Consider the following 68,159-nt stretch of genomic DNA (forward strand, 5'->3'; position numbering starts at 1 on the left):
ATGGGCCAAGTGGGAGAATGTTGGATTTTATTATGGCCCATGTGCTCAATGGCCTGGCCCATACGTGGTTTAAGTTTAACAACTATTATGTGCTAAATTCCTATTTGTCAATAGAGAGGTGTATTCTAATTATTGTACATCATGATGGATGGTGTGACTATAAAAGACCCAATTAAAAACTGGTCATCTCTCAACCCTAGAATAGAACGACGGTTTTTTTTTCATCATGAACGTCAGAAAGCGAAAATGGGTCAAGAAAGAGAAACTGATTTCTTCAAAGATTTTTCATCTACAATTGATTTCTTCACAATGAATCATCATGGATCAAGGTATGTTTTTCGTCTCTTATGATGTTATGAAAATCATCTTGTTCTAAGATTTTGGGAATTATGTCTTGTACAAATATTAGGGTTTGATTTGCATAGAACTGTTTGAATTTACAGGAGCGACATGGAAGATGCTGTTCAATGGGCTTGAACTTACTTTTAAAATTTTCCAACAATTTGGGAAGTAGATCTTGTATTAATACGAGGTGAAGATGCCTTTGGTGGGACTAGAAAGGGAAGTCGTTGCTGACTAATAATAAGAAGCAAGCGGCTTCGGCTTTGAGCAATTTGTCAAGGGCCAACTGATCCAGATTTTTCTTACCGGGCCTTAGAAATTTTTTTCCGAATAAGTTTTTCTCACCTCACTCAGAAAAATTTTTGGAGAGAAAAATTCCATATTTTATATTACTTGTAAGATGATAGAAATGAGGGGAAGGGACCCTAATCACAACCATAGATTTCTCTTTTATCTAACAGTGGAGGTTTCTATCTCCTTTACCAACTATCTGCATTAACTATAAGAATTCTCTGGAATAGAATACATTTTCCATACCGCCCCTACGAATATTCTAGAGTACACAAGAAATCCTAAGGAGGCTCGCTCGGTGTTTTTGGTTTATTCACAATCCTTCGTATGTGGAAAACCTATGGACCAAGACGTTCTCCCGTAATCTAACAAAGCCCTTGCCGCATCTTCGACGTGGAAGACATCGATTTGCTCTTTAAACTACTAACGAGCTACCACGGGTTCCCGACTTGCTTCACTCTTCGGTAGACCGTTTTATCGGATCAAATATTCTCGTTTTGGCGCGCAATATCGCTTCCGCATGACTCGAACCTCCATGATGAAATCAACATTATGATCATATGAGGTCATTGGCCCAAGAAGTGCCCGTTGAGACTCTCCTCGATCCAAGTCTTCTTTATCTACATGAAATGGTTTAAGCATACTTACATGGACACTGGATGTACATTTAACTTCGGTGAGAGTTCCAGCTTATATGCCACCTTTCCGACTCATTGCAATCCGCCGACAATAATTGGTGAGGCTAAGGAACAATTGTAACTGTGTTACCTTGGTTGGCGGTTCTCACTCCATGATGGGGCGAATCTTGATCAAATCCATGCACATTTGTCCACCCCCAACAATGTGACCTAGGAATGACACTTCCTGTTTTGTCGTGGTTTACCCAACAATGTGCACTTCTTGCACTTAATATATAGGTTAGTTTCTCACAAAACTTGAAAAACCTGTCTAAGATGTTCGATGTGCTCTTAAAGCGTTCGGCTATACCCTATAATATAATATAGGTAAACAACGAAAAAACAATCAAAGAATGGGTGGAGTACTTATTCATCAGTGTGCAGAATGTTGTTGGTGTATTTGTGAGGCCAAAAGGCACGACGAGAAACTCATACGAGTCATAGTGTGTCACACGTGTGGTCTTCTACTTATCCCCTCAACAATCCACATTTGATAGTATCCCAATCACAAATTCAATTTCATGAATAATCACACAGCACCAAGCCAGTCGATCGAATTGGTGATGAGTGGGATAAGATACTTGCACTTTATCTTCAGCTTTTTCAGCACCCAGTAGTCGATGCACATACGACGTGGTTTATTATGTTTGTTACATATGTACCAATTTGTGATTTTTGTTGCCCAAAATTTAATTTGAGGTAAATTTATCACATGTGTTTTAGTTTTGAGTTTTTGTTAATTAAAAAGATAATTTGGGGTGGATTTGTCATGGTGTACCAGTTTAGATTTTGTGGTATTAACCCAAAATTATATATGGTGGTTTCCGGTCTTTCGATATTAGAAAAAGTTAAAATAAGTCAATTTATATAAAATGCGAAAAATCAAATTTCACGTGATCAAGCGAAATCACACACACATCGTTCGGAATGGACTTTTTTCGTTATTTAGGGCGCAAATGAAAACATTTCTCTTCCCTAATCCTATTTCTGGCTAGAAATAGAAAAATCTATTTCTCTTTTCCGGATGAGATTCTGAGCAAAAAGTAGCGTTTGATAACGACATAAAATTTCTACTTCCGCCGGCTGGCTGGCGGCAGGCGATTGGTGAGCGATGGCGGCGGGCAGCAGCGGACCGCCGACGATGGGCGGCGGCAGTGGATGGCGGGCGGCAGATGGCAAGGGTGAACAATAAAAGAGAGTTATTATTTCTGTTTCTGGAATAGAAACAGAAAAGTAGAAAATTTTAACTTCTCATTTCTGTTCCAAATATATTTCTAGGCCAAAATTTGTCTCAAAAATAAAATAATGAAATTATTTTATCAAACCGATTTCTGTTCCAAACTTGTTTTAGAAAATAAAAATATAAAAAAATAAGGAAACATAATGATTATCATTCGCGCCCTTAATTTTCTTTTCCTTTATTGGATCTTTGATTTTGGATGTGTTTTCGTCTTTTCTCCATTCATATTCTTTTCAATTTAGAGGTGCCCTTAATTATTTTTCTTCTTCTATTTTTCCGCCCTTTTTCAGTTACAAAAATTTCAGAGAACAAATCTCGGCCCTTGATCAAAACCCGCGCCGTACGAATCCTCCAATCAAATACACCGAATCACCCCTCCCTCTCTCCCCTCCACCTCCCAAACTTGTTTTAGAAAATAAAAATATAAAAAAATAAGGAAACATAATGATTATCATTCGCGCCCTTAATTTTCTTTTCCTTTATTGGATCTTTGATTTTGGATGTGTTTTCGTCTTTTCTCCGTTCATATTCTTTTCAATTTAGAGGTGCCCTTAATTATTTTTCTTCTTCTATTTTTCCGCCCTTTTTCAGTTACAAAAATTTCAGAGAACAAATCTCGGCCCTTGATCAAAACCCGCGCCGTACGAATCCTCCAATCAAATACACCGAACCACCCCTCCCTCTCTCCCCTCCACCTCCCAAACTTGTTTTAGAAAATAAAAATATAAAAAAATAAGGAAACATAATTATTATCATTCGCGCCCTTAATTTTCTTTTCCTTTATTGGATCTTTGATTTTGGATGTGTTTTCGTCTTTTCTCCATTCATATTCTTTTCAATGTGGAGGTGCCCTTAATTATTTTTCTTCTTCTATTTTTCCGCTCTTTTTCAGTCACAAAAATTTCAGAGAACAAATCTCGGCCCTCGATCAAAACCCGCGCCGTACGAATCCTCCAATCAAATACACCGAACCACCCCTCCCTCTCTCCCCTCCACCTCCCACACCCCGACTGGGGGACGAGTGTACCGTACAGTCGTACGATACGCGCGTTTCGCTCTCCTCACGCGATAGGACCGTGCTTCCTGTCACGCTGTCACCGGCGCACGGTAGCAAATCGCCCCCCCCTCCCTTCCTCCTCCGGAACAGCGACACATGCCAAAGGCGTGTGCTCGTTTCAATTGCACGGTCTTTTGCGGAAAAAAATAAAAATTATTGTCTAATTTCCAGAACATTAAGAGCGGTTTAAAGGGATTCTACATGTTTCGCTCCGGCTAAAAAGATCAAGTGCACAGTGCATGACAAAATTCGCAAAAACGATGAACAAAGAAAAAGTTGACGCTCAGCATTTATTTGACTCCGATGAAATTACGTAATATTTCTTTTTCCTATCATTAAAGCATCTGATTATTCATATTTGGAGTTGTGATTACATTCCTCTTTTTCAATTTATTACGATTTCAAATATAATCCAAATTAATTTGACTTTCCTTTTTTTTGGGGCTTTCGAATTGACCCGCCTCATCTGTCCTCTTTCACATGCAACCCTTTTTAGGATTAATCCATCTAGTTTTATTTTTTTGTAATTAGAAAGATAATTTAAAATAATTTATCATAAATATATCGATTTTGAATTTTTTACGATGCTAACCCTTTATTTTTTTGGGTTCGTCGAAATCAATCCGATCTAGTCGGTTGAGACTGAGGTCTAAGATAAGAGGTATCCCTTTTGCATGATCTGCTGTCACGTAACTCTAGCGAGTCCCCACGTGGCACGGCGACGGTAATTTCTCGCCATGTTACGGCCCCCCCCCCCCCGCCCCCCTACCCCTACAACCGCAAGGTCGAATCCCGTCCGTTTTGCTTCCACACCAAGAAACTCGCTCGCGCCCTCTCTCTCTCTCTCTCTCTCTCTCTCTCCAAATCGTGCTCCTCCTATTCACCTGCGAAAAAGAGGAAATCGGAGCCTGCTCGTCAACTTTCTCTCTCTAGGGTTTCGTCTTCCTCCTCCTCCAGCACCAGCGCCAGGTTCGTCTTCGTTGCAGGACCTCGCGTTGCTTCTTCGCGCTTGGTTTTTGGTTTCCTGTTTGGATTCTGGAGGGAGAGGAGTGTGCTTTTTTTTTTTTTTTTTTGTTCTTTGGTTTTTCCGCCATTGCCGGTGCTTCGATGGAGGACGTGTCCGACATGCTGAAGCAAGCGGAGCTGAAGAAGGAGAGCGTCTCCAGGGCGTACGAGCGAGCGCAAGCCCAGGCGTCGAAGGTCCTGCTGTTCACCTTCCTGTGGAAGGACTTGGAGGAGCATTTCGACTCCATCCAGAGCTCGTTGCAGTGCCGCTCCGAGCAGCTCCTCGAGGGCGAGAGGTCGCTCGAGGAGCGCGCCCGCGCGGTCGAGTCCAGGGAGGGCGAGCTGCGCGAGTTCCGGCGGAGGATCGAGGAGTGCGAGGGGGAGATCGGTAGGAAGACGAGGGAGCTGGCTTCGGTGGAGGAGCAGGTTGAGAGGTTGCGTGACGAGCGCGAGTCGGAGGAGAAGCGACTGGTTCTCACGCGCGGCGCGCTCGGTGATTGCGTTTCGTTGATCAGAGACAAGGGGGAGGAGTTGAGTTCCCTGAGGCGGTCGACCGAGGAATGCCTTGGGAATTACAGTTCGAAAAAAGAGGAGATGGAGCTGCTGCAACAGAAAGTAAGCTTGCAAGAGGAAAAAGTTGAACAGTTGCAGAAATTGCTAGAGGAGAATGCTAGGGAACTAGATTTTGAAATAGAGAAGTTGAAATTGACCAGGAGTTCTCACAAAGAATTGTCGGCAGAGGTCGATTTGAAAAGACAGGACTTGAGCATGGTACAGGATCTGATCGAGGATAGTTACAAGGAAATGGGCTCGAGAGAGAAGGAGTTGAGCATTCTGGAACACTCTATCGAAGAGCTTGATGGGGTGATTGCGCTCAAACATGGTGAATTGCAATCCCTCATAGATAAGATAAATGACTGCTGCCTTGAACTTCAAGTTAAGGAGGAGGAACTTGGTCGAGTCAAGAAATGCGTTGAAGAGTTCACTGAAGCACTCGAATCGAAAGAGAGTCTCCTTGATTCAATCAAAACATTGATCAAGGAGAACAATGAAGAGCTTGAATCGAAGGAAAAGCAATTTGATGCAATTAAAAAGTTGATCAGTGAGCGGTCGGCAATACTTGATTTGAAAGAGAGGGAGTTGGGGTTAATCGAAACAACTATTGGAAAGCTCTCGGAAGAGCTTAAATCCAAGGAAGGTCATTTGGAGGGTATCAGGAAGTGTGTAAAGCAGATTGAAGAGGAAATGAAGACAAAAATGGAAGAGCTAGCTTCAGTTAAAGGAAAAGAAAGAAAGGCTGGCAAATCTCTTCAATATCTATGCAGGGAATTAAATGCAACCAAAGAGTCCATAAAAGACCACGATCTTGAAATTGAATCCAAAAGGAAACAGCTAGAGTCCATTGAAATTCGTATTAGGAAATCTGCAGAGGGACTTCAACTGAAAGAACAAGAGTATGCTTCCGTCCAAAGCTCAATTCTTGAATGCTCATTGACCCTTAAGTCCAAAAAGGAGCAATTGGATTTGATGCAGAAGTCGATGGCAGAGTGCTCTCAACAGCTTGAATTTAGAAAAGGGCAGTTGGATCAAATTGAAGAGAGAAACAAGGAAGGCCACAGAGATCTCGAACTCAAGGAAAAGCACCTCTATGCGCTTAACTTGTTAATTGAAGAATGCTCTAAGATACTTGAAATGAAAGAGAAAGAATGTGAGGTCCTACGTAATGAACTAGAATTGAGGAGGGAACGCCTTGATTTGATTGAAAAATCACTCAAGACCCGCTCTAGGGAATTGGAGTTGAGAGAGAGTTTTAATGTACTTTCTGGGGTAACGGCTCATGCATTAGTAAATGAATCTGCTTCGGCTTCACAAGTAAATTCTCAACCCAGAATTGTTGTTGATGGAAAGAATCTGCTGATGTTCCTAGGTCAGCAATTCAAGGAGCACGACAGGGTGTGCTCTAAGGTACTGGAAATAATTCAAGCATCACCTGACGCTGCAAAATTGTTATTAGATGCCATTGAAGGATTCTATCCTCAGGACTCAAGTAATGGAGATGGATTTGATATTGGTATAATCCGAAGGATTTGTATCTTCCTCTTAGAGTCTATAATTACATTTTCAGCAGAGGCGAAGCCTCAGGTGAGGAAAGCTGCAATGAAAGTGGCTAATGAATGGAAAGCGAAGCTAAGTGTTTTGCCATCGCCGGAGAATTATTCGGAGATCTTGGGTTTTTTGCGACTTTTAGTGGCATATAAGCTGGCCTCCCCTTTCAATGCAGACGAAATTCAAAATCTTGTCAATTCTGTAACGCATTTCAGAGAGGCGGATGAATTGCGCCATCTCCAAGGTTCTTCAGATGCACAACCTGGTAAGTTTTCGCGCAGCTATCAACTTGCATTGATGGATCTGGTTGCTGGTTTCTTTATCATTTTGTGCCTGGTTTTTGCAATATTGATGTTGCTTCAGCTCTTATCTCTTTATGCTAACAAAATTTGTATACACGACAATGGCTGTGGATTTTAACTTGTGCAAGGTAAGTATTCCCATTTTTTCCAGATATGCATGGCAGATTCAGCGCTTTATAATGATTTGATCTTGCAAGAACTTGATGCTGATTTACACTTTCTTGCAGGTTCAAGTTTTCCCCATATCAATTAAAAAATCATTAACTGGATTTTTTTTTCTAACATTTAATTTGATAAATTTTAAATGTCTGATCGATAAGGTAAGTGAAAATTTCGTTCGGGCTTAACGCTAGTGCTTATGATGGACAGAAATAAAACACAAATCAGTGTATATTTAATGACCTTTTAGATAAACTGTCTCAAGTTCTTAACTCATATTTACTTCATTCTAAAATATGCCCAACCAATATATGTGGTTGATCTCAAACAACTTGCTCTTTTTAGTTTTTTATTTAAACTTGGAATTCTCTACATCGATAAGTCCATTTTGTTTGAACTATATTCCAAACTTGATCAGGTTAGGCCTTCAGAACATATCTTTCTTTATGATAAAGCAAATCCAAAAGAGAGCTTTAACCTCAAAATTTGATTGATAAATTCCACGAACACCCACATATCATACTAACTGAATAAAATAGTATACAATTAATCATGATTCCTTAGTCTTTAACACTTACTGAATTTATATGTAAATCTTTCTTATTTTTTTCGTAAGGTAAAGTCTTCTTATTTAAAAAAAATTGTGTGCTTTTCTGAATAGAACAAACCTTCACACGGTTATTCTTTTAACATATTTACTTTTCATTTTCTTTCTACATGCAAACTTTGTGCTTTTTGGCTAGTCTAGACATACCAAATTTTAGCAAATCGATTCATTAATGCTCCTAGTCAGCGATTTCTTTACCATCTTTTGGTTTGGAACGATGGCTCATCTATAGAGAGTTTAATGGAGTGCTTAGGTTCATGTTGATACGGCACCAAATATAGATATTGCTCTTTTAAGGTTCCATCCAATAGTTGGAGATCTATGTTTGGAGCTCAAAAATATTTCTCTAAAGATATCTAATTAGCAGTTGCAACCTTCAACCTTTCTTTTTATATTGGCTTTTGCTTGATCTTTAGATTTTCGTCTTGCTGTCTTTCCTACTCCTTGTAGCTAGTTAGTAATTAGTATAAACTCTTGTTTGATTTTGATTTCACGGGAAGCCACATTGGCTACAAGCATCTTGATTAAGGTGGTTTGGATTCCTATCAACTGCTTTGTATATGACAGGCTCCTTGAGATCCATTCAACAGTGGCAAATAAAGACCGAGTCAGAGCTTTGTATTGTGCACAATGCAGATGATTCTTTGGTTACGATTCCTCCACCACCAACTGGCTCTGTTGGAGGAACTTTGCAGTTTCTCAAAACTGAGCTTTTGACTGAAGATCGTGCAATCCTCAAAGAAATCTCGGATGAGCTGCGAAGCTCCTCTGACCCTGCAAAACTTGTTCTGGGTGTAATTGAGGGGTCTCATAGGCAACTCTCAAATAGTATGGATATGAATTTGCATACTGATGTTCTCAGGAGTCAAATTTTTCTGTTAGAGCAGCTGATAAAAGTTTCACCTTCACCAACGAATGAAGTTAAAGAAGGAGCAATGAAGCTGGCAACAGAATGGAAAGTGAAACTGACAGAAAAAGCCGAGAGTTTGTTAGAGGTTTTCAGTTTTCTGCATTTCTTGGCTGCATTTAAGTTGGTTTCTTGCTTCAATGAAAATGAGATTCTGAATCTAGCGGATCATGTTTCGCTGAATGACAATGCTCCTCTGTTATGCCAGACCCTTGGTCTTGCCAACAGGATGACGGGTAAATTTTCTATGACTCTTAATATTCTTCTCCTTTCTCCCCTCTTTTGGCTTTTCGAAAGAAATATTTTTGGCACATGCTTTCTTATAGAATGACGGCAGCCCCAAAAACTTTGCAGATCTTTATTTTTTCACTGAGTTCCCATTGTGTTTCACTTTGATGCCAGGTTTTGATAACCCATCTATTTCTTTGTTATGTACAATATTCTTGTCTTGCGTATACACGTGTGGAGCAGACTAAACAGAGGATTGGTCAAAAAGGGTCAACTTGGTTGGTTTGGAGTTGGCTAGATAATAAGCATGTTTCTACCCATTCAAAATGACTCGGTTTATGACTTGGTTTGGTATGACCAGAAGCCAAAGCCAACACTACATGCTTGACAGCCAGGTTCATCACGAAGTTTACAATCTATAAGATGTTGGAGTTTAATTTGCTGCACGAATCTTTGGAGTACTCGTTTAGCGAGAAAAGTTTTAAAGTTGCAACTGCAAGACTCTTGCTGAGTTGCTGCATAAAAAGTATACAATATCTAGCTGTCTGCATTTTCCTTCTATCCTGCTGCTCTCTTTTATTATTTAAGACAGCGAATAACCATGGCACTTTTTTCATTGGGTCATTGAGAGTATTAATTGTGCATGGTACCATAACATATACTTCAACTCATTCGGGGCACGTATGCTTCCTAATTGCCCAAAGCTGTATGGTTTTGCTCTTTTATGTTCTGGTGAAACTATTACATTGAATGAGGGCATGAAAAATTTCGAATGCCGTAGGTGGGATCCCAAGCTTCACTTTAATGTCCATCTGATTGCTACTATTCTGATCTTTTTTACATTTTAATGTACTATTTTTCTTGTTAACACTGCTTTATAAAGTTCTGTTCACTTTTAAGTCATTGAGCTAATGAAAATTGGTCTTGAAGTTATGGAGAGTGCTCTTTTGTTAGTTGTTTCTTTACTTTAGATCATTGCACCTGAACCTTGTTTGCTTTCTTACTGATTTATCTCAGTGCCAACTAGCACACCCGCTTCTTCCTCTGGAGTCCATCTGCAGCCGCCTAGAGAGAAGAAACGTATCGCAAGTGGCCCTGCAATTGATCAGCAATCCCAACAGCACGCGCATAAGTGCAGATACATGATGAAAAATCCAGTACACCCCGTGTAATATCCGACATGACTCCTATCCTTTGTGAGTCATGAATCAATCACCCTTGAGCACTATGGTATTCTCTGCTAACATTAGGCCCGAGCATTGTCTACCGTTGCCAATTGCCTCTGACATCAGCAATTCAGCAATGGCAGTGCCGATGAAGTACAGAATGTATAGGTAGATAGGTTGCTAACATGTGCATTGTCTCGCTCTTGGAAAGTAAGTTAATGCTTTGTATATAGGAACTTATCCTAGGAAGCTCTCCACAAGGTTGATGTTATTGTGCAGGATGATCGGAACATACAAGTAGCAGATTATGTATTTATGACCTACGTAGCTATTTTACTTGTGTTTTTAGCTTGAATTCGTGGATCTGTTTCACACGCTGTATCTAAGCATGGTATGATTCACGTAATACTTTCTTATATGCTTGGATGCTTTCGAGTGGCGCTTCTAGTCATTTTTATACCTTCTTACCTTAAATCATTTCACGGTAGCAATTATGTAGATCTATATCTACGTCTCAAACAAATTCTCTCTACGGCTGCTTTTTTGTTCCTTTATTCTGTTTCAGACTAGTAGACTATCTCGTATGACGCGAGGACGTCCGAATTGTTCACCTTCAAGTGGCAATTTGTTAGAAGAATTCAAGTTCCAGTGAGCTACGCAGTGAGCTAAAGAGTAGCGCCGCATTTCCACTCTCCTCCCTAGATTTTCTCCTCTCCCTTTAATCTTCACACAACTTTCTTCTTCGATCTCTAGGGTGGAGAGGGTTTGAGCTAGATCTGTTGCTCCTCTCCCCTCCCTTTTTCTTTTTTCTTTGACTCATTTGGTTCTTAGTTCTCTTTTCTTGCTTCTATCGTTTTGCAGAGCTTTTCTCTTCTGATCTAATCTAGATTTGGAAGTTTTTCCTTTCCATTTCAGGGAGATTTTTTATCCTAATTTAGTCTAAATTTTGAGATTTCTGCTTGTATGATCTTGGGTTTCTCTTCGCTCGAGTTTCGTTGCTATACAAATCCAATTTCAAAGAAATTGGAGGAGCTTTGTGAAAGTTTAACTTTTGTAGGTGTCAATCTATGCTTGTTTAGCTTTGTTATTCTAAACAATGATGATGTTGGGAACACCAAACTTAGGTGCACACTGTCGAAAGGTAAAGCCGTAGCAACATATGTTTGTTATGGAAAACAGATTCAGTAATCAGTCGTCAATTTTGATTTGAAGAAGTCACAGATTTGCTTTTTAGCGGATGATCCCTAATCTTATTTTGATGATTTATTTTATTATTTGGAGCTTGCTTTGTTTTGAAGTTGTATGAGATTTATCTCAATTTGTAGTTGGACTGCTTTGTTTTTTTCTTGTATTTCCGTGAAAATAAATGAAATGTTATCTTGACAAAAAAAAAAAAACCGGCAATTTGTTACTTTTAGTATTCATGCTCGTGCCCGACTCATGCGTACCAACATCAAGTCATTGAAAATTATTCCTAAAGGAATTCGTTTTCCCATATACTACAAAAGGTTAAACGGAGGAAACTCCTGCAATCTTTTGTAATCAAGAGCAATTGTCAGGCCTTAGTTCTTGCGTTGTTCGCCCTTTTTCGCGATTGGTTGACCGGTCTAGGGTTGAATGGAAAATAAATTTGCTACAAATAAAAAAAAATTAGTTGCGTTGGAGGTCGTAACATATCATCATTCGTTGCAATTTTGTATTATCAACAGCAATTCCTCGTATCTTGTTCTCCCACTAATGGACCGATCTAGCGATGATTTTTGGTTCAAACAGAAAAAAACCATCGAATTCGCCAATGAGTGCGTAGTGCAAGGACCGATGATGCTCCTTTGGTTATGGAATAATCGAGTAGAATCATTTGATTTTATGAAGATACAGTTGGAGATGGATCAACGTTTCGTCTTGCCGACAAAACCAAATGATATGTGGTTACGACCGAGTGAACTCTGCTATTTGGGCATGGGCATCGCTGTGCACAACATTTTCCAACAACTCGTGACACATGATGTTTGCACAACAGCTTAAATTGCACAGATCATGAGATGATAAGCAAACTCTCATCCCAAGAGAACATATCTCTATCGGCATCAAAACAAAATAAACGACGTCTTTCTAAGCAAGCCGTGGCTATTGGAAAAGGAGATTGCGCTGTCACTAATGACGATTCGTGAAAAACGACGGTCGTATCACCCTGCCAATGAGTACACGCATGGTTAGTCAAGTCAAATATGTCAATCCGCTTGTAGGGAAGGAGGATTCGACAGCGGGTAGTTTTATTCTTCGAGTGAAAGTTGGTGCATGTTATGAATTCTTTGGAAAATGATGATATTTATAACTTGAATCGTATAAATTCAAGCATTTCATTTTTTTTTTAAGAATTGGGCCCTTAATTGAGCCCACCATCCTCCCTCCCTCTCTCTCATGCAATGCCACGTGTCACCGTCCAAATTCCTCCAAACCCATTGGAGCTGAGAAGCGAAGCTTCGTGACCGGTGACGCATGAAAGCTACGGGAGGATCGATGTTAACTCGTCGTGAATGTCACGTGAAAGTGTTTGTGTTTGAAATTCGAAAATGTGATGATAATTTTTTGGATTAATATTATAAAAAATCTCAAATTTATATTTCCATGATAAATTTATTATAAATTAATTTTTGGACAACCAAAAAACGAAAGAACGGTTTTATAATGACCCAAGATTCTTCTGATTAAGAGTTAATTGATATAATCATGAAATAAAATGAATAAATGTTGGACATATTTAAATTTTTTGCATGCTATTCCTTCTAATGCAGAGATTACGAGAATATATATATGTGTGTGTGTGTATGGTTGTAGCTAGTTAGGATTTGAATTAGTAAAAAAAAAAGCGCATGAAAGCACATATTGAATTCAAATTTATCTTTTGCTTTTTACTTTTTTTTTTTGCTTGTTCAGCACATAATAATTTCTTTTAAACTTGAAACTTCGGAGATTTTTATTATATATCAATATTAATATGTAAATTCACGCCAAAAAATATTTGACTTAAATTATACAGGCAAAATTGAAAATAAAAAAGAAATTCTAAATTTCGACGCAGACATCTTGATAAAAAAAAGAAAGGATAACGGCACAAACGATTCCTAAAATTTAACGCAACGTGCAACGTGATCCATGAATTATATAGTCCATAAACTTTAATCTAATGTTGAACTTCGGAAACGATATTGAACAAATTAAAGGTTCAGTAACTACATTGTATATTGGGTCAAAATTGAGAGGCCGTTTGTTTACGCCGTTTGTTTATCCCATTTTCTCAACAACAAAAAAGGAAAAAAAAAATTTCTAACAGGAGCACAATTGACGCTCGCGGACATGTCACCGTCGCATCAGGGCCACTGTCGAGTGAATGAGGAGGGCGGCCTTTTTGCGTCGGCGAGCGTTTCTGGTCTCTCGCTCGACCACCACCACCGCCATGGCGCTCTCCTCCTCCGCCTTCCATGCCTTGTTCAAGTCCTCCTCTCGCATCTCCTGGAAATCCGTACTCTCTCTCTCTCTCTCGCTGTTGTTTTTCTCCAAGACTTCGGTCGCGATTCAACCGTTTGACCGACCAGTCGGACGCCGATCGAGTTTCCCCGGCCGAACGATATGCATTGACCCCTGCTTCTCTCTCTCGCTCTCTAGCAGACCGGGAAGCTGCAGCAGACCCTCGCCGGAAGCTTGGAGAAGGCGGGCGTGGGCCTGCACTCCGGCGAGGTCGCGACGGTGAAGATACGGCCGCACCTCGCCGGCGGCGGCAGGTGCTTCGACCTCCGGTCCCGCCTCGTGCCGGCGTCGATCGATCACGTGGAGGAATCGCCCCTCTGCACCACCCTCTCCAAGGACGGGTGCAGGGTCCGCACCGTGGAGCACTTGCTGTCCGCTCTGGAGGCCACTGGCGTCGACAATTGCCGGATCGAGGTTGTCGGCCTCGACGCCGGAGATTGCGATGTGGAGGTTCGTGCTGTATGTTTGAAGTTGTTTTGGTAGATGAGGTTTTCTTTTTTCGCTATCAAGATTGCATTTTGTGGTGCGTCTGACAAGCGAAGTCTGAAGAAGCGTGAGATTATACTTACGGTTGTTCTTTCCGTTGAATTTTTCTGCTTGGTATTACTTGGTGTTGGTATACTCTCAACGAGTAAGGTTAGGAATGTGAAGATTGATTGCAAAGTCGATCTTTCAAGCAACGTGACAGAACTTTGCGACGACCTAAACAAGTGTGTTGTCTTCAAGCATCCGACAAGAATTTCTCCCGTAATCTCTTAAGATACTTTCATATGGCAGTCTTTGTAGCTTGCATATCTGCATTATTCACACAGAATATATGGTCATTTAACTTCCGTGACTTTTGAGCTAGGTTTTGCTGATGCTTCGCGGATGCTCCATATTGCCCCCTTCTCTTGTCAGTTAATTGTAACAAAAATACAGCCAGGGCTTTGATCTGACCAATTCTTCTTTCGGAAAGTAAGTTTTTCCCCCCGATAAACTACAACAGCAAAGGCCTTGAGCATGACAACATAAACTCCATTGAGGTAGTACATATGCTGCTTGGTTTCCTTGTCGCTTAGTCTAGGATCCCTCCCATCAAGGGTTTAAAGTAATCTCAGTCCAGAAAGTATCTGTTATTTGTCACAATGTAGTTTTAGTACAAAGTTTCACCTCATTGGCGGATTGCTCTGTTAAATGCATCGTGGCAATTAACAGACATATATCTATGTTTGATCCTATAGTTTCAGTGCATTGCAAAAAAGGTTCAGTGCCTGTTCCAAGGTCAATAGCCGGGGTGCAAATGGTATAGAATCAGATGAGAACACAGATATGATTTGTGATATTTGTTTTGCAGGTTCCTATTTTAGATGGGTCAGCAGGTGAATGGGTGGAGGCAATAGAAGGGGTTGGTTTAGAGGTGGCGAAAGATGCTTGTGGCAACAGTCTTGAGAAAATGGCGCCATATTTGGATGAACCAGTGCATGTCCGGAGGAATGATTCTTTTGTAGTTGCATTCCCCTCATCACAGGTCCACATCAGTTGTGGGATCAACTTTCCACATGTACGTATCTTCTTTTATACAAGAGGCTGAGGCTTTGCCTATTGGAAGGCACAGAAGTTATCCCCTCTTCTTTAATAATTGCTAATCTTGCTTAAAAAGAGAGTCATTGGTAGGTTGTTTGACTACTTACTTATTCTTATTCTTCCAGTGGTTTACCTGATTTTGTTCAAATGGCAAATGCCATGATAATTTCTTAAAGCCTTTCTTAACTATTTCCTTTTTCGAATGAAGATTTTGTTAGCTATGGAATTACTCAAGTTCTTTTACTTCTTTCAACAAGTTCAAGGAGATATCAATCTGTTACAGGAGGGGAGGGGCTACGTACATTCACAATCATGAATTGGGGAAGCATGGGCCTTCAAATAACCTGGATATTGGGAAAGTTGTTAGATGACACTTTTTCCTTATTTGAATTATAATTGCCCAAAAACCTTCCATATTCATCATGGGACAAGATGATTTTAGTAATAGTAGTATATCAGTGTAGGGTCCATTTGGGGCTGGTTTTTTCCAACCGAGATATAAGCCTTAGTTTGAGAACAAAATATGAGCACCTTCAAGGGATTCCGTGTCTGAGCATCTGAACCAGAGATTTATGATAGGCCAGCTAATTAAGGATCACGAGCTATGAATGGTTAATGTTGTGATCTCTACATTGCCATCTTCCTCACCATGGTGATATCATAAGATTCTTATGTTGATTAGCAATTCTTTATCTAAATTTCTCTATGACAGGTTTCCATTACATGGAGATGAAAACTCCAGAATTATGGGTTTACTCATTCGATCTAGGACATTGTAACTTCCATCATGGCTCTCCACTCATATCAATTCTCTTCTTGCTGTTGCTCTGTGCACCACTTTCCGTTTTTATAGATCAGGAGAAGTTATATCTCCGTCCCTGATTTCAGATTGAGGTTGGCAAATGTATTTTGTGCATGGATGCACTTCTACATGTGTATACGTACTGTCTATAACACTTATCTGAAATTGTCTGGGTCACTAGCTTGATTAATCTGACTAAAATCTTTTTCAGATATATTTTGAAGTTTCAAAGTGGCCGTTGAATAGATCTGGTTTTGTTGGACCTTTCAAACTCTCATCATGTTGTTATTCAAAGTAGTGTTTCTCAGGCCCCAGATTCTTTGCTTGAGTGATGCTTTTTAGCACCACTATACTACCACCTTATTTGTAGTCATTGGAAGCTAAATCTGTGATCTCTGCTCATTCTAGTTACATGTGCATCTATATGGCTAAACTGTAAATGTAAGGTTGAGCTAAGCAATCAGATGAAGAAGTGCATTAGTGGGGTCATCAGATGCAATACAGTGTTTGAGTCATTAACTGAGAGCTCTAATTTCCATTATTATGCTGGTGATGCAGGTCCCATCTATTGGCTGCCAGTGGTTCTCCTCTTCTATTGAATACGACTCCTTTTATAAAAGGGAAATTGCTCCTTCACGAACCTTTTGCATTTACGAGGAGGTCAGTTGTTTTGTCACCATGGCACTTGCCACTCATCACAATCCATATCTTACTCTCCTATGCATGGATCTTCCCTTCCCTCACTATAATAGAATAAGCTTATACTTTAGAGTGGCTACACGGCCACACACACTTCTTTTTCAATTACTAAACTTACCTTTCCTGATTTTAATCATGATTTTGACAACTGGAAAATTTGACTTATAAAGTCAAGGCAGTTCGTCAGTCCATGCCCATTTACACAGCTTCAGCTATCACAGCACTGATCAAGGAACTGAGGGATACTAAATCGTCTGTAGTGAGGGTCTCACTTACGCAGTAATGAATGAAAAAACAATCTTGCATCTTTTAATATCCATCAGATAAACTATTGTCATCTATTACTATTTTTCATGCCTGTAAAATACTGCTGTCTGACAAATCGTTGGATATTACCTTGGCTTGCCTTTTGTGTTCATTTTTCGTACCTTTTAACAACTAAAAAGAAAAGAATAACAGAGTAAACAAAATATAAAATTCCTCCTTGCATTTTGATATGTTTCCATCCATGTTTGTGAAATATATTTGCTTGAACTGGCAGAGTCTAGAAATTTGACGTACTGAGTATGCAAATTTCACATCTGCCTCACCCACGACCAGGATTTTTGCAGTGCTGGGTGACTATGAATACTGTTAGTAGTATGAAAATTGCTATAAGATCAGTGGTTGGGAATATTAGCTTGTTCGTTTCCAATCCACTTACGCCTTTTGTTTTGTTTGGTAAACGCACTTGTCTTATTACCTTAATTTGTGCCATCTGGACAACAGAATATCTTTTTTTTCCATGAAATTACTTGCCTGTTTCTAACTGGCCCGTATTTGCATTCGTCTTGAATGATAAGGACCTTGTTTCCAGCAGAAGATCTCCCTTAGTTTTTGCTTTTCCACCTAAAGCCAGAACTCATATTGCAATATTTTCTTAGGTAGAGAAAATGCGCAGTAGCGGATTGATAAAAGGAGGCTCACTAGAAAATGCCTTGGTTTGTAGGTGAGACCTTGAAACCTCTTTTATTCTGTTGTTTTTTTCCCCTATTGAGTTATGTGAATGGCCAAAACGAGGGTCAGCTTCTACTGGTAATTTTAGAACCTGAATTTTCAAAGAAGAAATGCTTAAGTTATGTTGGAAGACGGTGCAAGATATTATGCTGCGTAATGTCCCAAGGTTGTTTTTTAAAAATTTTGGAAGCAACAAGCCAAAGCAGGCAGCATACTTTTTTCTCTTTTGCTCCATTGATTGACATTTTGCATCCTGGTAATCATCTACAGTGCAGATAAAGGTTGGTTAAACCCGCCATTGCGTTTCGATGAGGAACCATGTCGCCATAAGGCCTTGGATCTTATTGGTGATCTTTCTCTTTTTGCACGGTGTGGTAGTCAAGGGCTTCCAGTGGGACATGTAGTTGCTTACAAGGTATTTAACCAATTTCGCTTTTAAATTTTTCATGTTTTCCATGCAACCTAAGATTGCCATATTGGAATATGTGCTTTTTTTTTACTGCCAAAGGAAAAATTACAATATGTAAACTTTCACGTGCAAATATTAAGGTGATTATGATGGTGCAAAATGATGTGTACCAATTGAGACACTTATAAGTACATTCAAATTTCCTAATAAATTAGATATTTGAATTGTACCGACCATGAAACATTATTGTTAGAATAATTAATTATTAAACCACAACTTCATCTAACAGCTTAAGCTTTTAGAATATTTGGCAGTAGTCCCACAAAATATCACATGGTATCAGAGCATGAGGTTCTGAGTGCAAATCTTTCTAGGGCAATGTCCACGCTTAGTACTAGGCAAAGATACTAGATTAAGTGTGAAAGGTAGTGTTAAAATAATTAAATATTAAAGCACGCCTTCATATAGGGAAAGTAGATATAGGGAAAGTAGATGCATTGTAAAACTTGATGCAACATAATGATATTACCTTATCATTGCTGTAAGCGAGATATTCGGATATGCTTAACCTTAGTGGGTAGCCCTGCTTGACTTAGGTTCGCATCGTATGCGAGATATTCGGATGGATGGCATTGACTTTGTCCGACTTTCTGAGTTATCTATCACTGTGTCATTGGTTACGGAGATAATCCCTGCATACTTAAGGATCCTTTTGGCTGTTTGGTTTCTTAAGAAAAATGGAAGATCATTTTCACTTGCATGGAGTGATTGATGTAGCATTTGGAGTCAATTCTGGCAGAAATTGATTGCTATTGAGCATGTTTATGCTTTCTGATGTTCCTTGTTGTCAATGCTACCTATAGCAAATAATGGTTAATGGGTTTTGCTTAAGAGTGGAAAAGTAATTCCAGATTTCCGAACTTACGCAAAGGGAAGACTCACATTGTCAAGATAATAAGGCTAACCCCTGCTGGAGTTGGCTCAAGTGGACTCCAGTTTATTCCTTTGATGGGATGCTTAATGCCTTATGCTGCGGCTTATTTGTTAGGCATACACTAACCACTGCTGCCAATGGAAACCCTTCTCTTTCTCCCACAACACAGAAAAAAAGACCACCTGTGGCCTTACCCAAAATAGCAGGGGATATAGAGAGAGGAAGCACAGAATGCTAATTTAGTAATTAGAAGAGGGAGCAGGGTGGAGGTTAAAGAAGAGTATCAAATAGTCGATCTCTAGAAATTTTCAGCGTACGCTGTCGTATCTTTGGATGCAATCTTCTCTTCTTGGCACCTCTGTAGCAACGACGCATTGTTTGGCAATTTGACTGGGGAAAATTGTCCTCCTGTGGCTTTACCCAAAAGAGCAGAGGATGAGAGAGCTCAGAACACAAATTTAGAAATTGTAAAGGAGGGAAGGGGAGGGGGGGTTGAAGGAGAGTATCAAATAGTCAATCTCTATAAATTTTCAGTTTACGTTTGGATTTAATCTTTTCTTCGTAGTGCCCTTGTAGCAATTGGGCATTGTTTGGCAATTTTGACTGGGGATAATTGTCCTTATAGAGTCCCTTTATTGTGGGTGTTTTAGTTAGAGACCCCTTGGATTCAAAATTGGCAATATCAGTCCCTGCAATTTTGACAAGTTGTTGATGCCCTCTCTGACAAACTTCCAATGGGATTCCCCCCTGCCAATGTCCGACGTGGAAATGTTGTGGGCATCGTTGGTGCATTGACATTTAATGGAATATACCGGATAATCAAATATATGTAGGGACTAACATCATCAAATATAAAGTACACTGGCTCACTTAAGCTAGCACCCAAAGCAAGGGGTGTGTACATGCAGTTTTCCCTTTCGATCCCCATTTAATTGCTCTGTATTTCGACTAGCACACTCACGTTCAGAACCTTTTATGCTATTATTTCGTCTTGTATTCAGTACTTCCCTTTGATCCAAAAGTAGAGAAAGTTGAACATGGAAACATTCCTTTTGGCTGCATTTCTTCTGTTCTAGGTAACACGGGTAATTATATTTTCGACATGGAGTATGCTTTTACTGGCTTCATAGTTCTGTACTTATGTATAGTTGTGATAAGTGTGAACTGTGATATGCAATCTCAAGAATGTTAAATGCTAACTTTTGGATATAATCACAGAGTGGCCATGCGCTGCATGCTGGGTTTTTACGCTGCTTGTTATAGTTCGTGAGCAAGATTGGCTAACTGTGCTCAAGATGTCCCAGATTAAAGTAGTCACAATGCAAGGAACTAGACGATAGAATATGTTCTTACTCTCCTAGATGAAAATACTATAAGAGCTGCAGTTTGAATGCTCTAGGGATCATCTCAACATCATCCTAAGATTATTCTGCTCAAAGCCAAGAAAGAACCTTCTTGGTAAGAACATCGAAGTGGTCTATCACTATAAGATGCTTGGATGCTTGCACCCAGGGGTATCCCTGCAGGTGACATTAACTATTCACAAAGTGCAAAATGTTCAGAAGCAGTTGCTGTCTGACCAGAGGATTCAGCTACGATCTGAACCATTTGTCGAATAGAGCTGCATTAATATGGATGGTTCTTACTAATTGGAGCAACAGTATCAGTCAGCCTTTTCTTGCCAGAAGTTGAAGTTAGCTCTCCGCACTAAAGCAGCTACTGCCAACTTGGGGGAAAATCTGCCAGGGAAAAGGCTTTTGGGTTACTTTTAAATTCTCGAAGATAGTGTATAAGCTCATTCCTTGTTTAAACATGCATTCTTGATTACGGTCTTTCTATCCGGATGGTTAGAAGGGAGAGATTATCTATGGTTGCTGGAGTTTAAGACAGGAACTATTGTTAGCAAGTGACAGCTATTATTTATCACTAGGTACCTCATAAAAGCATCTGTATGAACTGATATTTCTAGGCCGCTGAGATGTATCGTGAAATGGAAATTCTCGAGCATATGTTTGCCTGTGTTTTCCTTCAGTCTTTTTCCCTCTTCTTACCTGTTCTCTTCCTTTGCGACACCTCCAAACCTTTGATTTGTTACATCTTTCAAAAGTATTAAGCTGGTGTTTTGGTGCAGCACTCTTGACACCTAGCTGAACTGAATTTCATTTGGTGATTAATTGACCTATACGAGAACTTTGTCATCACTAGTATGTTCGTAGCTCCTGTTTCTTCTGTCTATGATCATCAATTTTATCTAATACTCATCTGTATTCACAAGTTCAGTTAAGTTTTAAACCTTTACTTTTCGGTTATTATCCGGAAAGATCTACATATTTCCACCTTATCTTCTAGTTCACTATCACCACTACACCTTATTGACAGGTAGATTGGATCCATAAGGATCAACTCTATGCATAAGTCTAGGCATTATGTATGATCTGGGGCTTGCATTGCACCTTACAAGCCCTGTTTCAACCCAATCACTGAACCGAGAAAGTTACATATTGTCTTATCGGATTCTCATCCACATATGTGCCGCAACTTATATAATATGCTCATGCGAAATCGGGATAGATGAGTCGAAATCTCTACCAAATGCCTCTCGAGTGACTGGCCTCACATCCTAAAGTCACCGGACCAATTTTCCCATGATCAGGTCAAAGTCGTAGCCAAGTCCATCTGCATCGCTGCCATCAATACCACATCCACCACGACGGCCGCTTTTACTGCTTCTGTTACCTTTTATCAACCGCGATGCCCATCTCATTACGCTCAGTCTTCATTGAAAACACATGCCAGCACCAAATCGCACCAGATAGAAATCCAAACTCCAAGCCGCACGAGGCTTCAAGTACATTCCACGCCGCACAACGTGGTCGCTTTCATTGAACAGACCTAACTTACCCGAGGTACATTAAAGTCATATCTCACGCGAATGACCTAGTCCTCCAAGTGGGATGGTCCAACCAGAACTAGGGTGCCTTTTCCTCATTGCGGGCAAATGGTCCTAAGTATCCTTTCCCTAAAAATCAGTTGAACATATCGAGCTTTAAGCCAATAGCCAAGGCCAAAGGACAACTGCCACACGCAAAGAACACTTTCCACTTTGTCCCGGCGACGGGCACTACAGAAAAGGAAACACAGTGGTTTTACATTAAAAGAGAGGAACGACACATGCACGCTAGGACTGCCCACGTATAGACACTAAACGTAGTCTTGGGTCCAAATCAATCGCTCTCCAATCCGATGCCATAATTCTCTACGGCACATAAAAGCCTATATTATCGGATCTGACCTCTCTCCCAAGTCACCACAACAATAGAATAATCCAAGTAAGGTGTTGCACTAACCTCTAGCGTTTTGACGTTCGCCCTTGAAGGTGTGGCGAGATTTTACTTTCCGATCCATCTTATAGCTCGTAGAAATTGGTTTGTTTTTTTTTATCTTAAACCATTTTGGTTCTAAACTGGGTTGCTGTTATTCTGCTTGAATGTAAAATGATTGGGAAATAACCAAAGGATGAGAAAAAGATACCACAAGTATTATAACTTTTACGCGGCGCTTACTTGAGGGCCATAATTGTATATCTTTTTTTTTTCACTTGAGTGTCGTAACTGCTGAAAAGCATTTACTTGAGTGTTATAACTTTCAATCGATCACTCTAATACCATAACTTTAAAAAAATATTCCTTGTAACTATCTTGCCATGTCAGATCTTTGGTGGTTGTAGTGAACGTTTTTAAAAAGTATTGGCAGTTGAGCGATCGATTAAAAGCGTACGCCATTCGTTACAAACGCCTTTTGTTTTAGCACTCAAGTAATCGATTGAAAAATTGTGGCACTCAAGTGAGGGTCGTACAAAAGTTATAACACTATAGTATCCTTTTTCCCATTTTCTCATCTTGGCAAAAAATCCTCCTAGACTGAGCATGAATTGTCTGTCTTTGAGAGTCTAAAGACTCGAAATAGGAAATTAAGTCACGCTTGATGGGATGGTTGTCCAAAAAATTATAAACCTATTGCACGACAGCCAATTCAGTCCTAAACTTTTCAATTTGACCAATTTAGTCCTAAATCTTTTGACGATTTGCCAATGTAGTCCTTCTGTCTAATTTTGGCTGGAAATCGCTAACATGGTCACCGGCCGTCCACCAGCTCTAACGTGGATAAATTTTTTAATTTTTTGAACTTTTTCTTTTTTTTTCTTTCCTATTTTTTGTTAGTCCTATTTTCCTTTGCTGGTTGTTGGGGCCTTGGCGATGACCGGCGAAGGTTATTAGCCATAGCCCACGCCAGATTAGGGCGAGCGGTGGCCGCCGACCGATAAAGGGAAATAGGAAAAAAAGAAAAAAGAGAAAAAAAAAGGAAAAAAAGAAAAAATTCAGAAAATTTTAAAAAAATATCAACTTCAATAATTTTCAGCCAAAATTGACCAAAATGACTCTATTGGCAAATTGTCAAGAGGTTAAGGACCTAATTGACTCAATTAAAAAGTTTATGATTGAATTGACCACCATAAAATAGATTTATGACTTTTTGGACAATTTTCCCCACAATTGATACAAATAAGGAAACTTAAGTACTTTTAGAATACCAAAATTCTTCTTGAAAGAATCATTTTACGGAATTCACTTGACTACCATCCTATTCATGAAGGGTGTCAAAAATTTGACTCTTATAGTTCACCAAAGTTTGCAACGCTCATACAAATTACTAGTTAATTCTACAAGTGTTACCGTTACCGTCGCCGTTGCGGCCATCACCCAGTTCAATACAAAGGCCGGTCCATAAAACACAGAGATTCAGCGAGGGTAGATTAGGCATCATATGCCTAAGCAAAGTTTAATAAAATCATCCTTGGAGAGCTTTTGTCTTAAAATTCCACCCACTATTGCAAAGTCGCGAACTTCTTCGAAACCTCAAAAAGGCTTTCATACTTACAAGCCAACCCCATGTCTCAAAACTTCCTAATCAAATCAAGATAAGCATCTTTGATGTTGCACCAACGAAATCAAACGAGACATTTCGGGACAAACAAGTGCAGAAAAAAGACAAACATGGCACGTACCAATAATATTGCCCCCGACCCTATACGAGCAATAGAACCCTAAAGGCCTAAAGAGAAGGAATCGTGCAAGTTTTCAAGTTGCTACTGCCCTAGGCCTACCCATACATGCAATCATGACATGAAGGAAGAGTTACAAGCCTATTAGATTTTCATTTTTTCCAACTTCACGATAAAAAATTAAGAACATAAATCAACGGAGACGTCTGGATCAACCCGCAAAAAGAGGAACTTGTATGACTTTTTTTTGTGAGGAATTATAGTCCCCCTTGATTTAGAAGTCAAAACAATGATGCATTATATCACCCACTTCCAGGTTTTGCTACACGAAAAAGCCTTATTGCATTGCACCTTATCGCAATTTTTTAGTACATTTTGAGCTAGGGGTGTGTAGTCGTGGATGACGAGGGAATTCAATCGGATGCTCATGTTTTCTGCTTTAGTTTCAGTAATCTATACTGCGATGTGTTCCCTACTTGTATTTCTTAAATTCCGTATGTAATAGTAGGTTCTTGAGGGCATGAAATTATAGGTTCATACATGATTTGATCGAACAACTTTTTTTTATCACGCGATAAAATGGAGAATTTCCTGGAGATAAATGAGGGTATTCAAAGGCACGCGATGGGTTATTTTATAGCAAAATTTAGCTGTCCATCAATCAAGATTATGTGAATCCAATGCAATCTTACAACGTAGCTAATTTGTGGGTCACATTAGACAATAAAATGACATAGAGAAATAAGATGCAGCAATTTTCAAAGGTCAACAATTATTGCATAATGTCAAAGCACACTCACTCCTCACTCGTAACCACAAATCCAACATAATATCACCAAAATTCATGCCATACAAGAGAAAGAGAGAGCACTTTTATGATCTCTCAAGAGATTTATGCTGACTGTTAGTCACATGCGTTTGCTCGCCATTTCTATCCAAAGCGTCATGGCATGTAGACACTTAGAAAATGGCAAAAGGACACTATAAGTGTCATAAGTTGTGTACGGAGATCACTTTGGTGCCATAACTTTTTTTCGGATCACTTTGGTGCCAACTTTTTGAAAAACGATCACTTTAGTGCTAACGCCGATGGCTACGGAAATCGACTCACTCTTTTTTTATTAATTTCCGATGCGACATGGCTCACCGGAAATCTGACGTGGCTCTTTTTTTCCGGAATTTTGGCGGGAGTCACTAAAGTGATCTCTTTTTCTCCGATTTGACCAAAGTGATCAGAAAAAAATTATGGACCAAAGTGATCTCCGTACACAACTTATGGCACTTATAGTGTCCTTTCGCCGAAAACTTAGAAAATTCCTTGATTAAACAGTTGAGATCTATTACGTATCGAGACCTATGATGTCATTACTCAACGGTTGCTAACGGCTAAGCATTGCCTGATGAATTTTTCCCCGACATGGCGTCGTTTTTACAGGAGTAGGAGCAGCACGAAAGAAAGATGAGGAGGGAACAGAAGAAAGGGAAGGGAGGGCCCGCATGAACGCTAACCAAAAGCCCCCAAGGAGGAGTAGGTGGAGTGTCCACATCCACTTGGCCGTCGATTCCCCCTGCAATTAGTGTCGATTTCTGTTCGTTTGTTTCCAAACGACAGGAGGATTGCGTTCGTGTCCCTCCTCGACCCCTCCCTAATTCAGTAACCGGTCGCTGGACACGGCGCTCTCTCTCTCTCTCTCTCTCTCTCTCATTTCCAGGTTTATTCTTGAAGTAATAGCAACGCTTTCAAAAATGCCCCAAGTACCTGCAGCTTTTTGCCCTCTTTTCCTATCCATTTCCTTTGCTGTTTCGTTTCCTCCATTGCTCCAAAAGGAGTAAGTATTCGATGAGTATGGTAAGTATATTGAATTGAATGATGTTGGTTGTTGTGACTTGTGTGAATACGCTTCGCTATTTCGTTGCGATACTTTGGATGGATATGATGAAGGGAAAGTGTCCAGGTACCCGATAAGCATAATGAAATTTCTGCGGTAGGGAATGAATCCAGACAAGAGAGGGAGAGGAGGATGCTAATAAGCCGACTTTCTTTCTAAAAGAAGATCGTAATAATGGGGGGGATCAAACAGGACGGGTAAACTTCACCCTTCAATTCATTATCCTCCAACCTTGTTGGGAGCATTCCCATGAGTGAAGTCCCGAATGTACCGGGACGAAGCTGGGGAGTGCGCCTTTAATATTGCCGAGCGAGGTAGACTAGTTGAGATACGAATAGACTGACCCGGTCATCATCTATACCTAAAAGAAGAAAAAGAAAAAAAAAGGGTCTATCTCCCCATTTTCTATATCTAACGTAGATTGCTCTTTGAATATGTTCGGCACACACATCGTCGAATAATTAGGCATAGTCCCATCCTTTCTCGAAGCGTCCTACTCAACAAGGCGACAACAACCCCATAGCATATAGTCTAGGGACTTGTTGAACAGAGGGGGGTCCTTAACCCGCCCTCAAAACACCGAGTTAAGACCTTGATGAATTGGTAAAACAAGCACGAAATTTTGCGCCGCAAGAAGCAGCACGATGTGTCATTTTTGGTCCTGCTCGATACAACTCCTCAAAGCAAGGTATCAAATGTGTATCTCCGGACAGACCTCTCCCCACATAAATGTCTCCTTTTTTTAATCAGTATCATGTATCCATACTAGTTGTAAACACCACCCGAATGTACCACTAGAGAATCAATTAGTCGTAGGTCCTATGGCATCATTACCTCGCATGTTAGGCCATCGGTTTTAGGACGCTATTCAAAGCGGCGTTTCTAGGCACCATGCTTGTCCATGTTGCTCATTTGCGGCGCACATACTCGATGATGCCGGAGAACGTGTAGTATCCATCGCCCCTCGCAGGGCATAGCACCGTAAAATAAGGTCATGGCGCATGACAAGACCCTGGAAAAATTGCGGTTTCGAAATGGATTTTGTTAACAACTTTTCTGATACGCTTACCAAATATCCCATCATTTTCGAAACAATCTATGCCGCATTATGTGGTTATTAGGGCAATGAAAACGAAAATATATTTTACTTATCGAGTACGAATAACGGAGCATACTTAATTTGAAATAAGACGATCAACGCATACACAATTGGGGCACATCAAAACTACAATGTTTCGTTCAACGGCTACTTCGTAGACATCTCTAGACGCTCGTTAACGAAAAAGATTTTCATCTGGCTCGGGATTCTTGAACCTGACGAAAATGTTTTTAAATAGAGAGATTGGTGAAGTTCCATTTGCGATGATAATTTATAAATTCCTTGTCAAAGTACATGTAGATCCTAGACTCATAGCCATTAGGGCACAATGCGTTCACGAAAATTTTAATCGAAGGGGACCGACCGCCCGTGAATGTGATGCGCTGATTCCTAGCCTTTAACCATGGGGAATGGAATGCGAGTTGAAAAAGCTCCAATGGGCTTCCCATCGCTTCGTCCTTGGCTTCGTTTTGAGGACAAAGTGACAAGAGAGAATTATTCCACAAACCTGTTGCCACGTGCACGCTCCATGACAAAGGAACCGTGATCGATAATCAACTCTTTCTTGTCGTGTTTTCAATTGACAATTGAAAGAAAATTTACATTTGTTTTGTAGGAAAATTATGGATGACAGTGGGACTAGCATACCAAGGGATCACACCGTCCCAAGCCCAACTGAAACTAAAACGGGTTAAGCTTTAAGGTTTTGGGATGGATACGAGGAAATACTTTAAGTTTGTGTTTTGTCGTTTGGATTTGGATTAGAATATAATAAAATAAGATAGGATTAAAAATTTTACAAATAACTTTCGGATTATAAAAAAATCTCATCATATGTTTGGTGCAATTTAAGATACAAACGAAAATTTTTGGAAATACCACTTGGCTATCGCAATCTCCCGCACGATATCTCCAAATCTCACCCCTTGAGCTCTCTCGCCAGCTCTCTCTTCAGCTTCCTCGAGTTTGTCTCCTTCGCCGCCAGCTTTGCCATCTCCACCTCTAGGTCATAATCCTCGTTTAGCTTCACCGAGTCAGAGGCGATCTAGATGCCTGCCTAGATGAGTCTCTAGTGGAGCAACAGAGGGAGGTAGTAGGCGTGCTTGATTTGGTAGGCGAGGTAGCGACGGTTGATGTAGAGGTGAAGGGGTGGTGACAGGGTGGCAAACGCCGTGCGCGAAGCGTGGACACTAATTGACGTCGAAGCCAACGATCTGGGGGTAGTGAGGGGCAGAGAGAGGATGGACGAAAATCCATCGGCGGACGACGTTGGGGCAGCGAGTGAAGGGGCTTGAAGGACCTAGGGTACTCATGAAGGGATCGAGTTCTTCAATGGTGATAGCCATGTGATGTATAACTTCTCCTTTTTACCCTCAGTCATTGAAACACCATGGGTTAGATGGCAAGAACAATTAGCCGTGGTAAGATCGACAACAATCGTGCGGTGGTCAAAAGTGACGACAATCAGCTACCGTGTGGTGATGGTCCTCACCTGGTGGCCGGCCAAGCAATATCGGATGCGTCCCTCCATCCTTGGAAGACACTAGAATTATCAGGTTATTTTTTTAAAAAAATTATACAATCCGAATTTATTCGACCTCATGCCAGGATTTCTTATCTGGCATTTTATTCGGATATATCTAAGTTTATCATGTCCGGAGAACGTCGCCAAATATCAGATAATAGAATTTGTTATTCTATACTGACTCGAATTTGTATTATCAAACGCAGCATAAGGTTTGAGACAAGAATTTATCTTGTGGATAGTCCGAATCCAAATATGATAATTATTTTATTGGAGAATCTTTGTACTCCTATACGAACCTAGATTACTTATGTAGTTTTATATATTAGAAATTGCACAAAAATTCATACCAATAGATATTCTTCTACAGATGGTTATTCAAGTTTATTAAACAATTAGATATTGAGCTAGTTGCATAATCTCGATTTCTCATAATCGTGGACGTGTGATCAAGACAACTATTATTTGTTAGTGCGAGACAATTTTTTCTTGATGAAAACTATGTAAGAGAAGATAATAAATATAAGAGTATCGAAAATCTATTAAGAATCGAACGAGAAGCCGGTAACTTAAATGGAACGGATTTGTCATATCATTATAAAACTCTCAGAAATTGAGAACAGATCAAACAATTATTTTTCTTTTTTCTTTTTTTAAGGATAAACCTTAAGCAAAACAAAAAAGGAAAAAAAATCATATGAAGAGGTGTACGGTTCAGATTGATGAACCAAATCCTCCCTCGGTCTCGATCCCACATCTTGGGAATTTCTTATCAGCATTTTATGGATTTATATGTAGTTCTGGATTTTCTCCTTAAACAATAATGTTCGGAAATTATGGAGTTTTGTCAACACGGGAACCGATCAATTTAATATATATATATATATATGTTTGAAATTTAAAATATATTTAGACAAACCCATCACCAGCATTAATTCTTTTGTCATTTTATAAATCCCCCCTTAATTTATAGCATTTTCACGGCGTGCATTGCCAAATTGAAGAATATATATATATATATATATATATATATATATATATATATATATATATATTTTTCCCATATTTTTTTATATATGGAAATGCATGTATATATGTTGTAGTGGATATGTGGGTCGGTTATTTCATGACTGCACCTTTAAATTGTTCCTCGGATGTCTAGTTGCAATATGTAGAGATATAAATGAATGCAGCAAAGGTCAAGCTATAGGTCGTTGCAATTCTAGTAAAAGAGACCGGAGTGGAGATCATCGAGTATCCTCTAGTTCTCATCATTTTAGAAGTTGGAACCGCATTGATCGAACCAGGTCATAATAAGGTCATTTAGGCTCCGTTGATTTCACAGAAAAAAAATTTTCCTCGTTTTTCGGGCATTTGGTTCGCTTAGGAAAATACATCAACAGAAAACTTATGTTAAAATTCAGGAAAATGATTTTCTCTCTTAAGAAACTGAAAATAATTTTTCAAAATATGACTAGGTATCAGTATTTGGGCTTGAAATTCTACTCACCCCAACGATGGTTCTTGGGTCTTCGGCATCCAAGACCAGGTCTCCAGTGCCTGTGCCTGTGCCCTCAGTGCCCATGTTGGAATTCCTTACGCCCTTGCTTAGGTTCATCAAGGGCAAGCCTGAGCCCCCGGTGCCCATGCCTGAATCCATCATGGCTAGGCTCGATGCCCCAGCACCTGGACCTAGGTCCATAAAGGCCAGACGAGGGATCCCGGTACCCGAGCTTAGATTCTTAACACTTGAGCCCGAGTCCACAAAGTTTGTGCCCAGGTCCACAAAGATCGTGCCCAGGTCCACAAAGATCGTGCCCAAGCCAGGGACTCCAGTGCCCACGCTAAGGTCCATCGAGGTTGCACCCAAGACCCAAGTGCCTGTGCCCCGACCCCCGGTGCTTGGGTCGAGGTCCATCGTGGCCGAACCCGAGACTCTAGTGCTTGTACCTAGTTCTCTGGTTGCCCATTCACAAGATTCCAACGTCTGAATAGTGTGTGTCTATTTAGGAAAATCAAATCAAACTTTTCATACCAAACGACATAATATATTTTATAGTTCATTTTCATATTGCAGCCAAATATAAGAAAATATTATCATTTTTTCTGGATAACGACTTCTTGGAAATCATACATTATCCGCGAAACGAACGGAGCCTTATTCTAATGGTTTCAGCGATTGTACTTTCTTGTATAGCGGTCCATTCGAATACCTCACGACCGTGACCATAATGTTATTTTTTGCCGTTTTCAAAAAAAAGAAAACTCACGTTTCCTTTGTTTTGTCCAATTGCCAAAAGCATGTCCAAGTTCCGGGCCGTGGGCTTCGAAGTTTGAACGTACGAAACATAACGATAAAATAAATCCAACCCCAAAACAAGTGCCAAGAGAATTAAAAAAAAACACAAGGAAAGATAAAGAAAAGAAAAAAAAAGAAAAGCGCGCACGACACTTCTACTTCCTCGGAAATGCATTCCCTTTCCCGACGGTCAGGTGCGCACTGCGCATCCCCGCTCACCGTAGCCATCCCCGCCCCGAATAAAAAAACAAAGAGAGTTTAAAAATAAAAATAAAAAGAGAGCGCCGGGTGGCGGAAAATCAAAAAAAAGAAAGAAAGAAAGAAAGAAAATCGGTTAAAAAAAAGGAGCAGCCGAAAAAGGGCAAAAGGGAGAACGGGAGAAGTAGGCGGTGGTTAAAAATAAAAATCCAAAAAAAAGTAACAAATGAAAAATAATTTAAAAAGATCAGTGAACGAGTACACGCTCTTCTAAATACGCAACAAACAACACCGCTCTCCCTCTTCCCTTCCTTCCGCGCACTGTCGGAGATTATTATTAACAGCAGCATCAGCATCAGCATCAGCATCAGCAGCAGCAGCAAAAAGCCATCTGCTAATCTCTCTCTCTCTCTCTCTCTCCCATATCCCCACGGCCCTCTGTCAGTCCTCCCCCTAAACCCAGATTTAAATCCGCGTTTCTTAGAGAGAGAAAGTCCCTCTCATCGCCATTTCGCTTTGCTCCACTCTCTCTCTCTCTCTCTCTAGAACGCGCTCTCGCCATCGTCCCGGCTCGCTCGCAAAGCTGTGCTGCGCTGCGCTGCGCGCGCGCGCGCGCGGGGGGGGGGGGGGGGGGATATTTTCTCTCTCTCGCTTCCGCTGTGGTGGAAACCCTGGCGGATGGATCTTCGGGCGTGAGCGGGGGAGGAGGAGGAGGGGCATTGATACAGATCGGGCGAATGGCGGAGGCGTCCGGCGACGGGGGAGCGACCCCGGAGCTGCTGCTGCTCCCCACCACCACCACCACCACCAGCTGCGGCAGCAGCAACGGCGGCAGGTCGGAGGCGGCGGCGGCCGCCCTCACCGCGTCGGCGTCCTTCAAGGAGGGCGGCGGACGGAGCGGCTCCCGCAGGCGGACCTCGGTCCGGCCCAGCTTCGACGCCGACAACGAGTTCATCACCCTGCTCCACGGCTCAGATCCCGTCAAGGTCGAGCTCAATCGGCTCGAGAACGAAGTCAGAGGTGCGAATGCGGCTGGATCCGGCGGCTTCCGCCTGGATTCTCGTGTTGATTTGGCGTGTCTTTGGTGTTTGAGTTCCGTTTGTTGCTTTTTTTTTTTTCACCGTGCGTGCGTGCGTGGCTTCGTGATGGGGTTTCAGATAAGGACAGAGAGCTCGGGGAGGCGCAAGCGGAGATCAGGGCGCTGAGGTTGTCCGAGCGGCTCAGAGAGAAGGCTGTTGAGGAGGTGATAATATCGCCTGGACTCTTTCGTTTATTTTCTACATTGCCATTTTGGATGCGATGAAACTGTGTCGTTAATATTCCGTTAGTTCATACGGTTGTATTTGTTTTAAATTAAAAGCAATCTACTCGGAATTATCTTAACATCCTTGATATGGCTACTGAAGCACGTGGTTAATGCATTTACTCCGTCACATTGTGAAGTGATTCGAATCCCCGAAATATTATGAAGGCTGAGATTTTTGCTTCGTTTGCCCGCCGCCTGATTGCTCTACAGGTTTTGTAAGCATAGTTTGGATTTTAGATTCTTCTTGCTCAATGCCACCACCTTGCAGCTCAGCGGATGTCGGGGGACACATTCGCGGTGGAGTGTCTTCCTTATCTGATTCAGGGATAAAATCTATGTGTATTTATTATGTGGATATTCAGAGTTCGATCACGCATTAAGTCGTTTACGAAATTTGATACTTTAGAAAGTTCCATTTCTTGGTACTAATGCACATCTCCATGTTCAAATGCGGCTGATAGCAGTATTTTCTTTCATGGACATGCGTTGTGCTAATAAAGGAAATTCTTATTTGGAAGGCCATTTTGGGGCAATTTTTGTCGGATTGAGAGTTTGGTTATTAGGATATCAACATGTGCATAGAACGAGTGCTGTTGACACGAGAGCTGTAATAGACCTGTGGGCATGCAAGGACCAATGGAATCACAGAATGTGTATTAGCGATGGAAATTGGTTGACCTCCCAAATAAGTACTCATTAAGGTGGTTTATTAGGAGAATGGGTGATTTAAAGATGATACTACTTGATAACGTGACTTTGGGTTGTAAAGAATACTGAAGCGCCCTTAGCATCTGGATGTAGATAATGCAGCCCTACATTGTTTAAGAGAACCCGTATGGCATATCCCACAGTATGAAAGAAGCTGAACTTCTGTTATTGGTATATCCAAGACTAGGAAGACCACTAAGAATAGTACGGTTATTTTGTAAGGGTAAAACATTATTAACTTGTTACCGTAGATACTCTTAACACTATCTTTCCTTTTCTTATTCTTTTTGTTTCTTTGGTAATAAGAGGATAAACATTGACTTCTCTCTCTCTGTGTCTGTGTTGTGTAGCTCACTGAGGAACTGTCTAAGGTGGAAGAGAAGCTCAAGTTGACTGAGAAGCTTCTTGAAAATAAAGTACCTACTGAAACTTTTCTTCTGTTTTTTGGCCAATGTACTAAAATATATATTTACACGCCCTTTTTCCGTGCCTTCTCATCAAGCTATATTAATCTTTAAATTGAATAACAGAATCTGGAAATTAAGAAAATCAATGAAGAGAAGAAGGCATCCATGGCAGCTCAATTTGCAGCTGAAGCCACTCTTCGAAGGGTTCACGCTGCTCAGAAAGATGACGACATGCCTCCCATTGAGGCCATTCTCGCTCCTTTGGAGGCTGAGCTTAAGCTTGCAAAGCAGGAGGTAGTGACTCCATGATGTAATTAGCCTTTTCAAAGTAAAAGGTACCACTTGATGGAAGCCGGTGATCTGACAATTTTGTTTCTTGCCTCATTTCTATTCAGATTGCAAAGCTTCAAGATGATAACAAAGCTCTAGACCGTCTTACTAAATCCAAAGAAGCAGCTTTACTGGAAGCTGAGAGGACTGTTCAGGTTGCCTTAGCTAAGGCCTCTATGGTGGATGATCTCCAAAATAAGAATCAAGAATTGATGAAACAAATCGAAATTTGCCAGGTTAAATTGGCTGCTGGATTTTTTAGTATTTTATCGGAACTTGGGGTTGATTCTCAGAACTTATCCAAAATTATTTCTCAAACTCGTCCTCTCTTCTTGAACCAGGAAGAAAATAAAATTTTGGACAGACTGCACAGGCAAAAGGTTGCCGAGGTTGAAAAGCTTACACAGACTGTAAGGGAGCTGGAAGAGGCTGTTCTGGCTGGTGGTGCAGCTGCAAATGCTGTGAGGGATTATCAGCGCAAAGTGCAAGAAATGAATGTAATTCGTTTGGATTATTGCATGCACAGCTAGAGAATTTGTTTGAGCGAATATATCTTTTTCAGTTCTTATTCAATAACATGTTTTTCCAGGAAGAGAGGAGAACCCTTGACAGGGAGTTGGCCCGAGCAAAGGTCACCGCAAACAGAGTGGCCACTGTGGTAGCAAACGAGTGGAAAGATGCCAATGACAAAGTAATGCCTGTTAAGCAATGGCTTGAAGAACGAAGATTCTTGCAGGTAATTCTTAAGCTATCTTAGTTGTTGGCATTGAAGGCCCCTCGCCACCATTTCTTGCTTCTGGGGAGTTAATATGTTGTGCATGTTCCGTTCTCAAAAGTTTATGTTGCTGTTTATGAGTTGTACAGGGAGAAATGCAGCAACTGCGCGATAAACTTGCTATAGCTGAGAGAGCAGCGAGATCCGAGGCTCTTTTAAAGGTAATACTTATCTTGCATTTTAGGCTGTTGTAGTTGCGTGGATTATTTAGGCAGGGTCTGAAGTCTCATCTTCCACTTTTTTCAGGAGAGATATCAGTCGAGGCTCAAAGTTATAGAGGAGAGTGTGAGGGGATCTTCAGGCAGCAATAATCGTAGTGCATTAGAGGGGAGGAGCATCAGCAATGGGCCCTCCCGGCGCCAGTCTCTTGGTGGGGCTGATAATGTGTCTAGGCTTACTGCAAGTGGACTCTTATCCAGGAAAACAGCTTCACAATCAAAATCTTTCTCTTCTGGTGCTACTACGGTATTGAAACATGCCAAAGGAACATCAAGGTCATTTGATGGCGGCACAAGATCTTTAGACAGGGGTAAATTACTTTCCAATGGAACCGGTACAAATTACTCTCCAAACCAGTCATGTGACGCATCCAAGGAGAGAGAAGAAAATGACTTCTCAAAGGGAAACTCTGATGATAAATCAAATGAATTCGCTCCTGCTGAGACTCAAGACACTGTTCCTGGGGTTTTATATGACATTTTACAAAAAGAAGTTGTAGCTTTAAGGAAAGCTGGTCACGAGAAAGATCAAAGCCTCAAAGACAAGGATGATGCAATAGAGGTTGATAACTTGTCAAGCTTTTGTCATGATATTCTACAGTTTTATTTTTCAGTGTTTTATTGGTGTAATTTCCTACACTGCAGATGCTTGCCAAAAAAGTAGAAACTCTAACCAAGGCCATGGAGGTTGAAGCAAAGAAGATGAGAAGGGAAGTAGCTGCGATGGAGAAGGAGGTTGCTGCTATGCGGGTGGACAAGGAACATGAAAGTAGATCAAAAAGGTTTAGCAATCAGAAGAATCCAATCGGCAGTTCTCAGCTGCTAACGGGAAGGTAACTTGATGAAACTTGCTCTAATTCTGATTTCCGTGAAGTATTATGATCTCTAAGGAATGGTTGACATCCTATTTATACTTGTATAGAAGATAATTAAGTGAAGTCCCCTAAGTAGTAAGAAGTAGAGTCTTGGGTTTTTGCCTTGAACCTTTTGCTTTAGGATTCCTTTTTTTGATGCTTTAGATGTTCTTGAGTTGATAAAGTACCTCTCCCATAAAATATTGACACGTTCCTAGTGCCTTCTTGGTGCTCTTTTGATGAATGCTTTTTTTTTTTCACCCAAAGAATTTTAGATCTGCTCCACTGAGTTTATAGAACTTGATGAAATTCTATTATACTTTTGAGGTGAATCAAACCAGATATTTATTGTCTGTATCTGAGTTAAGCTTAGTATTTCGTGGTGCATAAAAGTTGCTTTTTCTTAGACATGGAGGACGATGCACCAACTTGGTCTCTTATCAGTAGTCATGTTTGGTTGCATGCATGTGAACTTTATCCTTGTCACCTGAAGAAAACACATCAATTTCATTGTGTCAAAACTCAAAAGTACTTAGATTCTATCTGATATTTATACTCGGAACTAATCCTGTTGGGTTTTGGTTGTCAACATATGGAAATCATTCATTCTTTGTCTCCTTTTGTTGTGCCTGTACCTTGATCCTTCAACTCTTTGTATCTTTTCAACTCCTATATTTGAAGCCATGCGGTCGTGCTTGGTCAAAAAGTGTCATGTCCTTGTAAGGTTGTCTTGTTTGGGTTAAGATAATGACCCTGTCTAATATCACATCTTTCTTTTGGGGGTATAAATGGGGTCGTTTCGACTCTTTGAGCATTGGAATAATCCCAATTGGGCGTGGCAACCCCTTTGTCCCATGGTAGGTAATTATCGGAGCACACAGGTTCATGCTCCTAGAAGTGGCCCAAGAGAATTAGTGTGGTGATTCAAACCAATTTTTAAGCAAAGAAGATGAGTGCATCCCTAGGGTCCTATATCACGTCTGTCAATCTTTAATAACCATATATTGGGTGCCTAGCAAGTAAAAAAAACCTTCACCTCTATTCTGACAAAGGAAAGACACTCATCCAATTCGTCATGGGGTGCATTCGTCTATAGATCTTAGTCTTAGATAAGTTGGTGGTATAGTAAAGGGCTTTTTTAGCTTGTTCATCAAGCTCATTTATGACGAAGTCTTTATCTTTCTGCTGTTCAAAATAACCTTACCGTAAAGTACTTATAATTTTCTCAGAGATAGTCATCTGACATTTGCATTAATGGAAGCATTAGAACATTAATTTTCAGCTTTCTGGCTAGGATCCTTTTATGCTTGGAGGAGTTCACATCAGTATATGTACACATTGCCTATAGCCTATTGAAACATCGAAATACATGGCACATCCCCCATTTTTGGTCTGCTTTTATGTACAAGGCTTTTCTGAATGCATCTCTTGCTAGGGTACAACAAAGTATGGTCGGGTAAAATGTAGTATTTAAAACTCCTTCCCAACCCCCAAATAATATGTACATGGTAGGCTGCTTGGCTGTAATCGAACACATTATGCTTTTGGTTTGCCTTCTCAGAAACAAACTGTGCAGGAACATTCAACTTCAATACATAGCTGACAATCTAGTATTCAATGTACCTCATTTTGATATGCAAGTTATGTTTGATCATACTTGCCAGTTGAAATTTTACTTGCACAAACCTACAGTCTCTTCTGCCTGTTTTATTCTGATCAATTAGGTGAGACCAAAATTTAATCACCTTATTTGCCGATATTTTGCCAATTTTGAAGCAAGTCGAAATAAGTTTGAGAGGATTTGGCATTGCCTATCTTTACCCAAAATGTTTGCATGTAGGCTTTTGTACTTGTTGAGGTGTCAGATCAACTCGTTTCCTTAGTCGTGGTGCGAGCCTTACATTCGACTAATTATTTCCTTTCTTCACTCTATATGTATTTTTTCCCTGAGTAGATCTAGTCTGGAATCTGTTTCTTCCCTGTATAGCCATGGCATTGACATATTTACCCATCGTTGTGCAGGAATGTGGCTCGAACTGGGTTAACACGCAGCACCCAATAACCAGAAGCCCTAATGCAAGAGCTGTAAGGAACATGTTGGCATAAGCTATGTTTGTGAGTTCCTTGATTTTTTTTTATTATTCGTCGACCCCTTTAGAGGTTGATTATAAGATTGTAAGTTTGTAACTGCCATGCCGGTGCCATTGTCCCTATAGAATTTGGTAAAGTGTAGGAGAGTCATAAAGAGATCAAAACAGTGAATCATATTTGTGTGCTTCTAACCTAGAATGTTATTCATCTGCTTAGAGAATCAGACAGAAGGACAAAGGCATTGATGCTGGGCTAACCTTTTATCAGGTTTTGAGTGGCAGTGGTTGTGTTGTTTTATGGGTAGCTTTCTGGCCTTCATTTTATATCAGTTGACATATTTTTTATCTTTTTATCTGGGGGCAGTTTGTATATGTGATCAATCAGCGAGTACTGCGATTGTTGTTCACGTTTGTTAATATTCTTGTAATCAGATGTTTAACAGTCAAGTTGTTTCTTTTTCTATCTACACTTCTAGCGGGTCTACTAATTTATGATTATTTTTTGAGGCGCATTTCTGCTTTTGTCGAGCATGTTTTGGATTCTCTCCTTTTCCTTTGTCTTCATGGAAAACTGACAAAGAATCGACAGATGATAAAATCTATTTTTGCATCCTCGGTGGCGAACATCAAATATGATCCTTTTGGTGCGGTGGAATCAGAAGCAATCTACTCTGATCCGGTGACACCCTTCCGTGATACAAAATGAATAGGTGAAGTTGGTGGACTTAGCTTAATACAACTGTTGATGTAAACAAGAAATTACTGGATATATCATAGTGGCCCCTCACAAGATGTCTAGCTAACAGTCTGGCACGTGATGCTTTGCCGTCGGTATTGAAGTTTAGAAAGTAGATTTTGGGGATTCCTGTTGACGTGTTTCATGGAGTCGCTGTCTCGCTTGGTTGTGGACAGCCTTGGTTTCAACGTAATCTTTTGAAGCTTAGCGGAGTAGAATAAATTGATTCATGGTGAAGGCTACTACTTAGTCTTGACTGAATTATCTCTCTCTCTCTCTCTCTCTCTCTCTCTCTCTCTCTCTCTTTGCGCCAATTCTTTGTGCTCATGTTATGCAGAACAAGAGCATATTCTAAAGAAGTCATCCCGTCCAATCCAAAAAACTGACCTGTTTGATGTGGACATGTGATAATATTGCGTGCTACAAGTCGCAACAGCCCCCTCCGATCTCCCATCTTTCTCAATCTTGATAAGTAATTGCATGGTTCAAATGTGGACCAGGCCTCATGGAGCTCCAACTGGGACGCACTCTAGGACAATGGTGAGGTTTCCTAATTGATGGGAAAGGTTTTTATATTGTTATCGTCGTACTCTTAACCTTTGGACGATTCTAAATTTTCCAATCACCAGTAACTTAACAGATAAGACGTGCTTTGGACCCTTTCAGAAGGTAATTGGAATCCTAAATCTATGAGATTGCCAATTATTGAAAATCAAGAAAAAGAAGAAGAAAATTTCAAGGATTAATACCACGAAAAATCCCAAACTGATACACCTGTTATAAATTTATTCCGAACTAATATTTAGATTACAAAAAATCCCAAACTGATATACCTTTGATAAATTTATCCCGAACTATTTTTTTGACCACAAAAAACCCTACACTGGTACATTTGTGACAATTTTACCCCGAACTAATTTTTTGACCACCAAAAACCCCAAATTGGTACACCTGTGACAATTTTACCCCAAACTAATTTTTTGACCACTGAAAACCCCAAATTGGTACATTTGTGACAAATTTACCCTCTGTTAAATTGGTTTAATATCACGAAAAATCACAAATTGGTAAACTTGTGACAAACAGAGGGGTAAAATCTCAAACTGGTATATCCGTCAACTACCACGTGTCATCAAACTTAGCAATTTGACAGTAAAATTTAACGGAAACTAACGGAGGGTAAATTTGTCACAGGTGTACCAGTTTGAGGTTTTTGGTGGTTAAAAAATTAGTTCGGGGTAAAATTGTCGCGGGTGTACCAGTTTGAGATTTTTGGTAGTCAAAAAAATAGTTTGGGGTAAAATTGTCACAGGTGTACCAGTTTGGAGTTTTTTGTGATAAAAAAAATAGTTTGAATAAATTTGTCACAGGTGTACAAGTTGGGATTTTTCGTGGTATTAACCCAAATTTCAATTGTTGTATTCCTAATATGGATATATGACATTTTCCGCCATAGATGAAATGAGAACAAGGCGTATTGCATTTGATATTTGAGATCTCTCTTAACATAATTAGCCCAAAAAAAATGCACTACCCTTTGACCATTGTTGCAAAATTAACACGAACCGTCAAACGTCTCAGAAAATGGCACAACCTTTTTATCTATCATTGATTCATTGTTGTAGATTTGGCACGAACTTAAACAGTCTCAAAAGGTACACAACTTCGTTGCAAATTTGACATCCGTTAGATTTCTTTCCATATTCGCCATCGTCTCTCTCGCTCGTAAGACACACATTCAAAATACATCAATTTTTAAGCATAATTAACAAAAAAATAGTGCTCTTCAATGACACGACTGGACATAATTATGACACCCGGTATACAACATGTGAGCACGAATAGCAGCCTTGATATTATCGTCAATCCAATATAGAGGGTAACTTTAAATGGCACAGCCCCAACACTAACAACAACCCCAAACCCTTGATAGCTTTGATTTCTAGTCTTGTTTTGCCCTAATCGCAAATTAATTTTTCTAGGAATGAGTTGTAACATGTGGTTTTGACGGGTTGGCATTACTGTGTGTCCATCAGCGTATTGACAAACACGTGTTTGACATGTGGAAGTGATGACGTCGAAAATGGAAAAAATATTAACAGATGCAAAAATTTACAATAATGGTAGAATGTTGTGTATTACTTTAAATGCTTAAGAGTCCATGTTAAATTTACAACAATGGTAAAGTATTGTGCATTTCTTTTTTGAGTAATTCGAAATCTCATTTAATTTTGCAACAGTGGTTAAAGCTGTGTTCGTGTACATATGTATAGCCAATTTTGCTAATTGGCGCATGTTGGACATAATAGGCCCTGGCCAACACTTTTGGGCCCATCGAGGTGCATCGGCAGCACAGACAATTGATTCCCAAAGCTGGCCTACTTGATCCACCCAGCTCGAGTGCACCTAATCAATCGAAGCTTAATCTACAGCATAAAAATTAAGGTCCAAAAGTTAACGAGTGCCTCCGGAGCCCTCATATTAAGCACACTTAACGGCGCATTGGAACTCGTGATACTTCCTAATTTAGAAGCGCTCCGAGGCACTTTCTAATTAAAAAGTCATATGCAGCATATTATTATTATTATTATTATTATTATTATTATTATACATTAGACCTTTTGACCCTGCACGCCTTTAGCTACACACTAATCTAATGGCATCATATTTAATTAGCATTAACCTTGACCAGCTAATCCCAGGCGCCTGGATTTCTGTATGGTCAAGAGAGATTCTTCGGTTTCACGAAAGCGAAAGAAGCACCCCCCCCCCTACCCTTTCCATTCTCGGTCATAATAGCTCAAGCAAGATCACGCCAATGGAATCCAATGAAAGTGTCGCGTACGAACCACGCGCAGAACAAAATATCTGACGCTCGATTCCATGAACCGCCCTTTTGAATTTGGAAAAAGAAAACTCGTCGTGACATCCCAAAGAACCAATCTTGACCAAGAAAACCGAGTCAAGAGAAGAAGATCGAGGACGCAGATACTGTTGTGGTGACATTTGGGTGGCAAAGAAAAAGGGGTTCTAGAACAGAAGGAGAGGAGAGGAAACGAAACGAAACGAAACGAAACGGTGGTCCCCTGCGAATACCCATTAGAGATGATGAATCGAATCCAGTTAGAACTTTGAACATTTATAGACAATTTGCTCGTCGAATCAAACATTCCCGAATCAAGAACCATCAATCAATTCCAATGGACGACGGAAAACTAACCCCGTGAGACCCTCCAACGAACGAGGAGAAGAAAGAAGATCCCAGAGATTCAGAGCGAGACAGAGAGAGAGAGAGAGAGAGAGAGAGAGAGAGAGAGAGAGATGTGATTCGGAATTTGGAATGAAACTGCCTCGATCAATCCGTCTTCGACACCGTCTGCTCGTTGCGGTTGTTGCCGGACGACGTCGTGCCGTCGTAGCGCGAGCCCACCATCATCATCACCTTGAACTCCTCGAAGCTGATGGCGCCGTCCCCGTCGCTGTCGACGCCGCCGATCATCCTCCGGCACTCGGCGAGCGAGCTCTCCTCGCCGAGGCTCCGCAGCACCTTGTGCAGCTCCTCCGCGGTGATGGACCCGTCCCCGTCGATGTCGTACACCGAGAACGCGTCCCTCAGGTTCTCCATCGCCTCGTCCGGGTCGACCCCCTTGGTGTTCATCTCCACGAACTCCCCGAAGTCGATGAACCCGTCCCCGTCGGAGTCCACCTCCCGGATCATCTTGGCCAGCTCCTCCTCCGTCTCCGGGTGCCCGAGGGAGCCCATGATGGACCCCAGCTCCGACGCCGAGATCTTGCCGTCCCCGTTGGCGTCGAACTTCCTGAACACCTGCTCCAGCTCCTCGATCTGGGACCGGGACCGGGACCCCATCGACGAGGACCGCGACCCCAGCGGGGTGGCCAATGCGGACCCCCCCGCCGCCGCCGACGGCGAGGTGGGTTTCTTCCGACGGAAGAGGGATCGGAGACCCATGATCGGAAACCTACCGATTCGAACACGGGGATCGTGGAACGGGAATGCAGGCTATCGGGAGGAGGGCAAGCAACACGGTTCGTGATGATTGGTTTCTTTGCGTGGGGGATGAGAAAACGGAATCCCGATGGGGATGGGATTGATCTGTGTTCGTTGTGATTTTTTTGTTGCGGGGGAGGGGGATCTTGCGGTTTTTGATACGAACTATTTCGGGAGATGGGCAATTTTTCGGCCCTCTCTTTTCGGGGGGGTTTCTCTCTCTCCCTGCGCGTTTGCGCTGGTGGTGATTGCGCCCCGCTGGATCTCTCCCGGAGAATCTGGTACTTTCATGAGTCGCATTCTCTGAACCGTCAAAATAGGTCTGGACCTCAATTTCTCAACCCCCGTATTTCATGGGTCGAGTCGTTATCATATGGATTAGGTAATGCTCAACAAATGGGGTTTCGGAATGGTGTTGAATGGGTTCGCAGTTTACCCGAACCTAACTCACCTTTGTGACTCCCTTGTTCACTCTCTGTGAGGAAAGAATGGACTCCTCGGACTCTTTCGAGTTTGGAGAAATCTCGGTGGGCCCGCAAGATGGGCCCGACTTCGCCCTAATTAAGACTATCAAGAAGGTTTTTGTTTTTTTTCATTATTTCTTTTATTTTTATTAGTCTTGTAAGTTTCGTGTATTAGTTATTGGAGCGTATCTTTCACTGGTTGCATTTGGCGTTGTTATGTTTGGGTAATAGTCTGATCTTAATTCTTGTCGTTGCAATCTATGGTCGGCACAAATCACCTCCTTTGATATCTTACATTTTATTTAATTAAAATTTCAATTCCCCCACGTTATTTTGTTGCTGTAATTTTATAAATTTACTACCAAGTACTAACTTTCTCTTATTCTTCATTGTGAATTAATACGAAAATCGAAAATTTTATGCAATATTGAAAGACAATTCTTTAGCATCTTCTAGTCGAAATAGCGATTTTATCTGAATAACATATACATATCAAGAGTTTAAAGTAGGTTAACTAGGTGATGACGGATTTTCATAGGTTAGATTAAAATATGGAAATATTTTAGTAAATAAGTCGAGTCACCAAATTTGTACTGTATATAAATGGGTCAATTTGGATCGGATCATTTTTTACCCAACCCAAACTTAACCAGACCCGACCCGACCAATTCATTTGACAGCCTTAATCTGTTCTATCTTAACCATTGGATCGCATGGAGCTCAATGCCTAACATTGGAATGGACTCATGTGCTCTTTATGCCTGCCAAATTTTTGGTTGGTGGAAACTAGATTGCATTGCGAGCATAGAGATTGTCCGGAGGGGCATTCTTATTTACTTCGGACTCTTTAGAGATAATATAGACACAAGCATGATGATTTAAAGTACTTAGAAAGGGACGACCGCAAAATACATCTTCCATCAACGTCTACCTCCAAATATAAAATTTGCATCTCGAGACGAAAGTAACTATCCAAGAACCACCTATTCATCTTTAATTAATCGCGGATCCTAGATGGTTTCTCATAACCTTTCTTTCCCAATGCGGCACTTTGCCCCGACTCTCTCTCTCTCTCAATTGGCCCCTCAACAGTCGAGCAAGTCGCATGATTTGGCGGCCGGCCGGCCGACTTTCATCTGGACGAGGTCCGAGGTAGTAATCGTTGCCAACCCTCTAATGCGAGGATGGTGATCGTCCCGGCGGCCTTCAAGCTAGGTGGCTAGACGTGCGAAGAGGAGAGGAAGGGGGCGTGGGGAGGGGTGGTGGGCACGTCCCACGAGGATGAGCACGCGGGATGGCGACGGGGAACGAGACGGTTAGCAGAGAGTCAAATTTGTTAATTGTGAACGACAAATTCGTTCAATGTGCACTGGCGACGGGCGCTTTCTTTCTGAAATGAAGTGTCGAACATTATTGCAAAATCATAGAAAGAAAATGATAAGAACTTATTACACGCCCAAAGTGTCCAACGCCCAAAATGACAAAACATACCAAATGACCTGGGAAAAAAAAAAAAAAAACCAAGTGGAGATCGTATTCAACATTTTATAACTTTCATAAAACTATTTTCAAAATTTTCTAGCACTATTTTTTTTTTACCCATGCTTTGAAATTTACTTGGCACTAAACCGGCGGAAACTGAGGACGGAAAGAGGATTTCATTAGCCGTCTGCGAGTTTGGAGGTGAGCTCCCGGAAGAATGGCCGCTGCTTCCAAGACTGCCGTCGCTTCCCTCGTGCACTACCGCCCGCTAACCTGCGCCGCCTCCGCCTCGGCTACCCATCCCGCGCGCCTCGTCCCCCACGCGCCGGACCTGATCAAATGGGTCCGGCGAGAAGGCGGGTTCGTGCACGAGGCCGTCAAGATCGCTCAGGACGGGCTCGGCGGCCTGGGCTTGGCCGCCGCCGATAAGATCCCCAAAGGCTCCGACTTGATCGCTCTTCCCCGTCACGTGCCGCTGAGGTTCCAGTCCGACGGCGGAGGCGTGTTCGAACCGGTGCTGGCCGACTTGGCGAGCAAGGTCCCAGGTGCGCTTCAAATTTGGGGTTCTTGCTTTTAGCCGTGTCTGGTGAAGTTACCGGTCTTGATTAGGTTGAGGTGATTCTTTTGATGGATTTCTCTTTTTGCCTTTTCTAGTTGTTTTTGTCCTCTCATATAAGAGCTCGCTCGAGTTGATTCTTGATACGGGACTTTGATTTGATGGGGGTCTGAATAAGAGAGAATTGAGTTAGTAAATTCCGGTGGTGATAATATTGTTTGTGCTTCAAGGCAATGGCGAGATGTTGCATTTTCGCGAGAGGTTACTTTTTTGAGTTTAAGTCCTGAGGCTTCATTTTGTGAGATAAGATGAAGATTGTTGTTGCTTCGTTTACTACGACTTGCAATGATTAGCTAAGATAATGTTTCCTTCGGAGTGTTTCAAGATTTTGGGTAGGATGAATGCTCTGGATGGTAGCTGACAATTTGCGGATGAGGCATTTCTTTGCTTTTGCTATAATATATCACTCCATCATTCACATTTTTGCCCGTCGTCTTGTGCCCGATGGATGTCACGATGTATCTGTTTTGTGTCCTGACTGTCGAGCAATGTGATCACTAGTAGTTGAGATCTATTAAGTGCAGTGTAAAGGCTTCATTAATTAACTTTGTCTTCCTCTTCCCTTATTTTCCCCAGTAAATGGCGTGAACTTTCGGTATTTTGGTTCTCTAAATATGTTACCTCCCTCTCTGTTTTGGACAATTCACTTTAATGTAAATCCGTGGATAAAAACTTGGCCAAAGTTAGGTTACATGGTGGATGGCGTATTGCTAGCTCATTGACACTTAAGGCTGTGCATTTGGTGGACATTTTGTTTGTCATAGGATGTAGGCTGCGTCCATGCTTGCTGCATGACGGCTTATAGATTTTCTTTGCTCAACATGTTTTGGTAACTGTAACTTTTGAAATTAGGCTGTACTGAGTTTTGAATGAGTAAAATGGACATTGTCGGAGCATTGGCAGAGGAATTATGGGCGATGAAGTTGGGTTTAAAGCTTCTTGGAGAAAGGGCAAAGATTGGATCCTTCTGGTGGCCCTACATCGGCAATCTTCCCGAGACTTACAGTGTACCCATTTTCTTTCCGGGAGAGGACATTAAGAACTTGCAATATGCTCCTCTACTTTATCAGGTAGTCCTCCAAAATATTTTTTTTAAAATTGAAAAGAAGTGGACATCCATCCAATGCTTGGGATTCGCAGTGTTCGCTCATAATGTGAAGTGCCTAAGAAACTGGGGAACTTCCACCACTAAACATGAATAAACTCAATTCTTCTGTATATGAAGCAACTCATGGGAAGGCATCCAAGCCAAATTCTGCCTTGCTACCAAAGAAACAAGTAATCTAGAGTTAAAAACTTTTGGATCCTGCCAGCTGCACCGAATCTTTCAACTTTTGGATTGCAGGGATGATAGGCATCTTCAGCATGGGATCTGGTTAAGTACCACCCTAGCAATCAATACTGAATTTTCTTGGTTGTATAGCAATAACTTTCTGAGAAATAGTTAGCATTCTATTCTTTTCGCGACCTGTTAGAAGCTTGACCTCTATTTGTACATGTGGCAGAAAATTGGCAGTTTTAGCAGTTCGCCTGTGAACCTGATAGCTGCTGCTTCTTCTGAGAAATGATTGGATGTTGTGTTATTCGGATATCATGACCTTGCATTAGAGCTCATAGCATTTGTATGTTCTTGGTGACCTTAGTGATGCCTTACACAAGGTTTCTTCTTCGGTAACAGTCATGTGATAAACCTTTTAATTCCTGCCAGGTAAACAAGAGATGCCGATTTCTTCTTGATTTTGAGAACGAAGTTAAGAATGCTCTCAGCGATTTTAACATAAATGATCATCCTTTTGGAGGACAAGATATTAATGCATCTTCTCTTGGATGGGCTATGTCAGCTGTCTCATCTAGGGCCTTTAGGCTATATGAGAAGAAGTCCCTAACAGGGGCCTACAGCAACGTGCCTATGATGCTTCCTCTTATAGATATGTGCAACCATAGCTTCGATCCAAATGCACGTATTGTCCAGGAACAAGGTGAAGAACAACCGGAAATGCTAGTCAAGGCATGTTTGCATATTCTTACTTTTGTTTTCAATTTTGCTTTCTCTGTGTGTGTTTTTTTCTCTCTGGGAAAAACGTTCTGTTCACTTACAGTCCCTAGTTTTGTTAGCTGTTATGTAGTTATGATAATATTCGGTCTTAGTCTCATGTCTTACAACTCTCTCCAGGTTGTTGCCGAGAAAGAAATCGGGGCAAATGATCCTTTGCTTCTTAATTATGGTTGTTTGAATAATGATCTTTTTCTTCTGGATTATGGATTTGTTATACCTTCAAATCAATATGACACTATCGAACTTAAGTACGATGGAGCTCTTCTAGATGCTGCAAGCTTGGCTGCTGGGGTTTCATCACCAAATTTCTCTTCTCCGGCTCCATGGCAGCAAGAAATCTTGTCCCAGTTAAATCTAGATGGAGACAATCCTGATCTCAAGGTTTTGTTCATCATCATATTTTTCTTATGTTCTGGAAGAGTACTTTAAGTGATCAAAGCATTCTTGCGGTATTTCAGAATTTATGCCCAAATCTGCCTTAACTTTGAGCATCAGGAAATGCCACACGAGTATAGATGCATTTATCATACCCTTCTATTTGTAAATCTTGTAGACATCAATATCTGTGGGTAGTCGATTCTGATCCTTTCTGACAATGTGCATTTTTTCGTGCTTTTTCTTCAATTATAGGTAACTTTAGGAGGTTCAGACTTGGTAGAGGGCCGCTTGCTAGCAGCTTTGAGGGTACTCCTCGAAAGGAAAAGTGAATCGGTGCAAAAGCATGACTTGAGCACCCTCAAATCTATGTCAGCCGAGGCTCCATGCGGAATTGCGACGGAAGTGGCCGCATTTCGTACCATAATTGCTCTGTGCGTGATCGCATTGGAACATTTTCCCACCAAAATAATGGAGGATGAATCCATGTTGAAGAAGGGCGTTCCTGATACAACGAAGCTAGCTATCACATTCAGAATTCAAAAGAAGTCGCTCATCGTAGATGTGATGAGAGACCTCTCGAGAAGAATAAAGTTGCTGCTGTCGAAAGAAACGGTCTCTGCTCAAGGCTAAGTGAAGACGTAACATTCGAGTTGTTCTCATCCTCGCCCTTCTTGCAGAGAAAAAGGAAAATAGCTTCTTGTTTTGTCTCTAGGAATTCTTTTCTGGGTTCATTTGATTATGTGATGGTGTTTCGTGCTAGTGCTTTGGTGCAGATCGTTCCTTGTAAGTTTAAATTTCCCGCTTGGGCCTCCCAGTTTGTATGTGTTTACTGCCATTTTGCCCTTTGCTCATCTACACAGTAGCACCACCAACACTACACTATGCACGACCAGCCGTGACCATTGACCACGAGCACGCCTAGACGAGCTTCCGCTGCCGGCAAGGGACCCCACCGTCGTCAGTCCGTCCCTGAGCCCCCACTGCCGTCTCTCTCTCTCTCTCTCTCTCTGTTCCTGTACATCAGCTGTTGAGTCTAAGCTCGCAGTGCTGCTGGTGTTGCCGAGCCAAGGCCCGACCTAGCCAATGCTGGATGGTCGTGATCGTGGGGGTTGTGAGTTTGGTTGGGAGTTTGCGACCCAATGAGCCCTCTCCTCTATCGTCAACGAGGGCAGAGGAAGAGGGAGACGGCCTTAGTCTACGTGTCGCTCGAAGCTGCGTGGTGACGCCAGGTGTTCGCAGCCTCGGCTGTCATGATTTTGCAACCATTGGGTCGAGAGAGAGAGAGAGATTAGCTTTGCGAGCCAAGCATTAGGTGACGGGAGGTGCGAGTGGCAACTGCACGAGGCGTGACGACAGTGGCATGCGCTAGAGAGAGAGAGAACGGGATATAAATTACCCAAAGACATGCGGGACATTTTGGTTGAAAGGAACAAGTTTATCAAGCTAAAGTTATTCGTCATTTTAAAGGATTTCAATCCAAATTCGAAATTACACAAGAACAAATCGCAACACCGCAAAAGAAAAGAAAAAAAGGGAAAGAAATGTCTGAGACAATGTTCATTGGCGCGAGATTTCTGCTTCCACAGTATGCGAGTTGTATGACCCGTCTCGCGTCAACTAACGCGAAGGTCTAAAACGCGAGTCTTCTGCTTCGCTCTGCCGCCAAAACCCACGTTCTCTCGGGCTCAATGCACAAGCTCTTCGCAACAAGTCGTCGGCATCTGAAAGAAAATCACTTCGCCAACCTCAGATTCGCCATTACCTCCGCCCGTTCCCGCCAGTACACCAAAACCCCGAACCCCAACTCCGACCTCGACTTCCCCGGGAACGATGCGCTTGGGGTGCTCGAGTCTTCGAAACCCATCAACCCAACTCCCCAGTTCGTTCTGGGGATGGAGAATGATTTCCATCGGACAGAGCCCTCTAAGTCGTCGTCGAATCCATCGGCGGCGGCGGCGGCGGCCGCTCGGATTTCGCATCCGTGGCCCGAGTGGGCGGATTTGATGGTGCTCCTGCTGAAAGGAGGTTACTTTGATGCGGAGGGAAACCCGTTCCAGAATGCGGAGTTGGGTCCGAAAGAATCGAATCACATTCGAACCGCGTGCCTGAATTTCGCCCGGGACAGATACGACGTTATGAGGTACCGAAAGTAATGGCTTTTGTCTTGTGCGCTTCACCTGTTTGATTTAATTACGGAGACATTGGGTTTTGATGATGGTGGTGGTGAGGTATAGACCTCTGTGCCTTCCTTGAGGAGTAGGTATTTGTGGGTAGGTAGGGCTTCTTCGAAATAGAGTTTGTTATAAGCTTTGTTCTGATTGTTGTGAAGGTATTGCTCATATGAGCTTCAAGAAAGCTCAGACTTTCTCCAGGTTCCTGTTAGATGCTGCATTTGCATACCCACCAGCATATTGTCATTTAGAGAGCTAACTCAGTCACGTTTGACTGTCATTCCTGGTCAATTTATTTTTCTCTTGCTGTGAGGTTCAGAGCCTGCTACTTGTAGGGACCGGAATTCCACTGTCTTCAAACCAGGCCAAGAATCACAACATTGTGAAGGAAAAAAAGTTTTCTTCTTTCTTTGTTCATTTTGAAAACCCGGGGAAGAAAGAAAAGTGTGGAGTAGTTTTTCTAGGAACTTGTGAATGGTATGTTGTTTTGGATAATATCACCATGTTGTGTCAACCATGAAGTGATGGCCTATTATCATATATCCATAGACTGGTACCCCGTTTGTTTCACGGAAAATAAATGATTTGAAAAATATTTTCTTAAAAACGATAGCTTGTATCGCTTGAAATAATTAGTCAATGAAAAATGTTTTCATAATCGACAACAATATTATGTCTATAATTTTTGTGGATGATGAAAATATTTTTCATTCATTCATTTTTGTAAGCGATACAAGTGACCATATTTTTCTCCCGAGCTTTCTTTTTAACCCAGAATTCTGTTACTAAGCTAAATATAATATTGTTTAAAAGCATCTTAGTTGGCATCTCAGTCCATCTTTTTCTGCATAGTGGCAACAACATGGTGCCTTATGTGCGTCCTCCTTTACTTAGCAAGAGAATTCACAGGACTCGCCTTTAGGCGTAAAGCTTACCCATCCACTTTCAGGCCTTTCTATGTTACTATGTTTTTCTCTCAAAATGAAGGTATTTAACTAGAACCCGGAGCTGAAGATTTTGGATGACATGTGATCTGAAAAGAGGCAATTCATATTACATTGGGCATATGATAATAATGCATACTAGGAATTTAGCTGGTAATCGATTTGACAGTATGCACTCTGATTCAGAGATTAGCTGCTACTCAAAGCGGCTAGTGACTGTCCAATGCAATATCATCACCAAATAGGTATCCGACAACATAGCTTTACTTGAGAAATGGGAGGTTTCCTCATTTACAAATAGAAAGAGTCACTTGACTCGTATTCAGAAGGTTTTAACAAGACATTTCCTGATAGGTATTTGTCAAAGAAACATATTCAGGTCATAGCAGAGTGTGGATGCCCCAGCACAGACAGAAAAGTGGTGAACTCTGGTAAGCGCTTAAGGGCACATGTGGGCATCGATGAGGGTAATGTATGTTCTCTTCTTAAAGACTACCAGTAATCATTAGATTCTATCGATTCATCAGTCATACTCATTACAGACAGCTGCTTTGCCAGGTTTGCAGCTCCTGCAACTTGAGGGGAAACTGTGAGAGAGCATTTGTGAAGGCGCGTGAAGATGAAGGAGGGCGCACGGTTGATGCTATGCGAATCTTGTTAACATACGGACTTGACCCCATAAGCGATACTGTGGAGAATAAACCATGTCTGACAAGAACAGTCAAGGAATCAGTCAGAGCACTGCTAAAGCAAATGGCAGAGTATGGCACCAATGTACTTGGCTCCGATTTGTCAAAGCCCACACCAGCTGGTGATGATCGATCCTGGCATTCAAGTTCGGAAGAGAAAGGCCACAAAGATGTTCCAATGAAACAAGGAGATTGGCATTGCCCCAAGTAATGCAGTTGTTACCATCCTATTGATTTATTTGAGTTTTGCTCTGAAAGGCCACAAACATGTTCCAATTTATTTTCTGCATATGGCAGGTGCAATTTCTTAAACTTTGCTAAGAACATCAAATGCTTGCGATGTGATACTTTTTCTCAAGAAAGACTGAATCAACTACAGGAAGACCAAGATCATCTTCCGCTAAAGAAAGGAGACTGGATATGTGACAAGTGATTGCTTATCATGTCTTTTCTCAGTTGTTCACTGATTTGTGTCGAGGGTCAGCAGAGGTTTTCCCTTATAGAAACTGTTGCATTTTGCAGATGCAATTTCTTAAATTTTGCAAAGAATACTAGATGTTTACAGTGCAAAGAGAAACCCCCGAAAAGGCAGCTCAATCCCGGGGAGTGGGAGTGTGAATCGTGAGTTCTTGCTAATCCATTCTTTTAGTGACCACTATATTGAGCAGTTACTGTTTATGAGCTCTTCTGACCTTATGGATCTGTGATTGGTAGATGCAACTACATCAACTTTAGAAGGAATATGGTATGCTTGAAGTGTGATTATAGAAGGCCTAAAGCATCAAATTCAAATGGCTCTTCTCAATGGGAGCATGATGTTGGAAGTCATCATCGAGGTCATGGAGCTGTTGAAGATAGAAATTCTATGTGTTCTCCGAGAAGAAATAGTCAAATACGAGTTGCAAATAGGTGGAGATTTGTGGATGAAGAGAACGGGGTCGCTGAGAAACCGAAGTTGACAAACTCATTGAACAATGTTTCTGGAATTCTTGATTTTCCAATTGCAGGAGGCCTGAGTGATTTGTCTCGCGACACAGAAAAGAGGGAAACATGGAAGCTGAAGATGCTGGAAAGAAGTAGAATGGCCACAGAGGAAAAGGCAAATCCAGACGAGCCACGCTCATCCAGAATTTATAGGAAGTCAGAATCACCAGACTTTGAGGACGATGAAGAAATGGCCGATTGGTTTGGGGGTGGAAAGACGTGAGTAGAGTTGTCTGTACATGTAATCGAGAAGAATCAGATTCATGTTTTTGAGGATACTGCCTTCTTTTTTCCAGTGGACAGTGAACTATTCATCTCGTGCATTCCCGCTGTTGAGTTGCCATGTCTGTGTATGGTTCAGTCTCCGGAATCAGTTTAGTAAACAAACTTCGCACAAGTTACTGTCACACACGGAATATGCAAACAATTAACCACTATAAGAACAACAACAACACAAGGTTTAGTAGAGTTTAGGGGAAGAATCCAGTATTTATTTCAGTATTACAAGGAAGCATCTTATTCTTTATCACCTTTTTTGACCTATGCACCTCTCAATCATGCCCTGAAGTAATTTATTAAACTTTTCCCGTCCAACTCCTTTGTAAAGAATCTTGTCATGTATTCGCTGAAGGTGAACTGCCGGAAAGCAGCGGGTTTATCCGAGGATACGAGCTCCGGTAATGGTCCAAACTGATTCTCTCGATCGCTCGGGTTGCAGAAAACCGCTATCGACACACGTGGCTCTCGGCTAGGGTTGGCCAACACCCGGTGGTCCACGCTTTTGTACTCGTCATTGGACAAGATCTGGAAGAATCAAAAGCACGTAAATAGATCTCTCTGTTTCATGGTAGAATGTACCTTTTTATATTACTCAGGTGCTAGTCCTCAAAGGGAGTTTACCTGGAGGATGTCACCAATGTTCACAACAAGAGCACCCGGGACAGGCGTCACATCCACCCACTCGTCGCCGCGCTTCACCTGCAGCCCGCCGACCTGGTCCTGCAGGAGCACCGTGATCACTCCCGGGTCCGCGTGGGACGTCAAGCCGACCGTCAGATCGGGCTGGGGGCAGTACGGATAGTAGTGCCCCACCATGACCCTCGTCTCCAAGCACGTCAATTCCTGTAGCTTGCCGGGACTCAACCCCAGCCCCTCGCTCAACAGCCCCATCAGCAGGCCTCCCAGCCGTTGGACCTGCTGGTTCCACTCAATCACCTCGTTTCTGCACACCTCCGGGATCTCTTCCACGTCCGCTAATTTCGGTCCCAGCCTTATCTGGAGCGTGTCCCTGCAACATTTATTCGTTGCATTGGTCAGACCGATTCTTTTTCGCTTGCCCAAAATTTCTTACATTTCTTACATTCAAATGACACTATCTTCTGTTTGTCAAAATGAATTCTGCAACCGTATGCTGTATGATCTGTCAACACGACCCTCCAACACATCAGGATGTGTCTCTGTCTTCTTTTCAGACGTATATGATATATCCGTTCGCGTCATTCGCTAATTGTTCGACACGATCGTATTGGTAATTTAGCTTTTTATACGACTAACTTTCATCAAATTCATGAGCATAAAAACGAAATTAATGGAAGCGGCTTCGTGGGGGTTACCTCCAGCTAGCCGCTTTGGAGACGAACAAGTCGACGTTGGAGAAGAACGACACGCCGGTCTCCGTCTGCCTCCGGTAGATCCTCGCCTTCGCCTCCACCGGCTGCTCGTGGAAGGCCCTCACCGCCGCGATCGTGCGGTCCATGGCCTCCGCCGGCACGCCGTGGTTGACCACCTGGAAGAAGCCGAGCTCGCGGGCCGCGCGCCCCACTTCCTCGACGACGGCGGAGGGCCGGCGGCCGGGGCCGCAGCCGGAGAGGTCGATGGTGGGGATCGGATCGGGCCTGGGGCGGGCGGGCCGGAGGCCGGAGAGGGTCTCGGGCGGGTGGACGAAGAGGGGAGGGAGGGAGGTGAGGCCGGAGTCGACGAGACCCTTGACTCCGATCTTGGATTCTTCGAATTGCCTGAGCTCCTGGGATCGGTCGACGGCTTCTTGACCGGTGCCGGTGACGCCCATGGTGGTGTTGGACTCTTTTGAGTACTGCTGGTTCGGATTGGAAATGTGAGGGTGGTGTGAGGAAAGAGAAAGGGGGGAAGGGGAAGGAAGATGTGAAAGAAAGGCGTGATTGTTCATCGGTCAAAGTCAAACCCCCGCGATTCACGCAATAGGGAGATAGCTCGTTTTTTAAACAGGATGCCGTGTTCGTGCGGTGGTTGATATGAATTAACATAAGCAATAATAAAATGAACTAACGATTCAAGGCATCTCGATTACAACCATTAAAATAGATCGCGGATCCATTTTTTTAACTCATATATAATGGGCTAAGTTGTTATATGGATTAGTTATGTCCAGTAAATGGATCATAAATTAGTTTAAACATAATATGAATGTTAAATGGATCATAAATGGATTTATAATTTATTTAGACCCAATCCATATTTATGACTCTCTTCGTTCTCTCTCACCCTCATTCATCTCTCGCCCACTCACTTGGTGCTATCACTTCCATTTGGGTATGAATTTTCCCAAATTTAGTTAAATATGAAAGTATTTTAACAATATGGGTATGAGTTGAGTATGAATCACTAGATTTGCATTACATTGAAATTGGTCTATTTGGGTTGACCCATTTTTAACCCAACCAAACCCAAACCCGACCGGATCCATCCGTTTGACCGGTCTAATCTAATCTCGATTGCATAAGGGTAAATTGGTCACATGTGTATCGATTTGGAGTTTTTCCTGATATTAATTTTTAATTTTTTAAATAGATCATATATGGATTTAACAACCATATTGACAAGTCTAGTGGGAAGATGTGAATAGAGACGTGTGTACACGTAATCCAGCAGAATCAAATTCATTTGTTTCTTTGGCGTATCTGTTTCCTAGGAAACTGGCTTTTCTTTTCCAGTGGACAGTAAACTATTCATCTCGTGCGTTCTTGCCGTTGATTTTTCCATGTCTATGATGGGTTCAGTCTCTCTGAATAAGTTCAGTAAACAAACAAACTTTGTCCATCGCACAAGTTACCGCCACACATGAATTATGCCAACAAAGATGTGCAAATTAACCGCTATATGAAACAACATAACACAAGGTTCAGTAGAATTTAGGGGAAGAATCTAATACTTTTCTACATTATTACAGGGAAGCAATCTTATTCTCGGGGGTACCATCGTTTTTGGCCTAGGCACCTCTCAATCATGCCCTGAAGTAATTCATCACACTTTTCCCGTCCAACTCCTTTGTAAAGAATCTCGTCATGTATTCGCTGAAGGTGAACCGCCGGAAAGCGGCGGGCTTATCCGAGGATACGAGCTCCGGGAACGGTCCGAACTGATTCTCTCGATCGCTCGGGTTGCAGAAAACCGTTATCGACACACGTGGCTCTCGGCTAGGGTTGGCCAACACCCGGTGGTCCACGCTTTTGTACTCGTCGTTGGACATGATCTGAGAAAAGCCGAAATCACGTGAATGGATCTCGGTTTCATCGAAGAATGAAAACTTTTTTTTTGAACTTACTCAGGTACTTGGGAGACGCTCCCAGTCCATGACGGAAGTTTACCTGGAGGATGTCGCCGATGTTCACGACCAGAGCGCCCGGGACGGGCGTCACATCCACCCACACTTCGCCGTGCTTCACCTGCAACCCGCCGACCTGGTCCTGCAGGAGCACCGTGATCACCCCCGGGTCCGTGTGGGACGTCAAACCGACCGTCAGATCGGGCTGGGGACAGTACGGATAGTAATTCCCCACCATCATCCTGCTCTCGGAGCACGTCAATTCCTGTAGCTTGCCGGGACTCAGCCCCAGGCCCTCGCTCAGCAGCCCCAACAGGAGGCCTCCCAGCCGTTGGACCTGCTGATTCCACTCCATCACCTCGTCTCTGCACACCTCCGGGATCTCTTCCAGGTCCGCTAATGCCGGCGCCAGCCTTATCTGGAGCGTGTCCCTGCAACATTTCCTTGCATTGCTTGAACTAATTCTCTGTGCTTTCCCAATTTTTCCTCTTTTCAAACGACTTCCTTTTCTTTTGTTTTGTGCCCGTAAGAAATTAGAAACAAGGACGAACTCTCTGATTGTATGCAATCCATCCAGCTGTATAATCTCTCAATATATGACATATCATTTCGTGTCGTTTTCTACAAAGTTCTGAACTAGATTCGACCCGATGCCAAATGGTAAGTGAGCTTTGACAATACTGATTATAACCATATTCATCAATTAAGAGGAAACTAATTGAAGCGGCTTCGTTGATTACCTCCAGCTAGCCGCTTTGGAGTGGAACAAGTCGAGGTTGGAGAAGAACGCGACCCCGGTGTCCATCTCCCTCCGGTAGATCCTCGCCTTCGCCGCCGCCGCCGGCTGCTCGTGGAAGGCCTTCACCGCCGCGATCGTGCGGTCCAGGACCTCCGCCGGCACGCCGTGGTTGACCACCTGGAAGAAGCCGAGCTCGTGAGCTGCGCGCCCCACTTCCTCGACGACGATGGAGGGCCGTCGGCCGGAGCCGCAGCCGGAGAGGTCGATGGTGGGGATCGGATCGGGCCTGGGGCGGCCGGGCCTGAGGCCGGAGAGGGTCTCGGGCGGGTGGATGAAGAGGGGAGGGATGGAGGTGAGGCCGGAGTCGATGAGGCCTTTGACTCCGAGCTTGGATTCTTCGAATTGCTTGAGCTCCTGGGCTCGGCCGGCGGCTTGTTGAGCGGTTCCGGTGACGCCCATGGTTCGACTCCGACTGCTGGTTCGACCGATGATGCGAGTGTCGTGCCGCAAGGAAACAGAAAGGGAAGGACGAAGAGGCGATGTGAGAGGAAGAGACACCAAACCCCCGCGATCGCGTGAACAATAATGCCGTATTCGTGGGGTGGAATGACATGAATAAATAACGTGATGGAAGAAAAATCAACGTAAAAATTAGAAGAAAACAAACTTACCAGTCAATGCATCTCGATTACATGAGGGTAATTTTTCAAAGAGAGGTTTTTAAGGCGCGCCGTTTCAATGATTAGTCATTCAATTATATTCAAATTGTTCGATTATCTTCTGTTATCGCTCAATATTAGCCTGTCGAATCTACGACATCTTATATGTTCTTTCCAAATTCCTATAAGAACTGTAGCATTACGACGGTCTTATTTCACAATTTTATTGGTTATCCGAGACGATTAGTTTTTATAAAAGTTTTACGAAATCCCAATCTCATGTAATTTTTTGGTTTGACAGTTGTTTTGAGTGACTCTCGCATGCAAGAAACCCTCATGATCCGTACTATCCACAAAGACAAATAAGTGAAAATCAATTAGAATCAATTCCTTTTGGCATGAACCAATTTGAGACTGGCTTTGACTTTAATGGTTGAACTTCTTGAAATAAAAAATACGTGACATCGTGAATTAACTCACTTGAAGTATTATTCACTTTGATCCATTTTATATCGAGTGTCACAGTTCAGTACTTTAGCATACAAGTTGACACTTTCTAAAGAAGTCACTCATCCTGATAGTGCTCTCGCTTGAGCATACTTAATATTGAAATTCCAATACTAACTATTGTCATTATGTAAAAACATTCATCTTGTCAGTTAATTCCAATGTAACATATTTATTCGGGGAACGCTCTTCTCCTTTTTGGTGCGTAATTTGGTTTATTCATATACTATTGCTATCCTAAAAGTCTGCCATGAGCTGTTCCTTATCTGAGCTCTCTGGCCCCGGTAATCACTTCTCATTCTCGACAAACTGGGTTGTTACAAATGAAGTATTAGATTGAGGCGAATAGGTTGTGGTTGGATAGGTTGACACGTCGAGATGTGTTTAAAAGTTCCGAGAGTTAAAAGATATCCTACAGAGAGTTATTCCCAATCGAATTACAAGGTTAGACTCCTTCTGTTCTACAATTGGTACAAAATCTCGATCTTTATTTCTCTCTCATGTGATGTTTCATTAGGAAAGCTCGTGGATTCTAGTTTTGAAAAATTTATTGGAACCTAAAACCCACAACGTTTTTAATTGGGCGATTGAAACTAAAGGTCGTGATATTTTATGATTTAATCGGTGGATTCCGACCAATTTTAGCTATTGATCGACAACTGACGACAAACACTATCTAATTCCTCCATTTTGAACAATGATGGAGTCAGAATTCTAGTAAAGACAGGTGTAAAGGTCATCTTATAAACGGCCACGTTAAGTAAGAAATGGTTCTTATCTAATCATTACTCTGATAAAGTAATTAAGATAGCTTTTTATAAGCTTTTATATGGAAAAGGAGGACTAAATTAGTCGATGAAAAGCCAAAAAAAGAAAATGACGTAGACATACTGTAAAATACAAGGGACTGAGCATAGTGGAGCCCCTTCAACTTTAGGGGGAAAAGTGTACAGTAGAATTTAGGGGAAGAATCCAGTATTTCCTCCAGTATTACAGGAAAGAAATCTTATTCCTGTATCATCTTCTTTGGCCTATGCACCCCTAAATCATGCCCTGAAATAATTTATCAGATTTTCATCCAACCCTGTAGTAAAGAATCCCTTCATGTATTCGCCCATGGTGAACTGCCGAAAAGCAGCGGGTTTATCCGGGGATACAAGCTCTGGCAACGGTCCGACCTGAATCTCCAAATCGTTTAAAATTGTAGAAAACTACTATCGGCACGCGCGGCTCTCGGTTAGGGTTGGCCAACGCCCGGTGGTCCGCGCTTTTGTACTCGTTGTTGGACATGATCTGGGAAAAATCGAAATGAAACCGACTCAGATGCTTCGGAGACGCTCCTAGTACTCGAGGGAAGTTTACCTGGAGGATGTCGCCGATGTTCACAACCAGAGCGCCCGGGACGGGCGGCACATCCACCCACTCGTCCCCGTGCTTCAACTGCAAACCGGGGAGGTGGTCCTGCAGGAGCGCTGCGATCACACCCGGGTCCGTGCGGGACGCCAAGCCGACCGTCAGGTGGGGCTGGGGACAGTACGGATAGTAATTCCCCACCATCATCCTGTTCTCCGGGCACGTCAATTCCTGTAGCTTGCCGGGGCTCAATCCCGGCCCCTCGCTCAACAGCCCCATCAGGACGCCTCCCAGCCGTTGCATCTGCTGATTCCACTCCATTACCTCGTTTCTGCACACCTCGGGGATCTCTTCCATGTCCCCTTTCGGCTCTAGCCTTATCTGGAGCGTGTCCCTGCGACGGTATTCCTTGCATTGGTTTGAACTAATTCTTTTTGCTCGCCCAAATTTTTTTTTTCAAATGACTTTTGCTTTTGTTTGTCAATTAAGATGAACTCTCTAACTTCATGCAATCCAGTTGTATAATTTCTCGATGTCAAACTCATCCCATTAGGATGTGTCGTCATCTTCCTCTAGTCATATATGTTATATCGTTTCGTGTCATTTGCTAAATATTCTAAACTTGATCGGACACGATCGTAAATGGTATAAAACTAATTTTCATCAAATTCGTCAATTGATAAGGAAACTAATTGAAGTGGCTGTGTTGATTACCTCCAGCTAGCCGCTTTGGTGTGGAACAAGTCAACGTTGGAGAAGAACGCGACCCCGGTCTCCATATCCCTCCGGTAGATCCTCGCCTTCGCCTCCATCGGCTGCTCGTTGAAGGCCTTCACCGCCGTGATTGTGCGGTCCATTACCTCCGTCGGCACACCGTGGTTGACTACCTGGAAGAAGCCGAGCTCGCGAGGCGCGCCCCACTTCTTCGACAATGGAGGGCCGCCGGCCGGAGTCGAAGCCGGAGAGGTCGATGGTGGGGACCGAATGGATTAAATCGGGCCTGGGCTGGGCAGGCTTGAGGCCGGAGAGGGTCTCGGGCGGGTGGATGAAGAGGGGAGGGATGGAGGTGAGGCCGGAGTCGACGAGACCTTTGACTCCGAGCTTGGATTCTTCGAACTGCTTGAGCTCGTGGTCTCGGTCGAAGGCTTGTTGGCTGGTGCCGGTGACGCCCATGGTTCGACTCCGACTGCTGGTTCGACCGATGATGTGAGTGTTGTGCCGCAAGGAAAGAGAAAGCGAAGGACGAAGAGAGGCGTTGTGAGAGGAAGGGACACCTCCCAGATTCATTATACAAGACCATAAACTCACGAAAGACAGAGTCATCGGGTGCTTTTGATTTTGGCAAAAGGACACTATAAGTGTTATAAGTTGTGTACGGAGATCATTTTGGTGCCATAACTTTTTTTCGGATCACTTTGGTGCCAAGTCGGAGGAAAAGAGATCACTTTAGTGACTCCGGCCAAAATTCCGGCAAAAAAAAAGAGCCACGTCAGATTTCCGACGAGCCACGTCAGATTTCCGGCGAGCCATGTCAGCATCGAAAATTAATAAAAAAAAGAGCCATGTCAGATTTCCGGCGACCATGTCAGCATTGGCACTAAAGTAATCGTTTTTCAAAAAAGTTGACACCAAAATGATCCGAAAAAAAGTTATGGCACCAAAGTGATTTCTGTACATAACTTATGGCACTTATAGTGTCCTTTTGCCTTTTGATTTTCTTTTGGGAAAATACTACCAAAAATCTCAAACTATGTCATTTGTGATAAATTTACCCTAAATTTTTTTTTATGACACGAAAAACTTCAAACTATATCACTTGTAACAAATTTACCAAGAACTTTTTTTGTGACACGAAAAACTCAAAACCATGCCACTTGTGACACATTTACCACACAATACTTTGACCCAAGGGCATTTTCGTCTTTTTTCTTTTTCTGTTTTTTTCCTTTCTTCTCGGGTAGAGGGAAGTCGGCGAGGGCTATCCTCGCCGGCGTTGGGGTTGGGCGACCTCGCCCAACGCCGGCGAGGGCAGCCCTTGCTCGCCGTCGGGCGAGGGTCGCCCTCACCGGTGTCGAGCGAGGGTCGCCCTCGCCTGGGCGGGTGAGGGCAGCTCTCGCCCGACCCAGATCGAGGCGAGGGCGAGGGCTACCCTCACCGGCGTCGGGCAAGGTCGCCCAACCCCAACACCGGCGAGGACCGTCCTCACCGACTTCCCTCCGCCGGAGAAGAAAGGAAAAAAAAAGAAAAAAAAAAAAGAAAAGGAAAAAGATGAAAATGCCCTTGGGCCAAAGTATTGTGTGGTAAATGTATCACAAATGGCATAATTTGAGATTTTTCGTGTCATAAAAAAAGTTAAGGGTAAATTTGTCACAAGTGGCATAGTTTGGAGTTTTTCGTGTTACAAAAAAAGTTTAGGGTAAATTTATCACAAGTGACATAGTTTGGGGTTTTTGGTGATATTTTTCCTTTTCTTTTTATGCAATTTTACCTGGTATTAAAATCAGATTAATAAACGAGATTGGACAGAAGTCAAGAATCATATAGCTCAACATGTTATTTTTCAAAGTAAAATCTTCCCATTTTTTTATGGAACTGCGAGCAACAAGAGGAGCACATTAGAAGCAATGTATTACTAGGCCTTTGAAGTAATTATTCTGGGATTTTAGTCTTTACAGCTAATTATCCGTTTACACTAATCAAGCCATGTGGCCATGTGGCCATGTGGCCATGTGGGAAGTAATCATAAAAACTAATTTAAGGAGAAGTCTTTAATATTGACCTATTTATATCCAATGCAAATTTAGTAACCAATACCTATACCCATACCCATACCCAACACATGCCTAACCCGACCCAAAATCCATCTTTAGCAACCTTTTTTTCTGCAAATTGTTGCCTTTTGAAGAATGGGCCGCTCTATGTATCAATTTGTTGAGTTAGTGAGGGAGCTCGGGGCTTGAGTTTTAGATAGGGGAGTGAAGGTTGTGGTGAAAGTTTGGGTTTCTTCAGAAGTGCAATTTGGCACAATAGTAGGGAAAATTACCAAAAAAGTCATAAACCTATTGCAATTGTGCCAATTCAGTCCTAAACCTTTTGCAATTGTGCCAATTCAGTCCATTCGGCCACTTTTGGCCGGCCAGCGCTGACGTGGACGCCGGCAGTCTGACGTGGCAATATTTTAATATTTTTTTGAATTTTTTTCCTTTCTCTTTTTTTTTTTTTTAATTTTCCTTCTTCCCCTGGCTGGTCTGGCCAGGGGGAGGCTCACCGGTCACTGGGGAGGCTCGCCCTCGCCGTCGCTGGGCGAGCCTCGCCCAGCTCTGGTGAGGGCGGAGCTCGCCATGGCTGGGCGAGCTCGACCTCGCCCAGATTTGGCGACGTCGAGCTTCGCCATGGCTGTGGGCAAGGTAGAGCTCGCCCAACCATAGCGAGCTCCGCCCTCGCCTTGCCCAGCGACGGCGAGGGCGAGCCTCCCTAGTGGCCGGCCTAGCCCCTGGTTGGTCCGGCCATCGAACCGGGGGAAGAAGGAAAGGCAAAAAAAAAAACTAGAGAAAGGAAAAAAATGTAAAAAATTTCGAGCTCCGCCCTCGCCAGCCTTACCGTCGCCAGCACCGGCGAGGGCGAGCCTTGCCGTCGCATAGCCATGGCGAGGCTTGACCTCGCCAGATCTGGGCGAGGTCGAGCTCGCCCAGCGGCGGCGAGGGCAGAGCTCGCCATGGCTGGGCCCTCGCCGTCGCACAGCCATGGCGAGGCTTGACCTCACTAAATCTGGGCGAGGTCAAGCTTGCCCAGCGACGACGAGGGCAGAGCTCGCCCTAGCCGACCCTTGCCAGTGTCGGCGAGGGCGAGCCTCGTCGTTGCATAGCCATGGCGAGGCTCGAGCTCGCCAGATCTGGGCGAGGTCGAGCTCGCTCAGCCATGGCGAGCTCCTCCCTCGCCGAAGCTAGGCAAGGCTCATCCTCGCCAGTCCCTAGTGGCCGGCGAGGTCACCTCGCCGGCGAGCCTCCCCCTGGTCCGGCCAGGGGGAAGAAGGAAAGGAAAAAAAAAAATTCAAAAAAATAAAATTAAAATATTATCACGTCAACGCCGGCTGGCCAAAAGTGACCGGATTGACTGAATTGGCATAATTGCAAAAGGTTTAAGACTGAATTGATAAAAAAAAGTTTAGGACTGAATTTACACAATTGCAATAAGTTTATGACTTTTTTGATAATTTTCCCCACAATAGTATGAAGTTGCAAACCAGAGGTTGAAGAAAACCTAATTGTGGTGGGAGTAGAGAATGAATGGAAAAGGTGGCGAGTCACGAAATTGAAGACGGAGAGAGAAGAGATTGGCGAAAAAGGATCAAAGTGAGCTAAGACTAATCTAGTTATTAAATGGGTTGAAAGTGAGTTTATAACCGACTCACTAAAATTCATTTGTGGCGTTTAACTTTAAAACCCATTATGACCCATACTTTAATTTTGAGGTGACCCATTTAAATAAACGTGGATTAAAATATGAGTTTGTATTCCATTTTGATAGCCCTAATCTATACTTAAAAAAAAGCAAATGCATGTGGAAACTTCGAATTCGTTTTCTTTTCTTCTTATTGAAAAAAGAAGTGACGTGTTCCGTTGATTGTCTGATCCCAAATAATCTTGTTTATCCTGTGTACTCTTTTTTTTTTTTTTGCACAACCCATATTCATATCAAAATAAGAAATTTTAAATTGTTATTTCTCTCTCGTACGACGTCTGATTGATATGGTTCTTGATGCTCGAAAAGCTTGTTATTTCTAATTTCAAAAGATACACTAAAATTTAAAACTGAAAATTTTCCTAACAACATTTTAATTGGACGATTCAAACTAATGATTGTGATATTTTATGACTCGAATAGGACACATTACCTATTGATAGATAGATCGTGACAAACACCATCTAATTCACACTATCTAATTCCCTTTTTTTTTTTTTTAAAATAGTGATAAAAATGCTTTTTATTAAATTAGCTATTCAATCGGCGCTTGTTGGGGGCTTGTCGGTATTTTTAATCGTTAGTAACACTAATAATACGGTATTTGATATGAGAGAAGAGATGAGGCTTATTTAATACTAAATAGTGATAGAAGAACGTCATATTTAAGGAGGCCTAGGATTACTACGAGGCATTAAAGACGCTATAATGTTATATTTCCTAGGCACGTAAATTTAATAGAAAAAGTGATCTTTTTAGAGTACATTCTGGAAATCTAAAACAAAGTAATAAGTTGACTTGAAAAAAAGAAAACATAATGAAATATAAATGCTCTATTTTCATATAAGTTCCAATAGAAAAGAAAAAGTTGTATTACAAAAATTAAAGCACAAGACCTTTGTCCTAATCCATGTTTTGAAAGATCTTTACTAAAATTTTTGGATGGGCTAAATCGACTTATTTGAATAAAATAATAACTTATTTGAATAAAATAAGTTATTTGAATTAACAATAGTTTAATTAAGGGCATGTGTCTTTAGTTTGTTCAACTTTTGTTTATTTTTATCCAGCATTTTCTTTATTTTAAATATAAGACTTCTGATTTAATTCATTTATATTTTTATTGGTTAAAGAATAAACAATTATAAAATTTTAATCGAAATTGTATCATTGAGAATGATATTTAAGAACCTTCAATATCGGTCAGGAGTATATTTGAAAATACTTTCTCTAATTTATCCGCAATTCTCAAGTTCAAATCCAAAAGAGAAAAAATCTAGGTAATTTATTATTTATTTTTACGATTAAACTTAATTGGAGATAATTGTATATATTCTTTCTCTGTTCATTTTCTGGAATTTAACATCAACTAAAGATAAGAAGTTTAAAATGACAAATGAATAAACTAAAAACTTAGTGGTTGGGTCACGCTGCAAAACTATGTCATGCATCTTGCCCTATGTGGCAATCATAGAGTTAAAGTGAAGAGTCATTAGTGTGTTAGAATGTATGTGTGAGTGAGTTATGTTAGAGCAATCCCACACTGGAGTATTGATGTGGTGTAAAATAGTTAATATATACTAGTTGGCTTATAACTCATTGGATTAAGATTTTGAGTAAATGTAAGTCCAACTGGATATGTTGACTGGTTCGGACTTGGGCTCTCCCTTTGCGATCTCCTTCGAATAAGGTATCGAGCTTCTACTACTTCATCTGACGAGGATGAAGTTGGGCACGGGGGAGTGGATCCTACATTGGATAATGGTATGGTACATAGCAGTTAATATATATCCTAATTGGCTCATAACTCATTGGCTTAAACTTTTGAGTGAATGTGGGTCTAATTGGATATTTTGACGGGCTCGAACTTGATCTCCTCCTTGGTGATCTCCCCGGAAGAAGGTGTTATTTATTTTCTGAAATTTAAACTCAATAATTCACGAGGAGTTTAGAGATTCTAGATGAAAAAGATTAAAATTCAATGGTCATGACAAAACTACACCATGTATCTTGTCATATGAAAAAGACAGAAATATATTGAAGTGTGACTTGACGAGCTTTGGAGCGGACATTTTCTCAATTTCTAGCTTTAGGTGTACATAATAAGACCGCAACGAAAGAAGATAACAATACAAGACTCTCCACTGTATCAAACTTCCCTGATTAACTAATGAAATGGCGCTTAGATCAACTATTCTCAGTCGAGGAGTACCATAATATGCTATAGAAAATCTTCCACGCGAGCTTACCTAATCCAATATAAAAACACTAACGTCCAACTCTGCCTCCTCACCTAATGCACGTTGAAATTGTGTGATCATCTCCACGTTTTTGTACCTTTCCTATCGTTGAACTTTAGAATCTAAACTCCAATTTTTTTTTTTGATTCTATTTACGATTCATTGTAGAGTTTTGGCCCAAAATTAATGTCCTGTAGATAACATCGAATCATGATGTATATTTCTAGACGGGCTGGAGTATACATGTTACTATTTAGTTAGATTCTTCATCACCGGCCATTATATATATGTGTGTACATATGTATATATGTGAAAAATATTAGATGTTATATATATTACGTCACATTCACATGCTATTTAAACTGAAATAAACTTCTCCATTGATTTTGTTCTGATGAGTTAACTTATGCTCATTTAAATCTTGCACTGTTCTAGTTCAGTGTAGAGTATATTTCCAACTCGAACTTATAACATTGATTTGAGAAATTCCTACTTAGATCCAAAGCCAAACTCCACAACTGACGATCAAAACTCGAAAAGAACTAAATTTTTGTTATTTTTTCACGACGGGATAGGGATCTTGTGCTAAGTTTTCACATTAAGTAGGAATCCAATTATACTTAGCAAAAGATAAGTCTTAGATTATCAAATTCCAACGTAAGAAATCTGATTATCTACAAAAAGAATTAATGTACTCTAATTAAGAGAGAATTATAGGACAGATGATTTTGATGAGAACTGCAATCAAAAGAGGATGAGGAAGGAGTGTATGTTGCCAAACATACCGACTAATTGTGGAGAAAACGAGATAGACTCATTATTTGATATAGTTACACACACCTTGTTAGGACTACTGGACTAGGACCATGGCTTGGAATTCTGGCGAATCCAAACCGAGTTTACAAACTCGACAAGCGATTGCATCATATTAATAACAGGGAAGCATCTTATTCTTGCAGCATCTATCTTAGCCAATATGCCTCTTAAATCATGTCCTGAAGTAATTTTTCAGAGTTATCCCATCCAACTCCTCAGTCTCGAATCTCTTTAGGTATTCGCCAAGCTTGAATTGCCGAAAAGCAGCAGGTTTCTCCGGCAACACGAGCTCCGGGATCGGTCCGATTGGGTTTTCGGAATCGCGCGGATAGTAGAAAACTGCCAACGACATGCGTGGTTCAGGGCCCGGGTGGGCCAGCACTCGGTGCTCTACGCTTTTGTACTCGTCGTTGGACATGATCTGGGTAAATCCAAATTTATGTAAATAGAGATTTCTATATCCTTTTATAGAAATGAGGTGATTGTTAAGCCAATCAGTTCGCAAAATGCAACTTCCAATCCAACCGGTGCTTTAACGCTTGCATGAGTGGAATTTTGCCTGGAGAAGGTCGCCGATGTTTACGATGAGAACACCCGGAGCTGGCGTCACATCCACCCACGCTTCGCCGTGCTTCAACTGCAACCCGCCAACCTGGTCCTGCAGGAGCACTGTGATCACACCCTTGTCGGTGTGGGACTTCAAGCCGACGGTCAGATTGTTGGAGTTGGCGAATACTTCGAGGACCCTTGTTTCTCACACCGGGTACGCCCACGTGAGCTTAGGGAAACTGAAGTGTTATCCGACGACATGTGATCCCTGCGTGCGGAATGCGGGGTTCGGGGGCAACGCCCGACACGGGTGCCCTTGCCCGGTCGTGGCGGGCGGGGGTTCGGGGATAGCGCCCCCGACGGGGTTCCGCCGCCCGGTCAATGGACTGCCTCCTGGCTCGCCGGTGAGCGGGCGGGGCTCGGGGCGGCGCCCAAACCTCAACGGGTTTGGGCTGGCCCGTATGGTGCGAGATTAAGAGATTTCATATAGTTTTAGGTTTTGGGCCCGTTTGGGGCATATATATATTTTGCTCGTTTTTCTGATTATTGTAACGAGTTGAGTGGCTGTAAACCGAAAATATAGTGAAATCTCTTTGCAGGACGTAGCCCTAATCGAGGGTGAACTTGGATAAATTCGTGCATCGTCTATTTTCTCTGTTTTCTGCGTGATCGTTCTGTTTCGGTTCTCGATACGTCCCTTCACAGATCAGGCTGGGGACAGTAGGGTTAGTAATGCATCGATATGTTTCTCTTCTCCACGCACGTCATATCCTGGAGCTTGCTCGGACTCAATCCTAAAACCTCGCTCAACAATCCCATCAGAAGGGCTCCCAAGCGCTGGGTCTGTTGATTCCACTCCATCACCTCATTTCTGCACACCTCCGGGATTTCTCCCTCGTCTGCTAGCATAGGACCCGACCTTATTCGGAGCGTGTCCCTGCAATA

The 68,159-nt window shown here is 42.0% G+C and overlaps 8 protein-coding genes and 2 pseudogenes across 9 annotated transcripts; 5 read left to right on the forward strand and 5 right to left on the reverse strand.

Annotated features, from left to right (window-relative positions):
• Positions 1-4,424: 4,424 nt before the first annotated feature.
• Positions 4,425-10,453, forward strand: LOC115670882 (uncharacterized). The gene is made up of 3 exons (XM_030592275.2): positions 4,425-6,983; positions 8,354-8,929; positions 9,939-10,453. The coding sequence occupies exons 1-3, from the start codon at positions 4,715-4,717 to the stop codon at positions 10,091-10,093; spliced, it is 3,000 nt and encodes a 999-aa protein (XP_030448135.1). The 5' UTR covers positions 4,425-4,714; the 3' UTR covers positions 10,094-10,453.
• Positions 10,454-13,448: 2,995 nt separating this feature from the next.
• Positions 13,449-21,052, forward strand: LOC115670825 (probable UDP-3-O-acyl-N-acetylglucosamine deacetylase 1, mitochondrial). The gene is made up of 7 exons (XM_030592181.2): positions 13,449-13,610; positions 13,757-14,065; positions 14,952-15,158; positions 16,542-16,643; positions 17,606-17,670; positions 17,949-18,093; positions 20,240-21,052. The coding sequence occupies exons 1-7, from the start codon at positions 13,479-13,481 to the stop codon at positions 20,282-20,284; spliced, it is 1,005 nt and encodes a 334-aa protein (XP_030448041.1). The 5' UTR covers positions 13,449-13,478; the 3' UTR covers positions 20,285-21,052.
• Positions 21,053-31,689: 10,637 nt separating this feature from the next.
• Positions 31,690-38,250, forward strand: LOC115670682 (microtubule-associated protein 70-2-like). 2 transcript variants are annotated; one of them, XR_004004533.2, is made up of 12 exons: positions 31,690-32,113; positions 32,251-32,336; positions 33,458-33,523; positions 33,638-33,808; positions 33,910-34,080; positions 34,186-34,341; positions 34,434-34,580; positions 34,709-34,780; positions 34,866-35,399; positions 35,483-35,670; positions 37,714-37,806; positions 37,999-38,250. XR_004004533.2 is itself a non-coding variant. In XM_030592002.2 (11 exons), the coding sequence occupies exons 1-11, from the start codon at positions 31,831-31,833 to the stop codon at positions 37,751-37,753; spliced, it is 1,914 nt and encodes a 637-aa protein (XP_030447862.1). In that variant the 5' UTR covers positions 31,691-31,830; the 3' UTR covers positions 37,754-38,250. The 2 variants fall into 2 exon arrangements, 1 of the variants encoding a protein (XP_030447862.1); XM_030592002.2 differs by having other exon boundaries at positions 31,691-32,113; positions 37,714-38,250.
• Positions 38,251-41,623: 3,373 nt separating this feature from the next.
• LOC115670767 (probable calcium-binding protein CML25) lies at positions 41,624-42,743 on the reverse strand. The gene has a single exon (XM_030592127.2). The coding sequence runs from the start codon at positions 42,485-42,487 to the stop codon at positions 41,873-41,875; it is 615 nt and encodes a 204-aa protein (XP_030447987.1). The 5' UTR covers positions 42,488-42,743; the 3' UTR covers positions 41,624-41,872.
• Positions 42,744-44,588: 1,845 nt separating this feature from the next.
• On the forward strand, positions 44,589-48,362 carry LOC115670766 (uncharacterized). The gene is made up of 5 exons (XM_030592125.2): positions 44,589-45,017; positions 45,992-46,158; positions 46,797-47,096; positions 47,262-47,525; positions 47,775-48,362. Exons 1-5 carry the CDS (start codon positions 44,690-44,692, stop codon positions 48,150-48,152), a joined length of 1,437 nt encoding a protein of 478 aa, XP_030447985.1. The 5' UTR covers positions 44,589-44,689; the 3' UTR covers positions 48,153-48,362.
• Positions 48,363-49,028: 666 nt separating this feature from the next.
• Positions 49,029-53,140, forward strand: LOC115670830 (uncharacterized). The gene is made up of 6 exons (XM_030592188.2): positions 49,029-49,662; positions 50,992-51,109; positions 51,196-51,533; positions 51,624-51,755; positions 51,849-51,947; positions 52,041-53,140. Exons 1-6 carry the CDS (start codon positions 49,211-49,213, stop codon positions 52,531-52,533), a joined length of 1,632 nt encoding a protein of 543 aa, XP_030448048.1. The 5' UTR covers positions 49,029-49,210; the 3' UTR covers positions 52,534-53,140.
• On the reverse strand, positions 52,729-54,441 carry LOC115670832 (1-aminocyclopropane-1-carboxylate oxidase homolog 4-like). The gene is made up of 3 exons (XM_030592194.2): positions 53,924-54,441; positions 53,211-53,598; positions 52,729-53,114 (listed from the first exon to the last, which is right to left on the reverse strand). Exons 1-3 carry the CDS (start codon positions 54,376-54,378, stop codon positions 52,866-52,868), a joined length of 1,092 nt encoding a protein of 363 aa, XP_030448054.1. The 5' UTR covers positions 54,379-54,441; the 3' UTR covers positions 52,729-52,865.
• Positions 54,442-55,424: 983 nt separating this feature from the next.
• On the reverse strand, positions 55,425-57,232 carry LOC130134431 (1-aminocyclopropane-1-carboxylate oxidase homolog 4-like). The gene is made up of 3 exons (XM_030592196.2): positions 56,631-57,232; positions 55,934-56,321; positions 55,425-55,818 (listed from the first exon to the last, which is right to left on the reverse strand). Exons 1-3 carry the CDS (start codon positions 57,086-57,088, stop codon positions 55,570-55,572), a joined length of 1,095 nt encoding a protein of 364 aa, XP_030448056.1. The 5' UTR covers positions 57,089-57,232; the 3' UTR covers positions 55,425-55,569.
• Positions 57,233-58,753: 1,521 nt separating this feature from the next.
• On the reverse strand, positions 58,754-60,392 carry LOC115670833 (1-aminocyclopropane-1-carboxylate oxidase homolog 4-like; annotated as a pseudogene).
• A 6,334-nt stretch (positions 60,393-66,726) lies between these two features.
• The window catches only part of LOC115667475 (1-aminocyclopropane-1-carboxylate oxidase homolog 1-like), a 2,170-nt pseudogene continuing 737 nt past the window's right edge, over positions 66,727-68,159 (reverse strand).

The sequence above is a fragment of the Syzygium oleosum genome, unplaced genomic scaffold (assembly GCF_021117445.2).
Source record: "Syzygium oleosum isolate NSW1041296 unplaced genomic scaffold, Sole_v2.1 Sole_v2.03, whole genome shotgun sequence".
Classification (NCBI taxonomy): Eukaryota; Viridiplantae; Streptophyta; class Magnoliopsida; order Myrtales; family Myrtaceae; genus Syzygium; species Syzygium oleosum.

What these genes read in the sequence shown, in the direction of transcription:
- LOC115670830 (XM_030592188.2), top strand. Translation starts at nt 49,211, where the DNA reads ATGCACAAGCTCTTCGCAACAAGTCGTCGGCATCTGAAAGAAAATCAC. An exon ending in GGAGATTGGCATTGCCCCAA is followed by an intron (nt 51,534 to 51,623) that starts GTAATGCAGTTG and finishes TGCATATGGCAG; the next exon opens with GTGCAATTTCTTAAACTTTG. An exon ending in GGAGACTGGATATGTGACAA is followed by an intron (nt 51,756 to 51,848) that starts GTGATTGCTTAT and finishes TGCATTTTGCAG; the next exon opens with ATGCAATTTCTTAAATTTTG.
- LOC115670832 (XM_030592194.2), bottom strand. Translation starts at nt 54,378, where the DNA reads ATGGGCGTCACCGGCACCGGTCAAGAAGCCGTCGACCGATCCCAGGAG. An exon ending in TCCAAAGCGGCTAGCTGGAG is followed by an intron (nt 53,599 to 53,923) that starts GTAACCCCCACG and finishes TAAATGTTGCAG; the next exon opens with GGACACGCTCCAGATAAGGC. An exon ending in ACATTGGTGACATCCTCCAG is followed by an intron (nt 53,115 to 53,210) that starts GTAAACTCCCTT and finishes TGATTCTTCCAG; the next exon opens with ATCTTGTCCAATGACGAGTA.
- LOC115670825 (XM_030592181.2), top strand. Translation starts at nt 13,479, where the DNA reads ATGAGGAGGGCGGCCTTTTTGCGTCGGCGAGCGTTTCTGGTCTCTCGC. An exon ending in CTCGCATCTCCTGGAAATCC is followed by an intron (nt 13,611 to 13,756) that starts GTACTCTCTCTC and finishes GCTCTCTAGCAG; the next exon opens with ACCGGGAAGCTGCAGCAGAC. An exon ending in CCTTTTGCATTTACGAGGAG is followed by an intron (nt 16,644 to 17,605) that starts GTCAGTTGTTTT and finishes ATATTTTCTTAG; the next exon opens with GTAGAGAAAATGCGCAGTAG.
- LOC115670767 (XM_030592127.2), bottom strand. Translation starts at nt 42,487, where the DNA reads ATGGGTCTCCGATCCCTCTTCCGTCGGAAGAAACCCACCTCGCCGTCG.
- LOC130134431 (XM_030592196.2), bottom strand. Translation starts at nt 57,088, where the DNA reads ATGGGCGTCACCGGAACCGCTCAACAAGCCGCCGGCCGAGCCCAGGAG. An exon ending in TCCAAAGCGGCTAGCTGGAG is followed by an intron (nt 56,322 to 56,630) that starts GTAATCAACGAA and finishes GAAATGTTGCAG; the next exon opens with GGACACGCTCCAGATAAGGC. An exon ending in ACATCGGCGACATCCTCCAG is followed by an intron (nt 55,819 to 55,933) that starts GTAAACTTCCGT and finishes GGCTTTTCTCAG; the next exon opens with ATCATGTCCAACGACGAGTA.
- LOC115670766 (XM_030592125.2), top strand. Translation starts at nt 44,690, where the DNA reads ATGGCCGCTGCTTCCAAGACTGCCGTCGCTTCCCTCGTGCACTACCGC. An exon ending in ATGCTCCTCTACTTTATCAG is followed by an intron (nt 46,159 to 46,796) that starts GTAGTCCTCCAA and finishes AATTCCTGCCAG; the next exon opens with GTAAACAAGAGATGCCGATT. An exon ending in GAGACAATCCTGATCTCAAG is followed by an intron (nt 47,526 to 47,774) that starts GTTTTGTTCATC and finishes CTTCAATTATAG; the next exon opens with GTAACTTTAGGAGGTTCAGA.
- LOC115670882 (XM_030592275.2), top strand. Translation starts at nt 4,715, where the DNA reads ATGGAGGACGTGTCCGACATGCTGAAGCAAGCGGAGCTGAAGAAGGAG. An exon ending in TTCTTCAGATGCACAACCTG is followed by an intron (nt 6,984 to 8,353) that starts GTAAGTTTTCGC and finishes TGTATATGACAG; the next exon opens with GCTCCTTGAGATCCATTCAA. An exon ending in TCTTGCCAACAGGATGACGG is followed by an intron (nt 8,930 to 9,938) that starts GTAAATTTTCTA and finishes GATTTATCTCAG; the next exon opens with TGCCAACTAGCACACCCGCT.
- LOC115670682 (XM_030592002.2), top strand. Translation starts at nt 31,831, where the DNA reads ATGGCGGAGGCGTCCGGCGACGGGGGAGCGACCCCGGAGCTGCTGCTG. An exon ending in AACAAATCGAAATTTGCCAG is followed by an intron (nt 34,081 to 34,185) that starts GTTAAATTGGCT and finishes TTCTTGAACCAG; the next exon opens with GAAGAAAATAAAATTTTGGA. An exon ending in ACAAGGATGATGCAATAGAG is followed by an intron (nt 35,400 to 35,482) that starts GTTGATAACTTG and finishes CCTACACTGCAG; the next exon opens with ATGCTTGCCAAAAAAGTAGA.